The sequence below is a fragment of the Cibotium barometz genome, chromosome 51 (assembly GCF_041138505.1).
Source record: "Cibotium barometz isolate CiBa-2024 chromosome 51, ASM4113850v1, whole genome shotgun sequence".
Lineage (NCBI taxonomy): Eukaryota > Viridiplantae > Streptophyta > Polypodiopsida > Cyatheales > Cibotiaceae > Cibotium > Cibotium barometz.
This window is the reverse complement of record NC_141096.1, coordinates 39,843,669-39,915,757: the sequence shown is the minus strand read 5'-3', so window position 1 is coordinate 39,915,757 and position 72,089 is coordinate 39,843,669. Positions and strand designations below refer to the sequence as shown.

General features: G+C 36.5%; 1 protein-coding gene across 1 annotated transcript; it reads right to left on the bottom strand.

The window, feature by feature from the left end:
- Positions 1-32,667: 32,667 nt before the first annotated feature.
- Positions 32,668-56,044, bottom strand: LOC147609619 (putative serine protease EDA2). The gene is made up of 13 exons (XM_086787817.1): positions 55,762-56,044; positions 55,536-55,661; positions 54,060-54,215; positions 52,790-52,975; positions 51,708-51,824; positions 51,138-51,188; positions 49,850-49,921; positions 48,593-48,689; positions 44,534-44,627; positions 41,412-41,506; positions 36,834-36,908; positions 36,613-36,690; positions 32,668-32,887 (listed from the first exon to the last, which is right to left on the bottom strand). Exons 1-13 carry the CDS (start codon positions 55,993-55,995, stop codon positions 32,793-32,795), a joined length of 1,476 nt encoding a protein of 491 aa, XP_086643943.1. The 5' UTR covers positions 55,996-56,044; the 3' UTR covers positions 32,668-32,792.
- Positions 56,045-72,089: the final 16,045 nt, after the last annotated feature.

Here is a 72,089-nt window from a genome sequence, read left to right as displayed (position 1 = left end):
TTCTCTGCCAACAACCACGTTGAATACTTGGGCTTTCTGGTATCCAAAGATGGAGTTTCTCTCGAGATTTCGCAAAAGTCCAAGCAATCATAGATTGGCCTCAACCAAAGACAGTGAAAGAAGTCAGAGGATTCTTGGGATTGACTGGTTGGTATAGGATTTTTATACCAAAGTATGCTCTCATAGCTTCCCCCCTCACTAACCTTCTCAAAAGGAATACCCCATTTCAGTGGTCTGCCAGGTGCCAGAGTGCTTTTGATAAGCTGAAGACCACGTTCTTAACCAGTCCCGTTTTGAAGCTGCCAGATTTCTCTCTACCCTTTGAGGTAGTAACTGATGATGCAAGTGGTTTTGCCTTGGGAGGTGCACTCATGGTGCAGGAAGGTCATGCAGTGGCCTACGAATCCCGAAAACTCAGAACGCATGAGAGGAATTATGTTGTCCATGACCGGGAACTACTTTCAATAGTATATGCCCTGAAGATGTGGAGACATTACCTACTGGGACAAAGATTCACTTTGATGACAGATTATCAGAGCTTAAAGTGGATCTTCACACAGAAGGATCTCAACATGCCCAAAAGAAGGTGGATGCAGACCCTGCAGGAATTTGATTTTGAAATCAAGTACCGCCCAGGCAAAGAAAATGTGGTAGCAGATGCCCTCAGCAGAAAAGCCTCCTTGCTTGCAATTACTGTAGTATCAAATCTTTTGATTATTGAAGCAAGAGAGAAGATCATGCAAGATAGATTCTTTGGCCCTATTGCTACGCTACTTATGCAGGAAAGCAAAACTCCACAAGAGTTGAACAGAGTTCAAGGGTACAGCCTCGATGATGGAATTATGTATTATAATCGCAAGCTATGCATTCCCAAATGATGAGGGAACCAAGGATCAAATCCTGAATGAAGCCCATGACAGCCTTATAGCAGGACAACCAGGTTTCATCAAAACCTACATGTTTGTAAAGAAAAGCTTCTTTTGGCCTGTTCTGAAAAAGGATGTACTGAATCATGTACGTCAATGTCTAACATGCCAGAAAGTCAAAGGTGAAAGAGTAAAAATGCCTGGGAAGTTACATCCATTTGGACATCCCCCAGATGAAGTGGGAATGTATCAGTATGGACTTTATTACTGGGTTACCTTGAGTGCAATCAGGTTACAATTCCATTTTCGTGGTAGTTGATAGATGGATGTGGCCAAAGTGTTCCTCAAAGAAATCTTCAGACTGCATGGCCTACCCAGGAGAATAGTAAGTGATCAAGATCCCAAATTTACTTCAAGGTTCTGGACTAAGTTTTTCGAAGCAGTGGGAACTTTCTTAGATCTCAGCATAGCTTATCACCCTGAGACCGATGGTCAAACTGAAAGGGTAAACCAAGTAATCGAAGATATACTTCGGTCATGCTGTGGCAGCAGGGAACCCAAGAAGTGGCTAAGCTATCTGCACCTAGTCGAGTTCGCCTACAATGCTTCTTATCACCGAAGTATCGGGATGAGCCCTTTTAAAGCTCTATATGGACAAGATTGCTTAATTCCATTAACTTGGTCTGACCCATTGATTAGGGTCGAGATGTCCAGACAGATGCTTGACGACATGGAGCAGCAGATGTAGTGAATTCGTAAAGATATTAAAGCTGCCCAAGATTGACAGAAGTAGTATGCAAATAAGAAGAGGATAGACAGAAAGTTTGAAGAAGCAGATATGGTCTTCATTAGAGTACGGCCCAAAAGAAGTTCTCTATCTCTTGGGAAGTACAAGAAGTTATCCCCCCAGATATTGTGGACCATATCTGATTACAAAGAAAGTAGGTGACAGCCTACGAGCTTCTTCTGCCTCCTCATCTCAAAGTTCATAATGTATTTCATGTAAGCCTTCTAAAGAAATATGTGCCAAGCCCAAATCATATGCTTGATGATGAAGTCCTAACCTCTTCATAAAAGATTTTCTTTTATTAAAAGTGTGATTTTTATCATAAATGATTTTTATGCATAAATGGATGCATAAAAGAAATTCTTTTATATTAAAAGAGTGATTTTCATCATAAATGATTTTTATGATGATAAAAGTGTGACTTTCATCAGAATTGGATTTTATGCATAATTAGATGCATATAGAATTTTTATAAGGGTTCTCTTTAATCCTCTGTTAATTTTTACAAAAATTAGAAAAATGAATATGTAGATAATATGTGAGGAAATTCTACCGTTTCATATTCACTAAGATGGGAATGAGAAAATTCAAATAAACTATTGAAGTAGGAGCTCAAGATAAATGATTATTTTATTTCCTCCTAGGAATTCATGTTTATTTTAGAAATCTGTAAGCAAATATTCAATGAACTAAATTTAGGAAAAGAGGAATTGAAATATTACCTTTCGAGAAAGATAGTTTATCTTACTATTATGCATGGGCTACCCTCTAGCCTATGCCACTTGAGATGTATGGTGGAGGATTATGTGGCACAACACTCAGATGTACCTGCGACACACCTTTGTCTTGGCATACACGATGCCTCTTTTGCACCAGGACTATTTTTCATCCGACCATGTGTGATGGTTACATTTGATGGACTACATAGATGTTAAAGTTACATTATGGTCATGAGGTTAGACTTACGAGTTTTCCTTATGACTTAGGAGCTACTACATCAACATTGGAGGTCCATGATGTACACCATATCTATCCGTTTGACCTAGGAGGGTTGAGCAGTTGCATCATCGACATTGGAGCTACTATATCAACATTGGAGGTCCATGATGTACACCATATCTATCCGTTTGACCTAGGAGGGTTGAGCAGCTACATCATCGACATTCATTAGGAATTATTTGGACCCAAAGAGGGCCTCTTGGATTAACTTTTGATTAGGAATGGACCAAGGAAGAGGGCTGGGTGCACATTTTTTACTTCTTTGACCCTAGGGGGCCTAGGCTTTGGTTTGCTAATGGGGCCTAATTACTACTCTTGTCCCCCTACCTCTTGGGCCCAAACTTAGAGGTTCCCCCCACCTAGAATCGCGTAGATTAAAAACCCTAAAAATTGAAAATTTTTAAGTGTGTTTTCCCTCTCAAACTCCCCCCCAACATACTCTAGGTTTGGAAATCTCATTTTGAACCTCTTTCTTCCTCTTCTAAGCTCTCCATTGCTGCAAAAACTCCATACCTCTCAAGCTCTCCCTCCTTCTCAAGCTCCCTCTCCCTCTTTCTTCCTGTTCTAAGATCTCCATTGCTACAAAAACTCCATCCCTCTCAAGCTCTCCCTCCTTCTCAAGCTACCTCCCTCTCAATCTCCCCCCTCTCTCTCTCTCTCTCTCTCTCTCTCTCTCTCTCGATAGAAACCAAGCATGAGCTCACACTATAACTTTGCATTCACATGGCTACCCACTTTGACAACTTTTGTGAGTTCCTTTCCACCACCCTGTGGACGGGCAAGAGCGAGCTCTTTGCCATGTTCACTCATGCAGTGAACTTTGAAAAGTCGCTTGCCCTTGGGTCCCAACATTATGAGATGCAGATTGCATACATGGAGCAATACTTGGCTCCCCACTCCATCTCCATTCCCCATTGCCCCAATGATCGATGGGTGCCTGTTGAGCTACTTAAGTACATTCAACAATATGCCCACCCCTTCATCCAGTACCTTGAATGCTTCATCGAGATCTGCATCCCTGTAAGTAGGAGCTTACTGTACCTTCAATAAGCAGGAGGTGAAGAGGTTAGGGAAGGGCAATTTAGGAACTAGGTTCCCCTTGTGGCTCGCCACTTTTGAGTTCCTCATCAGCGAGATGTGAATTCTGATGAGGAGGTAGAGATGTGCCTGCATTGCAGTTGGCAGGGTATTTGAGGGATGACAAGTGAAGGCACTAGGTACGAGTGCTGGTGTGTGGAAGAGCAGCTTGAATTAGAGCACTTTCCAGAGGGTGCACAATCTGCAGCTAAACAGCCCGTTGTTGTAGAAGATGCGGGGCCATCTTCCCCACAGAGGAGAGCAAGGTGCTCCCAGAGCTTGAGATCAATCTCTTGAGCACCATTGTGGTGGAAGGTGAAGAATACTTATTTCTTCGTGACCTTGAAGGCAGCTGGCTTGAGAATGGATGAATGCTTGGGCATTATATGCATGCTATGTGAGGTGGACCTTGATACGTCCAACCTCCATCCAACCAACCTCGGTCCTCACCTAGATAGTGTCATATTACCTCTTGGAGAATCTATCGCAGAGACAATTACTTTGGTCAAGGAAACTGTGGTTGAGACTGTGGAGCAAGCCCTAGTTCCAGAGGAGGAATTCACAACCTTACAAGACAAGCTAGAGGTTGAAAAGGATACCCTTGCTACTGGAGTGATGGAGAAGACCAAAGCACCTAAAAAGAATGAGGCTAAGTCCTCGATTGACCTCTCCGCCCCCACCAGCACTTTGGCAAAAGAAGACATTGAGCAACAGGTAATAATCGACCTTTTAGAACTTAGAAACATTTTTAATTATGTATAGGAAAATATTTTGATTTTTTCTTTGATTGCAGAGGGTGGTTGAAATTGATGCATTTGCTGGGAGAGGCGGCGACAGCAGAGACCAGGCCAAGGTCCATGGACATGATGCTACGTTGGCACACTATCTTGGTCGGCTTCTTGTGGATGGCATCACCAATATCCACAGGGATTACACCCCTCAATCTTCTTTCACTCTCTTCTTTTTGAAAGCCCTCTCTAAGGTGCTCTGTATGGCCTCTATGGGCATAGAGCACTAAATGTATAGTTCTGATTAAGAAATCCCTTGCCTTCGATGTTTTTGGTTCTGGATTTAGGGGTAAGCTTATTGCTCGTATAGGTATAGCCAAAATCATAGACACAGATGATCCTTAGCCCAATCACTCCTTGAGCACACTCTTCCCAATAACAAGAGAAGGAAGCTCAATATTGTAAGAAAGCTTTTGTAAAGATGATGTATCACTTCTTATTATGAATACAATACAATTTTTACAAACTTAATTTCATCAAGTATATCATTGTTTTTTCTAGTTTGTACCCTGGGGGCCTAGGGAAGCAGTGCTAGAGCAATGCGAATTTTGAGCCTGCACCGCTGCTGTAGAGCCCAAATTTGCACTGTTTTAGCACAACTTCCCTAGCCCTTCAAGAGCAATTCTGATAAATTGGATGAAATATAATGTATTTTTACACATGAAATGTACTTAACTTCATTATAAATGCATTAGAAATAATCTTGAGTGGCTGGGGAAGCAGTGCCAGAACAGTGCAAATTTTGAGCCTGCACCGTTGGCCGCTGCTGTAGAGCCTAAATTTGCATTGTTCTGGCATAGCTTCCCCAGTCCTCCAAGAGTAACTCTGATGCATTGGATGACAAACAATGTAATTTTACACATGAAGGTATTTTTATCTTGTAAACTACTGTTTCTCACAAATTAGTGTACTCAACTTCATGCATCAGAAATGATCCTGAGTGGCTAGGGGAGAAGTGCCAGAACAATGCTAATTTTTAGCCTACATCGCCATTGCAGAGGCAAAATTCGCATTGTTTTGGCACAACTTCCTTAGTCCTCTAGGAGCATTTCTGAGGCCGATAGACACCATGTTAAACAAACATGATGACACCCAGACATTGTAAGAGAAACTTAAAATTTAAATTATCAGAAGGTTATTATGAAAGCCAGATAGGCTTGTTACAAAGGGGGGTTTGAAACAAAAGAGTTGCTTCAAAAAGCAAGTTAACATCTAAGATCTCTAGATTGGGTCTCGCTCCCCTCGAATACGCCGAGCTAGTTGCATGTCCTTTTGGCAGAAATGGTAATCCCCTTTGCATGTATTGCAAGGAGATTGGTGTCTTCGAAAAGCCCAACAAGGTAAGCCTCGGTGGCTTCTTGCAATGCTTCAAGGGCAATCCTCTGCACACAAAACTCTGTTTTATATCGTTGGAGAATCTCCTTCATTGTGTGAGCGAAAGGGGCTTTTCTTATCAGCAACTCAATGTTCCTCTGATAAAACTTGATTTCTTGTAGAGCCCTATGACCTTGGTGCATCCTTCTCCTTGGAGCTCTTTGTGTTGTGTTTGTGGGTTGGCGAGGTTGGGACTTCGTTGGCTTGAAGAGCTTGACCTTTGTACCTTGTGCGCACTTTTAGGAACGTCCGCTTGGTCTCTCTCATAGTCTGAATCTTCCTCCTCCTACTGCTCTGGGACTTGTGTATCAAGTTCCTCCTGGGTAGGTAGGAAATCCTATCCTGGTAGTAGGGTCTTGCCACCTATGGTGCTGTGCAATGTAGGAATGTTTTCACCAACCCTGTCGAACTGCTCATCATCGGCCTCTCTGTCTTGATCTCTGGGGTGACTGCATTGTGGGGTGTTCTTCACACGCTTGCTCCCACTAGAAGGGCTTGCATGTGTGTGTGTCGCATTGTGGGGTCTTCTTCACACGCTTGCTCCCACTACAAGGGCCTGCATGTGTGTGTGTTGGTGTTGCTATGTGGGAGGAGGGTTGGACTCTGGTGATCCCATTGGGCATGTCCTAGAATCCAAGGGGTCACTCTCTTCCGTGGTGATTCCATTGGGCATGTCCTAGAATCCAAGGGGTCACTCTCTTCCGTGGTGTTGCCAGTATGTGGTCATTGGGTGCCTTGCATTGTGTTTTGTGAAGGCATGGTAACATGTGCGGTGTTCTTGGTGCATGCCATATCCAGGTATGACTATGCCTATTGTGCTAACATGGTGATGTGCTGGTGTCCTTACGTGGGTGCCTACGTAGATCTTGAGCTCAAGCTCTCTAAAAAAGTGAAATAAAAATGAAGTGAGAGAAGGAACTATTAATAGTTTTTTTTAAAGGGCAAACAAAAAAACCTAACTAAACTTATTTTCTTAGCCTTATTACATCTAGATTTGTGCTGGTGCATGCACAACCCAACGCCTCCCTTGTTTCCTCATTTGTGCACGCCAAGCACCATGCCTATGGGGAGCATTGGTCTTCAACCATTCAAGCCGAGCATGACTTTTTGTAGCCTTGCATGCCTCTTGTGCAAGCTTTGATTGTTGGGCCTGCTCCCTAACCAATACCCTTCCAAAGGTTGTGTGATAAAACCAATTGAACATCTCTTGTAGATAGTTTGTACGTGTTCCTCCTGCCAAAAGCTCCACCTCTATGTCTTGTATTTTTGAAATAAACCCCTCTTGCTTTATAATGTGATTTCTCCATCCCGTGGATACTCCACATGTCGAGCGATCCATATTTGTTCATGAAATACGCACCATGTGCATAAACTATGTGCTATACACATGACAATAGAATTTAACTAGAAAAAGTCCAGGTTAAAACACCAGTTTATTTTCTATTGTACAACTTACCATATAGTGTGTTACTTTACTCTCTCCCCAAGCACCTAGCACACTTTGGTGAATTCTACGATATGTTGTTGGAATGATGCTCATTCTTAGGCAGTTGTGTACTTTGATTCATAATGCGAACCATGTTAGTTATTGAAAATTAACCAAAGCTGTTTGCACATATTTACAAGAGTTGGCATTGGACAATCTACATTTGTGGTGATTGCACACAGGTCTCTCCAGAGTCCCCAAGACTTCTTTAAATTCTCTATGTTTGCTGGCTTCTCCAAAAATCTCCTTGCCTTTGCTCCAGTCATGGAGACCTTTTGAGTAACCTCGTATGACATACCGGAGGCCTGCTTATTCACTTCAATTTTCACGTTTTTGCCATGGCAGCCCAGAGAATTCAAAAGATGCTTTAATTTACCAAGGGCTGTAACTTTCCTCTCTTTGTATAGACATTGTGAATACATAATCGATATGGCACTTAAGCAATCGATCAAATATCTCATGAATGCATGAAGTGTGCAAAAGTGAATATTCTTTAGTGGAAAATTAATGATGGGGCTCCAATTTAAATTCCTGTTTGGTTCTCCTAGCATATCAGGAGACATGACACCTTCCACCCATCTTGCATTTGGTTGTTCCTCATCTTCATCATCAGTTAACTCGGTTGGATCTATTGCATCTTCCTGTTGCTTCTTCCCTTTCTTGGGACCTTTCGAGGCATCCTTTCCAACAAAACCAACCTTTTGCATACCTTTTCCATTTGTCTTTTTTTGCCTAGGAATATCAATTTGAGCATTGTAGTATGGACAAGGCCATCTCTTGATGTCGCACCTTGAGCACAACCCATCATGCATTTAATTGTCTTCAAATCTCCCCCAAGATGCTAATCCACCTTGAAATTTCCTATGTTTTCTACATCTAAAAGTTGACCATAAATTTGCTTTTTGATTACATCTGTTATCGAGGGAGTCCTTTCAAACATCCATGTCAATACCTCATGTGTCTCCTTGAGTACCTCGAATGCACCAAGCCACTAGACCTCTTTCTCAGATTGCACACTAAAACTTGTTTTGGTAGTCTTTTCCCATGCACATATCATGGCCTCATTCATGAGCGTAATGCTCATACGTTCCAGCTTCCAAGCTTTCACAATTTGGCACTTATCTAGCTTGAGCACAAATGAAAGTGTGCTCCCCAAAATTACAAATAAACGATAATTTATAGTATTCAAAACAAAATAATCATCTTTATTTTCTATTGAAAAACATGAATAGTAGCAATTGTAAGTTCTCACCTTCTGGTGAAAGACCATAGAACTTCACCATAGCTTGTTGTAGTCTCTCAATATGTACAAAGATGTTATTTAAACATCATAGTGAAATTCTGTATCTTGATTTTCTTTCTGCTCAACCCTGTGTCTAATGTTAGTGTGCCCTCAATGTGATCAAACTGTCCTATAGCTCGCTACACATCATCTTTATTAATACGCTTGACATTGTGAATCACCTTGAGTGTAGGAAATAAAGTGCTAGTGATTTCTTGTCTTAGAAATGCATCTTTTACAACCTGAAGGATTGCTTGGTACCCATTCATGTTGATTCCAACCGCATCACAAGTATGTTGAATTAATGAAGAATCGATGGTGGTGGTAATCTTGCTCATCACCACATTGCTGACAAAAGCTTGGCGTATTTTAGGATGATGAGGGTTAGTAATAATTGAGAGAATATCCTTGGTATTCATAATGGATTTGACCTTCCATCCCTCTTCATTAGAACTACACACCTCTTGCAAGAAATACAGCAGTTTGTGCAGGACAAACCAGAGTGCTGTTTCTGGTAAAATTGTGTGTTTGGCAAGATGTCAAATGATGGGATAACCCAGATTGTGGCTGAGAAGCTTGATAAGAATAACTTCCATGCTTGAAGGTTCAGGTTGACGAATTTCCTGATGGGAAAGGGCTATTGGGACTACATAGAAGGTGAGCATGAAGAGGCACCGGAGATACTGGACATAAATCCGATTGTCGCAGATGTGAAAGAGTTTAAAGACTGGAACCAAGGAGCCATAAAAGTTATGTATTGGCTCTCCATTAGTATACAGGACACCATGATTAGGCACATTCAGAATGCCAAGTCCCCCAAGGAGGCGTGGGACACCTTGGTAAAGCTCTATGAAACAAATACCAAGGCACGTAAGATACAATTGAAGAATGAACTTCATAATGTGGAGAAAAAGAGCATGTCTGTGAATGACTATGCGTTGAAGATAAAGGGTATTGTGGAATCCCTTGCATCTATTTAGTGTGTCAGTAGATGATGATGATAAGGTGGAGGTCTGTCTACGTGGTCTCGGGCCACAATACAAGGCATTCAAGACGTCTATTCAGACTCAGGAAAACATTCCCAACTTTACAGATTTGGTGTCTATGCTGATTATAGAAGAGAAGAGCTTGGGTGAAGACCAATAGTCTTCACAAAACAAAAACAGTTCAGAGCAACAGGCCTTCTACACAAGTTCACGAAGAGGACGAGGTAGAGGAGGCCGTGGACGCGGTCAAGGAGGTGGCCGAACAGGTAATCAGAATTATGGACAGCAGCAGCAGCAACAACAGTCCCAGAATACACAACAACAACAACAATGACACGTAGGTGGAAGAGGGAAATTCAGAGGCAGGGGGAGTCAAAGAGGCCATGGAAATTGGCAAAGGCAGTATAATGATGCACGTGAATGCTATTATTGTGGTAAGCCTGGACATGTGCACATAGAATGTTATAAGAAGCAGGCTGACATGCAAAATGGGAAAGTGCAGCAAAACAACTATGCATCCTCAAGCACAAATAATGAGGATAATGAAAGGTTGTTTGTTATGCAGCATGTTGTGAATGCTATGTCTGAAAATGTTGAAGCAGCAAAAAAAGATGATGTGTGGTATGTGGATTCAGGTGCTTCGAACCACATGACAAGTTATGGGGAGTGGTTCAAGGAGATGAAAAACCTGGAAAGACCAGGTTTTGTGGAAACAGGGGATGACACTGCTCATCCAATTGCCCATGTTGGAGATGTGCCATTGTCTATGAAGGATAGCAAAGTGAAGTACCTTGCAGATGTACTTCACGTTCCGAACATAAGAAAGAATCTGGTTTCAGTTGGCCAGATGATTGAGCAAGGTTTGCAGGTTCGGTTTAACCCTGATGGTTGTTATGTTGAAGACTTTAAAGACAAGTGCAGGTTAGTTGCAAAAGGCAACAGAGTGGGCAGAATGTTTACGTTGGATGTAGACATGCCTGAAATGAGTGCTGCGATGTTTGCAAATGGTTGCAAATGGTTCAGGAATTGTTGCAGACACAGACATTTGGCATAAAAGAATTGTTGCAGACACAGACATTTGGCATAAAAGAATTGGACATGTGAATGTGCAGAGAATGAAGTCTATGCAGACTAAAGGAATTGTGACAGGGTTGCCAAAGTTTAAAGTGGAAGGTATGCAGAGAATATGTGAAGCATGCCAATTTGGAAAGCAAACAAAGCATGTATTTCCACGTAATAGATATGTGAGCAGAAATGCACTAGATGTTGTGCATTCAGATGTATGGCGTCCTAGAAAGACCATGTCTATGGGAGGCTGCAGGTATTATGTGACATTCATTGATGACCACACAAGGAAAGTGTGGGTATATTTCATGAAGGAGAAGAGTGAGGTGTTCACTCACTTCCAAAATTTCAGAGTTTTGGTTGAAAAGCAAACAGGAAAATATGTAAAGTGCCTAAGGTCAGATGGAGGGGGAGATTACTTCTCCAATGAGCTTTGAATTTTTGAAGAAGAATGGTATTTGGAGGAGACAGTTTACATGCAGATACACTCTGCAGCAAAATGGAGTTACTGAGCGAAAAAACAGGCACATTGCTAAGATTGCGCGTGCATTGATGGAAAAGAAGAATATGTCGCATAGCTATTGGGCTGAGGCTGTTTCTACAGTAGTATACATCATGAACAGGACTCCAACTGCAGCCATACATGATGTAACTCCAGAGGAGAGGTTTACTGGCAGAAAACTAGCTTTGTCTCATCTGAAAGTCTTTGGATGCATTGCATATGTGCATGTGCCAGTTGAGCTGAGAACTAAGCTGGATCTGAAAGCTGAAAAATGTGTGTTTATTGGATATTCCCTTGAGCAAAAGGGATATTCCCTTGAGCAAAAGGGATACAGGTATTATAACCCTGCTACACGTGAGTTGAGGGTAAGCAGGGATGTTGTATTTGATGAGATGAGCAGCTGGTATGCTGTTGAAAAAGAAGCTGTTGGGGCTGATGTGAGTGGAAGTGTGGTTGCACAAAATGCAGGTCAGCAATCACAGTCTCTGAGTGGCCTAGGAGAGTCCTCATCTAGTGGCTCTGTTGATAGACCATGGAGTGGTAGCATGGAGTGGCAGGCTGCATCATAATACCAGTCCTCATCTAGTGGGTCTGTTGATAGACCATGGAGTGGCAGGCTGCGTCATAATACCAGTCCTGCAAATGTGATTAGTACATCACGTAAAGGCAAAGAGAAAGTGGTTGAGCCTCTTAGTATGCCTGACATTTCTGCAGGGCATTCTCATGTTGATGGAGAGTCTAGTGGCTCAGAGATGAGCCTTGGGTTCCCAGCTATGAGAACACCTAGTGTAAAGAAGGCTATGGAAGCCATGAATAAAAAGCTGCAAAGATTTGGGAGAGTGAAAAACCCTATGCAGAGGTTTACATATGATGGTTATGTGGCACATCACTATGCATATATGGCAAAGGTTGTGCAGGTTGTAGAGCCCACATGCATTGATGAGGCTGTTGGAAATGTGTGTTGGGAGAAAGCTACGGATGAGGAGATGAATGCACTATATGGAAATGAAAGTTGGGACTTAGTGCAATTGCCTGAAGGCAAGAAAGCCATTGGATGCAAGTGGGTGTACAAAGTAAAACATAACAGTGATGGAAGCATAAACAGGTACAAGGCTAGATTGGTAGCCAAAGGATATGCACAGACATATGGCATTGATTATGAGGAAACTTTCAGCCCAGTTGTCAAGATGGCAATAGTGAGAGTTGTGATAGCAGTGGCTGCATCAAAGCAATGGTCTTTACATCAGATGGATGTAAAGAATGCATTCTTGCATGGGGATTTGCAAGAAGAGGTGTATATGTTACAGCCACCTGGTTATGAGGATATGTGTCACCCCGAGCATGTTTGCAGGTTGAAGAAAGCCTTGTATGGCCTAAAAAAGGCACCAAGAGCATGGTCTGACAAGATTTCTCAATATCTTGTCACTATTGGCTTTCATGTAGCCAATGCAGATTTCTCGCTGTATGTGAGACATGGTGATAGAGGGGTTGTGCTTGTTGTTGTCATCTATGTAGATGACTTGATCATTACGGGGGACCATGATGCAGAGATCTTTGATGTAAAGATCTTGCTTAGACAGAAGTTTGAGATGAAGGATCTGGGGGAGCTCAGATATTTCTTGGGCATTGAGGTGATTAGGTCACCACATGGTATTGGATTACTGCACAGACAGTATGGCTTGGACATGTTGTCCAAGTATGGTATGACAGGCTGTAAGCCTATCTCAGTGCCATTGGGTCAGAATGGCAAGTTGAGTGCAAATTCAGGAGAGATCTTGGAGGATCCTACTATGTATAGGCGCATAGTAGGAAGTTTGATCTACATGACGATCACCAGGCCAGATTTGAGCTAAGCTGTTGGGTTGGTGAGTCAGTTTATGCAAGCTCCACGGAAACCACATTTGGATGCATTGAGACGCATACTGAGGTATGTGAGGTCTACTTTGCATTGTGGACTATTCTATGAGACTGGCACAGAGATATGTGTACATGGGTACACAGATGCTGATTGGGTTGGTAGTATCTCAGATAGAAGATCTACCGGTGGATTCATGTTTTCTTTGGGGAGTGCTGCTGTGACTTGGAGCAGCAAGAAGCAGCCTACGGTTTCTCTATCCAGTACAGAGGCCGAGTATAGAGAGGAGCTGCTATGGCAACATGTGAGGTAGCTTGGTTGAGAAAGCTACTTGCAGATTTGGGTCTATCAATGGATAGACAAGTTGTCATTTTTTGTGACAACATTAGCAGTATACAGTTGGCCAGAAACCCAGTTTTTCATGCTCACACAAAGCAAATAGAGATCCACTACCACTTCGTCAGAGAGAAGGTCTTGGCAGGAGACCTTGACCTTGTTTATGTCAGCAGCACAGAGGATCAGGTAGCTGACATCTTCACCAAAGCATTGGGTACAGAAAAGCTCCGCAGATTCAGGGCTTTGCTTGGTGTACATGAGATGGAGTTGAGCTCGAGGGGGAGTGTTGAGATATCGAGCTCATCCAGTGAGGCGGTCGACATTGATGACCCGCCTGGGGGATAGGCCCCACACTTACACCACTGGCATGGTTGGTGAGATCTTGGGTGATATGCGGCCAGTGGGATGATAGGCTGTGTGACAGCCATTCTAGAGACTGGCATAGTTATAGCGCCAGCTGATTTAGTTGGGTTCACACTATAGAGAACCCTTGTATATATTTGGTTGAGTACCTTTCATATCGTGTGTACTCTTATCTTGTATATGGTGTGTTGAGTGTTGAGTGAAGAAGAAGAAGATTTTCAGCCTCTCACCTTGTGTGTTCTCTATTAGGGTTTTGTGAGTGTGTGTGTGTGCTTGCAAGAGCTCAAGCTCTTTTCCCCCCCTGCATCTTTTCAGCATGTACATACCCACATACATGAGAATGCATCCACCACACAACATGAGAATGCATCCGCCACACAACATGAGAATGCATCCGCCACACAACATTCTCTTTCCCTTTCATGTAAGAGATTTAAAAATCATAATTTTGCAATGTAGCCACCCATCTTCTTTTCTTGGGATAGAGTGTAGATTGATACAAAAAGTATTGAAGTACTCTATGATCACTCTTCATAAGGAAGTGAGTCCCATATAAATGATGATGCCACTTCTTTATTGCATGAAATATTGTCAACATCTCTTGATGATAGACATGCATAACCATTTCTTTCTCATCAAGCTTTTGGCTCTCAAATGCAATTACTCCATGCTCTTGAAACAAAACAACCCTAATTCCTCTTCCACATGCATTGGCTTGAACCATAAATGGCGTTGTAAAGTTTAGGCATACAAGTATGAGGATTGATGTGAGCATTCCCTTGAGCTCTTTGGCAGCTCTTATAAGACAATGGCATCCCAAAATAAAGCCTCTTTCTTAAGCTTGTTGGTGGTGGCGGGAAAGAGGAGCAATAATATGAGCATATGGCTTAATGAGCAATGGCATCCCAAAATAATGCCTCTTTCTTAAGCTTGTTGGTGGTGGCGGGAAAGAGGAGCAATAATATGAGCATATGGCTTAATGAACCACCTATAGAATGATGACAAGTCCCATAATCCCCTTAATTGAGTGGTATTTATAGGCATAGGCCAATTATTAACACAATCCACCTTCTTGGGATCCACCATAATGCCTTCCTTGCTCACTATGTGTCCAAGACACTCAACCTTTTGTGCCATAAATGTACACTTACTCCCCTTTGCATTCTCCTCCTTGATATATATCAAAATATCATCAAAGAATACGAGCACCCATTTATAGAGAAAAGGTCCAAGAACTTTATTCATCAAGGCTTGAAATGTTGCCAGTGCATTGCACAACCTAAACGGCATAACCGAATAATGGTAAAGACCCCTCTCGGCCCAAATATCCATCTTGTACTCATCACCTTCTTTGATTCTCAATTGGTGATACCCCGATATCACATCAATATAAGAGAAGAAACATGCACCCTTTAGCTCATCAACAAGCAAGTCATCCATCCTTGGAATAGGAAATCTTTTCTTGACTGTAGACTTATTCAAGTCCCTATAATCCACACAAACATGCGAAAAAGTGCTGTCCTTCTTCTTGACCAAGAGTACAGGTGGTGCAAAATCCCATATCCATAAGCTCTTGCACTTTCTTCGCCACTTCATCCTTCTCCACTTTTGACAATCTATAGGGTGGTTTATTAATGGGATTGCTGTGTGGCTCAAGCTCTATCCCATGATCCACCTCTCATTTTGGTGGCAAGAAATTTGGCATATGAAACACATCTTCATACTGTAACAATTCCTTCGTACCTTTATGCATAACTTTTCCTTTTTCCTCCTTGCTTTCTTCCTTGAAAAGCTATAAAACATATATGTATCCCATAGTCTTGAGATCCCTCTTGAGTTGTGTTGCATTCATCATCTTGAGCTCCCTCTTCAATTGTGTTGCATTGATCATCTTGAAACTTGGCACATGGGCTTGGTCAATATAAACTCATCATTTCCATGCATGAAACTCATACACCCTTGCTATAAATTCATGTGGAGTAATCCAAGAGTTTCCAACCAATCACAACCCAATAGAATATCAATAGGACCCATATGAAAAGACAAGTAAATCAAATTCGCAAGTATAACCACTTGTGAGAATCAAGTCCACATTCTTGTATACCAATGTGCAATCTGGCCTTTTTCCCATTAGCCACTTGAACTTCAAGCCATAAGGATAAGCTATGGGCTCCAATTTGAGAGTGCGCATAGATGTCTTGTTGACAAAGCTATGTGTACTGCCACTATGAACCAAAGTATGTGCTAATCTTCTATTACTGCATCCCTTGAGCCTCAATGTACTTGCATCTTTGCATCCAACATAGGCATCGCTAGATAAATTGCACAAAGTAGCCACATAGTATTTGTCATCAATCATGAGCACACATAGATAGGGTAAATCCATTATCATAATCAATATTTCCCTTCTTTGACCCATTCGGATCAAAAGGAAACTTGCCCTCATCCTCAAATTTATTATCATCATTGGCATTTTCAAAGTGCTCCTCAGAATCTTCCACTTCCTCTTTTTCCCCATCATTGCAAGACTTGTTGATGATCATGCTAAGAGTCATTTTCTTAGGTTTGCACAATTTCCAATGATCTTTTTCCCATTTTTCACCACACTTGTAGCATAAACCCTTGCTCTTCAAGTTGATACGATATTCACTCATTATCTTGCTCTTTTTAATATCCTTTGCCTCAAATTTCCTCCCACCATCAATATTAGAAGATTTAGCAAAAGAGGTACCAAATTTTAAAGTTTCTCTACCACATTTTTTCAATAAATGGTTGGGAATTTCGGGAAAGTGGAATAAGGAGTGACACCACTTGAGGATTTTCCCACATTTGAAGTGCCAAATTCAACCCTGTTTTCTTTCTTTGCATACTTTTCTTCATAGATCTCCGCTAAGATCACAGCCTCCTTGATGGTGTCGGATCTTTGAGCTTGCATGTTAACTCTTATGCTATTTTGTAACCCTTTGATGAAATTCTTCAATTTGTAAACCTTACTCAAACCCCTCACATGAAGTGAAAACTTTATGAACTTGTGCATATATTCTTTGATTTGCTTGTTTAAGTACGGTCATCCTGTTTTTCACCATCTTTAATTGATTGAGGGATGAAATGAATGTCCTTCTCATCTCACCTTTGAAATCCTCCCAAGTAGTGATTTCATAACCATGTGCATTTAAGTGTACTATCCACTATGCATGAGCATGACCTTCCAAATGTAAGGTGTCAAACAACACTTTTGCCCTATCACTCTATGAGGGCTAAGCTCAAGGTAAAGCTCCATCTTGTAGATCCATTCCTCACATTCATCATTCGATGAACCTTCCCCTTTGAACTTAGTGAAATTAATCTTATCCTTAACACCCTTGACTCCTCATCATCATTCCTAGGATGCTGTTCATGTGGTCGTGGATGAAAAGCACCCATGTCATGGAATTGATGTGGCCTAATATGATGAGGTCCTGAACCATTGAAATGATGACCCGAACTTGAATCATTGATGAAGCAGCCATCCAAGTCACATTGGAATGATGATCTTGAAATCTTGGAGAAACATTCTAATTTCCATATGTTCACCTAATGGAATACCTTTTCCTTTTTCCAAACTTCTCCCTTGCATTGGAGACAAACCATGCACTGATGTACTTGGCATATTAGCATTCACTTGGTGCATAGGCATGTTTGGAACATTATTTCCTCTTGATTGCATAGGAATCCCGTAACCACCTTGTTAACCACCTTGTTGCATCCCATAACCACCTTGTTGCATGGGCATTCCAAATTGCATGTTCCACCTTGGTGCATCCTAGGAGGCCCGTGACTTGGTTCAAGTTGATGAGGACTAACTTGGTTCAAGTTGATGAGGACTAAATCAAGGTAGATGTATAGCATTTGCATTCAAAGTACCCACAATAGATCTAAGAAGTTGGGGCCCCAATTCTGGAGATACCATTAGATCATTTGGAACTTCCTTTTCCTTGCCCAATCCTTGCCTTAAGCTAGTGAACCCTTCCTTAATCTCAACAAACCCATCATGCAAAGTGTCACTAAGTATTTGGAAATTTTGGTCCATGGCTACAAATATTTGATACAAGCGGTCAAAGAATTTATTATCACTTGCATCATCATGGGATTTTTGGCATAAGCTCTCCATCATCTTTAGCAATTGGCTCATAGTACTTTGTTGATCAAGATACATCTTCTTGATCAATTGCACAACCCTTGAGTCTCAATGGACCCTTATGGTATATGTCACCCTTGATGCAAGTCAACATTAGTTTGTACAAGCTCTTGAGTATCATGTCTTGCATCTTGCCTTGCTTCTAGAACACCACCCTTATGCTTAACCACTTCCTTGAAAGTGGCCTTTGTCTTTAACTTCTTGGATGCCATCATGGGAAACAACCAATTTTGAGTTAGATATGATCCCAAACTCCAATTTACAAGATCGTTTGCTTTATAGTAGAGAGGCAATGATGTGTAGAATCCCCATGTATGATCACTTTTACTATAGTCAATGCACAAGTACTCTCTGTTTTGACTTTTTTGAAAAGTCAAATAGCCACTTTGACCCAGCAAATAGAGTCCGATTCTTGGTGTATTTAGCATGGCGGAATGAGGACAGAGATTATTATCCAACTATAATGTCAAAATTGATTTAGTTTAGAAACCCTAACTTTTGTAGAAATAGGGTATCCAATAGGAAAATGGGCATAGTGGACAGCTCGGGTGTTCGATTTATGAGGTTTAAAGCTAGATAGGAAGCTTATGGTATGGGGAACATAATCCTAGTCTCACTTTGCTAATATATGGTGTTGTTTTGGATAGGGTCCCACTTTGACCTTTTTGCAAGATCTTCCGGTTTGGACAAGCAATTGTTGGACTTGAGTGCTGGATAGCTTGTGATTATGATGATTTATTCCTAGCAGAATTAAGAGAGATGACTCCAATTCGAGAAGTAGATCATGTGATAGAATTGATCCCAGGAGCTCAGCCAGTAGCCCTGCGCACGTACAAAATGCCAGTTCCTGAAGCAATCAAACTCAAGGAATAGCTTAGACAGCTGTTAGAACAAGGGTTTGTAAGACCCAGTGTTTCACCTTAGTGTACGCCAATTCTCTTTCAGAAAAAGAAAGATGGAGTGCTTAGACTCTGTGTGGACTACAAAGGTCTGAATCAGTTGATAGTTAAGAATAAGTATCCTATTCCTAGAATTAATGAGCTTCTGGACAGGCTAAGTGGAGCCCAGATCTTCACAAAGATAGATCTCAAATCAAGGTATTACCAGATCAGGATTAATGAGCAAGATGTCCCAAAGACAGCCATCAATACTCGGTATGGGCATTATGAATTCACTCTCATGCCGTTTGGATTGACAAATGCCCCAGCTACATTCAATCGCTTAATGCAAGACATTCTTAGAGAATACTTGGATGATTTTGTTCTTGTTTTCTTTGATGATATTTTGATTTACTCAAACAATGCAGCTGACCATGATGCTCATGTCAGAAAAGTTCTTGAGATTCTAAGGAAGCACCAACGCTTTGCCAAAAAGAGCAAATGCACTTCCTCTGCCAACCACGTTGAATACTTGGGCTTTCTAGTATCCACAAAGATGGAGTTTCTCTCCAGATTTCGTAAAAGTCCAAGCAATCATAGATTGGCCTGAACCAAAGACAGTGAAAGAAGTCAGAGGATTCTTGGGATTGACTGGTCGGTATAGGATTTTTATACCAAAGTATGCTCTCATAGCTTCTCCCCTCACTAACCTTCTCAAAACGAATACCCCATTTCAGTGGTCTGCCAGGTGCCAGAGTGCTTTTGATAAGCTGAAGACCACGTTCTTAACCAGTCCCATTCTGAAGCTGCGAGATTTCTCTCTACTCTTTGAGGTAGTAACTGATGCAAGTGGTTTTTCCCTGGGAGGTGCACTCATGCAGGAAGGTCATGCAGTGGCCTATGAATCCAAAAAACTCAGAACGCATGAGAGGAATTATGCTGTCCACGATCGGGAAATACTTTCAATAGTATATGCCCTGAAGTTGTGGAGACATTACCTGCTGGGACAAAGATTCACTTTGATGACAGATCATCAGAGCTTAAAGTGGATCTTCACTCAAAAGGATCTCAACATGCCCAAAAGAAGGTGGATGAAGACCCTGCAGGAATTTGATTTTGAAATCAAGTACAGCCCAGGCAAAGAAAATGTGGTAGCAGATGCCCTCAGCAAAAAAGCCTCCTTGCTTGCAATTACTGTAGTATCAAATCCTTTGATTATTGAAGCAAGAGATAAGATCATGCAAGATAGATTCTTTGGCCCTATTGCTATGCTACTTATGCAGGAAAGCAAAACTCCACAAGAGTTGAACAGAGTTCAAGGGTACAGCCTGGATGATGGCATTATGTATTATAATCGCAAGCTATGCATTTCCAAATGATGAGGGAACCAAGGATCAAATCCTGAACGAAGCCCATGACAGCCTTATAGCAGGACAACCAGGTTTCATCAAAACCTATATGTCTGTAAAGAAAAGCTTCTTTTGGCCTGGTCTGAAAAAGGATGTACTGAATCATGTACGTCAATGTCTAACATGCCAGAAAGTCAAAGGTGAAAGAGTAAAAATGCCTGGGAAGTTACATCCATTTGGACATCCCCCAGTGGACATCCCCCAGATGAAGTGGGAATGTATCATTATGGACCTGATTACTGGGTTACCTTTAGTGCAATCAGGTTATAACTCCATTTTCATGGTAGTTGACAGACTAATCAAAGTTGCCCATCTGATCCCAGTAAAAAAAACCTACACTGTAGTGGATGTGGCCAGAGTGTTCCTCAAAGAAATCTTCAGACTGCATGGCCTACCCAGGAGAATAGTAAGTGATCAAGATCCCAAATTTACTTCAAGGTTCTGGACTATGTTTTTCGAAGCAGTGGGGACTTTCTTAGATCTTAGCATAGCTTATCACCCTGAGACTGATGGTCAAACTGAAAGGGTAAACCAAGTAATCGAAGATATACTTCGGTCATGCTGTGGCAGCAGGGAACCCAAGAAGTGGCTAAGCTATCTGCACCTAGTCGAGTTCGCCTACAATGCTTCTTATCACCGAAGTATCGGGATGAGCCCTTTTAAAGCTCTGTATGGACAAGATTGCTTAACTCCATTAACTTGGTCCGATCCATTGATTAGGGTCGAGATGTCCAGACAGATGCTTGATGACATGGAGGAGCAGATGTAGTGAATTCGTAAAGATATTAAAGCTGCCCAGGATCGACAAAAGCAGTATGCAAATAAGAAGAGGACAGACAGAAAGTTTGAAGAAGCAGATATGGTCTTCATTAGAGTACGGCCCAAAAGAAGTTCTCTATCTCTTGGGAAGTACAAGAAGTTATCCCCCCAGATATTGTGGACCATATCTGATTACAAAGAAAGTAGGTGACTTATAAGGCCTACGAGCTTCTTCTGCCTCCTCATCTCAAAGTTCATAATGTATTTCATGTAAGCCTTCTAAAAAAATATGTGCCAAGCCCAAATCATGTGCTTGATGATGAAATCCTAACCTCTTCATAAAAGATTTTCTTTTATTAGAAGTGTGATTTTCATCATAAATGATTTTTATGCATAAATGGATGCATAAAAGAAATTCTTTTATATTAAAAGAGTGATTTTCATCATAAATGATTTTTATGATGATAAAAGTGTGACTTTCATCAGCATTGGATTTTATGCATAATTAGATGCATATAGAATTTTTATAAGGGTTCTCTTTAATCCTCTGTTAATTTTTGTAAAAATTGAAAAAATGAATAAGTAGATAATATGTGAGAGGAAATTCTACCGTTTCATATTCACTAAGATGGGAATGAGAAAATTCAAATAAACTATCAAAGTAGGAGCTCAAGATAAATGATTATTTTATTTCCTCCTAGGAATTCATGTTTATTTTAGAAATCTGTAAGCAAATATTCAATGAACTAAATTTAGGAAAAGAGGAATTGAAATATTACCTTTCGAGAAAGATAGTTTATCTTACTATTATGCATGTGCTACCCTCTAGCCTATGCCACTTGAGATGTACGGTGTAGGATTATGTGGCACAACACTCAGATGTACCTGCGACACACCTTTGTCTTGGCATACACGATGCCTCTTTTGCACCAGGACTATTTTTCATTCTGACCATGTGTGATGGTTACATTTGATGGACTACATAGATGTTAAATTTACATTATGGTCATGAGGTTAGACTTACGAGTTTTCCTTATGACTTAGGAGCTACTACGTCAACATTGGAGGTCCATGATGTACACCATATCTATCCGTTTGACCTAGGAGGGTTGAGCAGCTGCGTCATTGACATTGGAGCTACTACATCAACATTGGAGGTCCATGATGTACACGATATCTATCCGTTTGACCTAGGAGGGTTGAGCAACTGTGCCATCGACATTCATTAGAAATTATTTGGACCCAAAGAGGGCCTCTTGGATTAACTTTTGATTAGGAATGGACCAAGAGGAAGAGGGCTGGGTGCACTTTTTTACTTCTTTGACCCTAGGGGGCCTAGGCTTTGGTTTGCTAATGGGGCCTAATTACTACTCTTGTCCCCCCACCTCTTGGGCCCAAACTTAGAGGTTCCCCCCATCTAGAATCGCGTAGATTAAAAACCCTAAAAATTGAAAATTTTTAAGTGTGTTTTTCCTCTCAAACTTCCCCCCAACATACTCTAGGTTTGGAAATCTCATTTTGAACCTCTTTCTTCCTCTTCTAAGCTCTCCATTGATGCAAAAACTCCATACCTCTCAAGCTCTCCCTCCTTCTCAAGCTCCCTCTCCCTCTTTCTTCCTGTTCTAAGCTCTCCATTGCTACAAAAACTCCATCCCTCTCAAGCTCTCCCTCCTTCTCAAGCTCCCTCCCTCTCAATCTCCCCTCTCTCTCTCTCTCTCTCTCTCTCGATAGAAACCAAGCACGAGCTCACACTATCTCTTTGCATTCACATGGCTACCCACTTTGACAACTTTTGTGAGTTCCTTTCCACCACCCTGTGGGCGGGCAAGAGCGAGCTCTTTGCCATGTTCGCTCATGCAGTGAACTTTGAAAAGTCGCTCGCCCTTGGGTCCCAACATTATGAGATGCAGATTGCATACATGGAGCAATACTTGGATCCCCACTCCATCTCCATTCCCCATTGCCCCAATGATCGATGGGTGCCTATTGAGCTACTTAAGTACATTCAACAATATGCCCGTCCCTACATCCAGTACCTTGAACGCTTCATCGAGATCTGCATCCCTGTAAGTAGGAGCTTACTGTACCTTCAATAAGTAGGAGGTGAATAGGTTAGGGAAGGGCCATTTAGGAACTAGGTTCCCCTTGTGGCTTGCCACTTTTGAGTTCCTCATCAGCGAGATGAGGATTCTGATGAGGAGGTAGAGACATGCCTGCATTGCAGTTGGTAGGGTATTTGAGGGATGACAAGGAAGTGAAGGCACTCGGTACGAGTGCTGGTGTGTGGAAGAGCAGCTTGCATTAAAGCACTTTCCAGAGGGTGCACAATCTGCAGCTAAACAGCCCGTTGTAGTAGAAGATGCGGGGCCATCTTCCCCACAGAGGAGAGCAAGGTGCTCCCAGAGCTTGAGATCAATCTCTTGAGCACCATTGTGGTGGAAGGTGAAGAATACTTATTTCTTCATGACCTTGAAAAGGCAGCTGGCTTGAGAATGGATGAATGCTTGGGCATTATATGCATGCGATGTGAGGTGGACCTTGATACGTCCAACCTCCGTCCTCACCTAGATAGTGTCATATTACCCCTTGGAGAATCTAGCGCAGAGACAATTGCTTTGGTCAAGGAAACTGTGGTTGAGACCGTGGAGCAAGCCCTAGTTCCAGAGGAGGAATTCACAACCTTACAAGACAAGCTAGAGGTTGAAAAGTATACCCTTGCTGTTGGAGTGATGGAGGAGACCAAAGCACCTAAAAAGAATGAGGCTAAGTCCTCGATTGACCGAAATATTTTGATTTTTTCTTTGATTGCAGAGGGTGGTTGAAATTGATGCATTTGCTGGGAGAGGCGAGGTCCATGGACATGATGCTATGTTGGCACACTATCTTGGTCGGCTTCCTATGGATGGCATCACCATTATCCACAGGGATTACACCCCTCAATCTTCTTTCACTCTCTTCTTTTTGAAAGCCCTCTCTAAGGTGTTCTGTGTAGCCTCTATGGGCACAGAGCACCAAATGTATAGTTCTGATTAAGAAATCCCTTGCCTTCGATGTTTTTGGTTCTGGATTTAGGGGTAAGATTATTGCTCGTATAGGTATAGCCAAAAGCATAGACACAGATGATCCTTAGCCCAATCACTCCTTGAGCACACTCTTCCCAATAACAAGAGAAGGAAGCTCAATATTGTAAGAAAACTTTTGTAAAGATGATGTATCACTTCATATTATGAATACAATAGAATTTTTGCAAACTTAATTTCATCAAGTATATCATTGTTTTTTCTAGTTTGTACCCTGGGACCTAGGGAAGCAGTACCAGAGCAATGCGAATTTTGAGCCTGCACCGTTGCTGTAGAGCCCAAATTTGCACTATTTTGGCACAACTTCCCCAGTCCTTCAAGAGCAATTCTGATGCATTGGATGAAAAATAATGTATTTTTACACATGAAATGTACTTAACTTCATTATAAATGCATTAGAAATAATCCTGAGTGGCTGGGGAAGCAGTGCCAGAACAGTGCAAATTTTGAGCCTGCACCGTTGCCGCTGCTATAGAGCCTAAATTTGCATTGTTCTAGCATAGCTTCCCCAGTCCTCCAGGAGCAATTCTGATGCATTGGATGACAAACAATGTAATTTTACACATGATTAAAGGTGTTTTTATCTTATAAACTACTGTTTCTCACAAATTAGTGTACTCAACTTCATGCATCAGAAATGATCCTGAGTGGCTAGGGGAGAAGGGCCAGAACAATGCTAATTTTTAGCCTACATCGCCATTGCAGAGGCAAAATTTGCATTGTTTTGGCACAGCTTCCTTAGTCCTCTAGGAGCATTTCTGATGCCGATAGACACCATGTTAAACAAACATGATGACACCGAGACATTGTAAGAGAAACTTAAAATTTAAATTATCAGAAGGTTACAAATGAAAGCCAGATAGGCTTGTTACAAAGGGGGGTTTGAAACAAAAGAGTTGCTTCAAAAAGCAAGTTAACACCTAAGATCTCTAGATTGGGTCTCGCTCCCCTTGAATACGCCGAGCTAGTTGCATGTCCTTGGCAGAAATGGTAATCCTCTTTGCATGTATTGCAAGGAGATTGGTGTCTTCAAAAAGCCCAACAAGGTAAGCCTCGGTGGCTTCTTGCAATGCTTCAAGGGCAATCCCCTGCACACGAAACTCTGTTTTATATCGTTGGAGAATCTCCTTCACTGTGCGAGCGAAAGGGGCTTTTCTTATCATAGCAACTCAATGTTCCTCTGATAAAACTTGATTTCTTGGAGCCCTATGACCTTGGTGCATCCTTCTCCTTGGAGCTCTTTGTGTTGTGTTGGTGGGTTGGCGAGGTTGGGACTTCGTTGGCTTGAAGAGCTTGACCTTTGTATGCTTGCGCGCACTTTTAGGAACCTCCGCTTGGTCTCTCTCATAGTCTGAATCTTCCTCCTCCTACTGTTGTGGGACTTGTGTATTAAGTTCCTCCCTGGTAGGTAGGAAATCCTGTCCTGGTAGTAGGGTCTTGCCACCTATGGTGCTGTGCAATGTAGGAATGTTTTCACCAACCTTGTCGAACTGCTCATCATCAGCCTCTCTGTCTTGATCTCTGGGGTGGCTGCATTGTAGGGTCTTCTTCACACGCTTGCTCCCACTAGAAGGGCCTGCATGTGTGTGTGTTGGTGCTGCTGTGGGAGGAGGGTTGGACTCTGGTGATCCCATTGGGCATGTCCTAGAATCCAAGGGGTCACTCTCTTCCGTGGTGTTGCCAGTATGTGGTGGTTGGGTGCCTTGCATTGTGTTTTGTGAAGACATGGTAACACGTGCGGTGTTCTTGGTGCATGCCATATCCAGGTATGACTATGCCTATTGTGCTAACATGGTGATGTGCTGGTGTCCTTACGTGGGTGCCTACGTAGATCTTGAGCTCAAGCTCTCTAAAAAAGTGAAATAAAAATGAAGTGAGAGAAGGAACTATTAATATTTTTTTTTAAAGGGCAAACAAAAAAAACCTAACTAAACTTATTTTCTTAGCCTTATTACATCTAGATTTGTGCTGGTGCATGCACAACCCAACGCCTCCCTTGTCTCCTCATTTGTGCATGCCAAGCACCATGCCTATGGGGAGCATTGGTTTGCAACCATTCAAGCCGAGCATGACTTTTTTTAGCCTTGCATGCCTCTTGCACAAGCTTTGATTGTTGGGCCTGCTCCCTAACCAATACCCTTCCAAAGGTTGTGCGATAAAACCAATTGAACATCTCTTGTAGATAGTTTGTACGTGTTCCTCCTGCAAAAGCTCCACCTTTATGTCTTGTATTTTTGAAATAAACCCCTCTTGCTTTATAATGTGATTTCTCCATCCCTTGGATACTCCACATGTTGACTGATCCATATTTGTTCATGAAATATGCACCATGTGCATAAACTATGTGCTATACACATGATAATAGAATTTAACTAGAAAAAGTCCAGGTTAAAACACCAGTTTATTTTTTTTATTGTAGAACTTACCATATAGTGTGTTACTTTACTCTCTCCCCAAGCACCTAGCACACTTTTGGTGAATTCTACGATATGTTGTTGGAATGATGCTCGTTCTTGGGCAGTTGTGCACTTTGATTCATAATGCGAACCATGTTATTGAAAATTAACCAAAGCTGTTTGCGCATATTTACAAGAGCTGGCATTGGACAATCTACATTTGTGGTGATTGCACACAGGTCTCTCCAAAGTCCCCAAGACTTCTTTAAATTCTCTATGTTTGCTGGCTTCTCCAAAAATCTCCTTGCCTTTGCTCCAGTCATGGAGACCTTTTGAGTAACCTTGTATGACATACCGGAGGCTTGCTAATTCACTTCAATTTTCACGTTTCTGCCATGGAAGCCCAGAGAATTCAAAAGATGCTCTAATTTACCAAGGGCTGTAACTTTCCTCTCTTTGTGTAGACATTGTGAATGCATAATCGATATGGCACTTAAGCAATCGATCAAAGATTCTCATGAATGCATGAAGTGTACAAAAGTGAATATTCTTTAGTGGAAAATTAATGATGGGGCTCCAATTTGAATTCCTGTTTGGTTCTCCTAGCATATCAGGAGACATGACACCTTCCACCCATCTTGCATTTGGTTGTTCCTCATCTTCATCATCATTTGACTTGGTTGGATCTACTGCATCTTCATGTTGCTTCTTCCCTTTCTTGGGACCTTTCGAGGCATCCTTTCCAACAAAACCAACCTTCTGCATACCTTTTCCATTTGTCTTTTTCTGCCTAGGAATATCAATTTGAGCATTGTAGTATGGACAAGGCCATCTCTTGATGTCGCACCTTGAGCACAACCCATCATGCATTTAATTGTCTTCAAATCTCCCCCAAGATGCTAATCCACCTTGAACTTTCCTATGTTTTCTACATCTACCATAAATTTGCTTTTTGATTACATCTGTTATCGAGGGAGTCCTTTCAAACATCCATGTCAATACCTCATGTGTTTCCTTGAGTACCTTGAATGCACCAAGCCACCAGACCTCTTTCTCAGATTGCACACTAAAACTTGTTTTGGTAGTCTTTTCCCATGCACATATCATGGCCTCATTCATGAGCATAATGCTCATACGTTCCAGCTTCCAAGCTTTCACAATTTGGCACTCATCTAGCTTGAGCACAAATGAAAGTGTGCTCCCCAAAATTACAAATAAATGATAATTTATAGTATTCAAAACAAAATAATCATCTTTATTTTCTATTGAAAAACATGAATAGTAGCAATTGTAAGTTCTCACCTTCTGGTGAAAGACCATAGAACTTCACCATAGCTTGTTGTAGTCTCTTAATATGTACAAAGATGTTATTTAAACATCATAGGGAAATTCTGTACTTGTTATCTTGATTTTCTTTCTGCTCAACCCTGTGTCTAATGTTAGTGTGCCCTCAATAAGATCAAACTGTCCTATAGCTCGCTGCACATCATCTTTATTAATACGCTTGACATTGTGAATCACCTTGAGTGCAGGAAATAAAGTGCCAGTGATTCCTTGTCTTAGAAATGCACCTTTTACAACCTGAAGGATTGCTTGGTACCCATTCATGTTGATTCCAACTGCATCACAAGCATGTTGAATTAATGAAGAATCGATGGAAGTGGTAATCTCGCTTATCACACCACATTGCTAACAACAGCTTGGCATATTTTAGGACGATGAGGGTTAGTAATAATTGAGAGAATATCCTTGGTATTCATAATGGATTTGACCAAATCCTTCCATCCCTCTTCGTTAGAACCACACACCTCTTGCAGAAAATTCTTGGCAGAACACAAATCATGACTATTTTGTTTAAATCACTAAGTAACACCATTGTGAGCAAAATAGAAGGGTTACCTAAAAAGATTCCCTCCTACAATGTGTGAAATCTCAAAAATGTCTTAAAAACATAGTTTTTTGAACACATCTAGAATTCCATGTATAAATTTTAAAAATACATTTATTTTGCTATTTTTTTCAAGATTGAAAATAAGTGTGACCTTCGTAGATTTATAAACTGCTATTGTTTGTGACATAAAAATAAACATGACTTACAAAATTACATAGGAGTCTACATAACTTAAAGAAATATCAATCTTTTTCAAATAAAAAATTATTTTATAAATTTCATGAACATAAGACACTTTTTTTAATGGGCTTTTTGGGACAAATCCTACCACTATGCATAAATATGCACATTATTTGATAAGCACTCCAAAAATATTAGAATACATAATAATATAAGCTCTCTAATCTATGAAAAAATCTACAAACATCCTTGAGTCTATTTCTAGACCCAAATAGTAAAGCCTTTAGTATATACCTACTTTGACAGTTTGCATGATATAATTATTTGCTCTATTATTTATAAGTAGATAGTGGGCATGATATACAACCAATGCTAAGAGTTTAAAGAGGTCAACTTATAGGTGTGCACAGGTAGACTTGTATTCATATATATATATATATATATATATGTAGAAGATGGTAACTATGGAGGCTCTGAGTAAACTTAAGCATGTTAAAAGATATATTTTTTTAGCAAGACAATCTTAGAGGCAGACATCATATAGCATATGGGTGTAAATTTCGACCCACATAGGCAATTGTTTTCATGAAGGGAATTTTTGTAATGCAATATGGATAAGGGTGACGGGAAGAAATTGTAGCATATATCATTTACATATGTGGTGGTAGCAAAAATTCTCATAGTATGCATATGTTGATGTTTGATCTAGATAGCCATTATTATGAACATAGGTGATGGTATATCTAAGAGTAGTATAGGAATGAGCTCTAATTATAATTATTTATAGTGCATGTGAAGGATGTTGAAAGATGGTATGTCTAAGGGTAGTGTAGAATGAACTCTGGTTATAATTATTTAGAGGACATGCAAAGGATGCTGAGAGATGCAATCTTCGCTCTAGCGACATTGTCTTTGTGTACAAAGAGAAAAGAGAGGAGCTTAGGACTTTTGGAATGGTGGTAGAGAAGAGCTTAGAGCTTTCACGATGACGGTAGATTTAAGGTCCCCTATGCTGGAGAGCATACTACTGTACATAGGCATGGCAGAGTCCAGGCTCACATGCACCCCCTCCTTGACATAGATGGTCGCACCACGTGTATTTGCTTATAGTTCTTAAGCTTTAAAATTGAATTGTAGAACAAAAATCAGGATTGGTGAATCAATTGACTTGTGGTATTCCAAATCAATGGAGCCTTGCACATTTGGATTAAAACCAATGGATTATAGGTCATCATGGATTATCTCATCTAGCTCTTCTGTTATCATGATTTTTTGGCATCTACTATGTAGTGATATTATTTATGATACAAAGGTTACATGGTTACATAGACGCATTTTTTTAAAGACCTCCTCTCAAGTTTGTAGTCAAAGGTTGCGACCATATGTGTTTTTCATGTCCTTAGCCGTAAACCAATGTTCTACCTATATCACCTTATCCTAGGTATATATTTTCTTTAATTCTATGCAAAACATCAAGTTTTATGAAAAAGTTGATGTTTTACATGTAAAACATCAACTTTTTCATAAAACTTAATGTTTTGCATCAACTCGATGCAAAACATTGAGTTGTGTGGAAAACATCAACTTTTAGGCTAAAAGTTGATATTTTGCATCGAGTTGATGCAAAACATCAATTTTTTCACACAACTCGATGTTGTGCATCGAGTTGATGCAAAACATCAACTTTTCCACACAACTCGATGTTTTGCAGGGACTTAGGTTCAAAACATTGAAAGTAGGTTCATGTCAATTTTTGTGAGAAACATGTAAAGTGCCCAAAATAATGTTATTTTTTGGTAGTGTTGTACGCATGCGTAGACCACTTTTTAAAAAGGTTAAAAACTGAACCTTTTTTATGGAATATTTGAAAGATGCCAAATGTTTCTCGTTTTCAAGAAATATTACCTATTTTGTCCGTAATAGTGTTGAGTGCATAATGAAAGTTTATGTTACTTACTTTATTGTACGAATCCTTTTCTTCCGTGCTTCACCTTTAAACGTAAGAGATTCTATACCAGGTAATGTCTTTTTGCCTTCACAAGCACCATTTGCGTTGCTTTGAGTCATTTGATAATTTCCTCTAGCCTTTGAATCTTTGCATCCTTCTCCACATTCTCTGTGAGGATCTCTTTCATTTTATCTGATGATGTTTTAAGTCCTGATTGACATTGTAAAAGGGTGAATTGTGATGCTTGCAATTGAGATTGGAGAATATGGGTTTGCCAAGCTCCACTTGTAGTTAATCTTCTGCAGTATCCTAACAAGCCAAGCTCTCCTTCACCAACGAATTGCATAAAAGATGATAAATCACGGAAAGGATGGTTTGCTCTTAATGGAGGGTCAACTGGATAGAGACGCCCATCAACCCAAAGATCTAGATTTTTCTTCTTAGCTATCATACGAGCTTGGATAGATTGTGCATCAGTAGGATGGGATTTTTCAGAGCTGCCATACTCTTTAGGAACACCAATGTGTAAATCAACCTTCCGTTTTCGAGCTTCACAAAAGGGGCTACACACACAGCCTGCAAAGGCTCCATAGCTACGCAAAGGAAGAAGCTAAAGCAGAGAGATCCTCTGAGGGGGAGAGAGAGAGTCTAGAGAGAGAGAGAGAGAGAGAGAGAGAGAGAGAGTGAGTGAGTGAGAGAAACTGTTAAAACTTTGTTGTTTGAGGTTTGTTGTTGGAGGTTTAACACAAATCTATTTTTTGAAGTAGAAAATGATATTTTTGATATACAAATATTCTAACATGGAGTTTTTCATTAATAAATTACATTTATGAGAAAATTTAAAAAATAATAATTTTTGGGATCCGCACAATTTCAGGATCTCATGGATGTAGTGGTTCTTGACAGTTAGTTATGTTTATGGGGTTGTGGGGACCTAATAGTTAGTTATGGATGTACTGGCTCCTGACATGCTTCTGAGACGTGACCCTTGAACTATAAGCTTTTTGGAGGGAAAAAAATATTTTCATCATACATATTGGTTGGGTGGTGTTTTATCCACCTCAAAATGTTAAAAAATGAGAAAATAAAAATTTTCACTTTTTGGGACCCACCTAAATACGAGAATGTTTTGCTGATGTGGAAGGGAGATATGGGGGGAGTTAATGAGGAAGGAGATTTCAAACTGACAAGAAAGATTCAATTCGTGTAGAGAGCGAAGATAAAAAATTCAAAAAGTATGAGAAAAGTCAAAAAGTAAGAGAGAGAGTATGAGAATATTTCCTTTAAAAAGTGAAACTAGGGGGGTATGGCTGATGTGGCAAGGCAAAAAAAAGGGGTCATCATAGCCTTTGTCTCCCTTAAGCCCAGCTTTTAAAGCTCTATTCACTAAAAATTAGGAATCCTTTTAGGAGGCTCTTTTTGGGTCCAAAACATTCCTAGTGTGGATCTTCACATTTTCCATTCAATCTAGGTGGTTCGAGGACCATTTCTTTGGAGTCTACATGGTTTGGGTTTCTCTTTTATTCAGGTGGATGTGGTTGTATGGATTACTTCATCTTCGGGGGACATTCGTACCTCATCATCGACACGAGTCCTTTATCTTTTCCATTCGGCTTGGGGGTCATGAGATTCATGTATTGGTATTGGTGCTCTATGATGGTGACACTATAGCCTTTTATTTTTGTTTTGTGCACGACCACCCTTCCATTTAGAAGGATGAAATCATTATAGAAGGGGATGGTTTGTAATGAAGTAGATTTGGTTTCACATGCACATGGGGGATGGGGCGTAGGAAATTGGGCTTAGGGTCATTTATATGTACACTTTTGGGGGGCCTTGTGCTATATTAAACATAGGGCTCATAGTTTTTGTACCTTTTCATAACCATCATAATACAAGTCAATTACACTCTTCTCTCTCTAAACCTAGGCTAATCATCATAATATAGGTTAATCTAAGGATAATTAGGTTAATACAAGGCTAATATAGATGCTCCTTTCTTTCAAGAATGAAAGTCTTTTTCTAGTTAAATATGTTCCTTGGTTAGTAAGACCATTAAATCTTATGTTTTTGAAAGAATGTTTCTAATCCTAGCTTTGGCAAATCTAGTTGAACGCTAAGTTCTTGGTTTTCAACTTTGAAAAGTCTTAAAACTCTAAAATTTCCAATAAGTAAAATTTTAATTTATCCTTGAAAGCATGATTTATTTTGTAACAAATGATTATTATGTTTAGCTCCGAGTAAAGCTCTGAATATTATGCATCTTTTGAAACTAAGTCTTTTATTACTACTAGATTTCTACAATCTCTTAGTACTTATGAGAAATCCATTTCTCGATTGAACTCCTCATAATAGCCCTTGCTTGAGTAACATTTTGAGGGGACGTACATGAGCTTGGATCACCTATAAAATAAAAAGCATATAGCTAAGTTATTGAGATAATGCTATGATATAAAGCATCATGCAAATAAAACAATATCTAAAACTTTGCATAAACTTTAACTCATGATCTTAAAGGACATTGGAAAATTATAATGATTATTCATGATAACTTATACTATGGTCACCTTATAACTATTTGGAAACCAAAACTCTTATATGATTGCTCTACAATCCAAGGAAATCATTTTATCCTTATTCAAATTACACAATTCATAATATACATAAAAATGTATAGTGGAAGTGTTTTTAACTTTTACTTTTTAATCTCCTAAACAAATTGAATGAAATTTTCTAATGAAATAATTAAATTAAACACTAAATACGTATTTTATTTTTTTAAATATGTCTTCTTGGTAGCTTGGTGGGATGTGACTCTCTCACTAGTGTAAACAATGTGGACCACCATCTTGATAAGTTCTTGTTTATGAAAATATGACATCACATGATTATTTAAACTATTCTTTTTTATAACTAGGTCACTAATCTTTCCCTTTTATAACTACGGAACGTAGGTGAGATAAGAATGTGAAAAAAAGTAACATCTAGGTTATCCTTGGATTAACCTAATTAGTTTGGATTAAGGAAAGCTTGAGAGATTATCACTAAGGACAATGGAAAGTAAAGTGTAATGATAGTCCAAAGACTTCAAATGGTTCAAAAGGTAAATCAAAGGTGCAATAGTCCTAGAGCACATGCCTTTTATATTCCCAAGGCCCATGTGCCCTAATCCCACATGTAAATGATCCTAAGCCTATGTTCCTAGGCCATTCCCATGTGCATGTGCATCCTAAAAAAGCTTTGTTACATAATGTAAATAAGCATATCACATGATTATTTAAATGATTTTTCTTTTATAACTAAATCACTCTTTCAAAAAGACATGTGTATGTTTAGAATAATTAAGGCATATCTTAAATAGGCAAAATCTAAGTGTGTAAAAACATTATCAAAGAAAAATTGTATATAAATCATGATCAAGCTTACAATCAAATTATTCATATTATTGTGATATTAGACCTCATATACATGCATTTTACACATCCTTTGTATTTTAAGGAAAATAAGGAAACACTGGTATAAGTTTGTATTTTAAGGACAATAAGAAAGCGCTTGCACTTTAAATAAAAATGTTCTTTATATTTTAAGGACAATAAGTAAGGACTTGTACTATAAATAAAATTTCAACTCACCAATGAGGTGATAGCCCAAGTGGTGAAGATTTTGGCCTAGGACTAGGTCCTAGGTTCAAAACCCCACAAGGTGCTTCCTCAGGTATATTGCCTACGGGTAGATAAAATAAGCCCACCACATGTGCGTTCTAGTGCACCTACTATGGGTAGTTAAAAATAGTAACTACGAAAGGATCTTGGGCCTAAGGCTAGTCAAATAATTATAAAAAAACAACAACTAAAGAACTGCACTTAAAAGACCATGTGTGGCTATCTATATCATGAGATCCCCACTTTTGATAACATTTAATATATATGAATATCCTTCTTATAATAAAAAACATGCCATACATTGCATATTGATTAAGTTTTACATAAAATACCCTAACAATATATATTCAAAGTTTAGCATGCATGTTATGTTCATCATACACATGCAATTGCACACAACATGATGTTCATCATACACATATTATTTAATTTAGTTATAGAACTAAATAATATAATTTAAAAACTTGAAAAGTTAATTAAAATCCTAGGTTTGGTATTTGAAATCCAATGATGTTGACATGTGAATGCTTATTGATTCTAATTGGTATATTTAGATGCATAAAATAATGTGAATTTAAATGAGACTTGAATATTAAAATTTACCCGTTTTTATATTGAACCATTTTAAGCGCTAGTTTGATTATATGCTCAAGGCCCTTAGAATACTTAAAATCTATTAATAGACTTGATACAAATACTTATCACATTTTTTTAACTACTACTTGCAAGAAATGTTTGCAGCGAAAGTAACATGTGCATTCCTTGTATATGCCAAGCATGAAAACCTTAACTTGTGCACAAAGATAATTAGAAATGAAAATTAGTATCTCACATTTTTCTTTGTGTTTTGATGGTAAGATTCATAGTCATATCAAATGTCTCAACTTAAGACCCTAGATTGAAACAAATATTTATGTACTAGAATTAATTTGAAAGAATTATATATATATATATATATATATACTCTAACATGTTGTTTTATATTTGCTAATTTATTATTTATTTAGTTTCTTACATATTTAAAAGAAAAAAATTGTTATCTTTACATATATTACTTGTTAGAATATTTTTAATCTAAATATATTTCATACAATATTATTAAGGATATGCACATCATTACAATACAAAACTTCCATGTGGAAACAAAAAAGCTATAGAGTTAATGTGGTCATTACTGTCCATAATTTCTATGTAGACACTTAAAACCTCTAAAGTTAATATGGTCATTGATATCCATAACTTCTATGTAGACACTCCTCAAAATTGAACATTGTACATGTGCTACTACATTTTTTTAAAACTATTCACATTGTATTAATTGTTATTTCATCATTAAATTATATAAATTTAGTTGCTATCCACTCTTCTATAATATTCAAGTCATGAACATATTTGTATATTGAAATTGAAAATTAGCAAATGATATAAAAACATATTTTTTGTCAATGCATGTGTTGTGTTGTGTTTCATATTTCTTTATTTATATATAGGTAAGTGTGTTATTTGTACTTTATATGTATGAATATTTATGTTAATGTGTCTCTATGTGTGTGCTTATGTGAATTGGCATAAGAGTGTGTGTATGTGTGTGTATGGGGGGGTGTGTATGCATATATGCATGTGTGCGTGTTTTGGTTTGCTTACATGTATACTATGTGCATGTGCACGCACACACACACACACACATGCACGTGCTTATGTGTATGTGTGTGCTTACATGCATTCCTATATACATGTGTGTGTGTGTGTGTGTGTGTGTGTGTGTGCACAAGTTTACATGTGCATGTGCATGTGAATGTGCCTCTACATGTGTGTGTGCATGTGCATGTATAAGTGTGTGTGTGTGTGTACATGTGCACATGTACCTGCATGTGTGTGTGCTTGTGCTTGTGCATGGGAGTGTGCCCATGCATGTGTCTACATCATGTGCATATGGGTGTGCATGTGTGGTTAACGGCATGTGCATGTGTATGCACGTGTGTGTACATGCTCATGTGTGCATGTGTGTACATGCTCATGTGTGCATGTGTGTGCGTGCATGTGTGTATGCATGTACATGTGCATGTGTGTGCACATTTTCATGGGTTGACACATATTCATGTGCATGTGCATGGGCATGGGTGGGCACATAGTCTTGTGCCCACCCACATGTAGATATTCATGTACATGGGCATGGGTGAGCACATAGTCATGTACCCACCCACATACACATATTCATGTGCATGAAGATGGGCACATAGTCATGCGACCACCCACAATCATGCCCCCACCCATGCCTACGCACATATTCATGTGCATGTGGGTGCGTACATACATGTGAGTGTGTATGTGTGTGTACATGTGTGCATGGGTGGGTGCATATTAATGGGTCGGCACATTACACGGCTATGCATGTGTTGGGATGGAGAGAGAGAGAGAGAGAGAGAGACAGAGAGAGACAGAGAGAGAAGGATGGTTTAAACTTACCTCCTTGTAAATAAGGTTGGCATCCACTTATATCAACACAATGGGCACAGTTCTCACAAGTGATTAAGATGCTTGTCTCTATAGCACACAATATTAAGGATAAATAAGTGTACATGGACTTTTAATTATAACAAGAAAGTCTCTATATCACAAAATACCAAGGATCAATAAAAGTGTATGGAGTTTTAATTATAACAAGAAAGTTTGAAAAATTTTCTTACCACTTGGTGCTGAAGTTTGTTTAGAAGCATGTCGATAAGGATCTTGCGAGCCATTCAAAAATAGAATATTCGAACCTATTGTTGCAAAATGGTAAACACCAATTGTATTTTCCTCAATATGTGAATATCTAATATAGTTAAGATTAATATGAGTTTGACCTAGTATAAAAAATATACAAGATAACTATTGTATTTTTTTAAATAATGACTATATTAAAAACATTAATGAACTAATCTAATATTTAACACAAGTTTAACTTGCTTAAATTACTATTATATTCATAGTCTTATGTTTACTTGTGATTTTAGAAAAAATATTTTTTATGTTTTTATATTTCTTCTATAATAAATAAATAAGAGGCATTTTAAGGTAATTAGAAAATTCATGAGAAATTTCCTAAAGTACTCTATAATGAATTGTTTTCTTTACAAGTTGTATATATGTATGGAGATTCCATAATCTCATTTTTGAGATTCTAAAAAACATGTCAAAATTACAAATAATGTAAGAAAATTGGGAAATGTTTTGAGACCTACACCTAGGATCTTTTTGTTTCCTTGTTTATGAGACATATACGTGTGTAAATCTATCACAATCTAGACTATGGATTTCACTATGACTTTCTACCGTGATTTTTCCATTCTATCTCTTTTTCATTTGGCAAAACATATTCCTCATCAATGCTCTAAAAAGTTTATTGTAAAACACTTACAGAAGTACACTCAACATCATGATAGAAGTACTTGAAGAACTTGGAGAACACCTATGTGGTTCTATGGACGGATCTACGAATGGTCATACAATTATGGGAAAAAAATTCCACTCCACAAGGGTATTATAAAAATTTTAAAAATTTTCAAGAGCTCAAGGAACTTAAATTCAATCTCTCATTAGCTACCCACAAATAATATCTTTAAATCATAATCAACATCTTACTACCTAATCAAATGCAACTTATTGTACTCCTAGGGTATAAAAACTTTTATAACTAGGGGCTTGTGCTATTGTGGTATTGGTTTTATTATATTCTTCTTACCCTAATATTCCCATAAATATAGGATTAGAATACAAAGTTTATTCCTTAAAAAAACAAATAACCAATTTTGAATGTAATTTTGACCTTTTAGAACACCCAAATGTGCATATGCATGATTGCCTACTATATCAAGGGAAGACCAATAAGAGAATGAATGGAGAAAAATACTAGAAGCATAGGAGAAGGAAAAAGGAAGTTTGAAGATACAACACTATGACAAGGAGATTATAAAGTTTAAGAACTAAATCAAGGGAATACAAATAAGAGAATGGATGGAAAAAGATACCAAAAGCACATGAGAAGGAAAAAGGAAGCATGTAGACACAACACTATGATAAGGAGATTATCAAGTTTAAGAAATATTCCCCTAAATCAAGGGTCCATACGACAATAGGTAAGTAAAAGGCCCCCAAGGAGGCATTGACATAAGAGTTAAAGCAACTCAAGGAGGAACCACAAAGAGTTTCAAGCAACAAAGAAGTAAAACATGGAGAACTTCAAGAAACAAAAAAGGAAATCATAAACGATATTCTCCTAAATACCACCAAAACTAAGGTCCAAGAAAAGCAAACAAAGAAGGAAATTAGACAAGAGCGCCTTCTCATAAATGCCACCAAAACTAAGATCCAAGAAAACCATGCTAGGATGAAGAAAGAGATCAAGGCCACATCCTGACGAGACTGCAAAATGAGTGGAGGTAACTTAGGAAAAAATTGTCTCATAACACAAACACAATCATGATGACCTTTGAAGACAAAAACACGAGGAACTCCCACCACACATTACATGTGAAAGTCACCAGCCAACTCTCAAAAGGAAGATGATGAGACCTTGTGGAAATAAGTGGAACCCTATTCACAGACATTTGGTGTCCAGGGTAAGGACCTTAATAAAGAAGATGCCTTTTCTGTTTAATAATACAAGAGAACTTATTATAAGGAGAGGCCTTTTCTCTTTAAATTTAACGACACAGAAGCCCTTAACCTTCCTCCAAGAGAGGGTGATGATTTCCTCCATGAAGATCCGTTTACTTGATAATCTCACCCCCTTGTAAGTAGAGTAGCATAAATGTTCAATGATGCAAGTTATGAATGTAAGAAAGTTTTCAAATTAAAATAATATACAATATAAAAAGGAAAAATAAATATAAATTTATGTCATATAATAATAATAATAAATGTATACTAAAAGCTAATCGGTAGAAAATGTAAATGTTTTTTACAATAGACCCCTTCTTTGAAAAGCAGTGTATTTTTACGTACAACCAAATTTAGCAAAACGGCCCATGCAGGGTTGTATACCGATACTGTTCCCTTATTTTTAAGTATAAACTCAACTATATTCTGGCGAGAGACTAGAAAGTTATAGGCACTACAGGTTGTAGGCCTGTACCTACATATAGGGAGCCATGACGTGCTAAGACAGGAAAACGTCTACAGAGAGTATCAATTTCTTTTATTGTTTTTCTTGTATGGTTTATTTATTTCATGTGTGTGTGTGTGTGTGTGTGTGTGTGTGTGAGAGAGAGAGAGAGAGAGAGAGAGCGAGAGAGAGAGCGAGAGAGAGAGCTCTATTAAACATGATTTTTAAGAATTGCAGGTTCCTTGGATGAAGCTCTCCTTTCTTTCTAAATTCTCTTTTCACTCCTTTCTTTCTATATTATCTTTTCTCCCCCGAGAGAGAGAGAGAGAGAGAGAGAGAGAGAGAGAGAGAGAGAGAGAGAGAGAGAGAGAGAGCTCTATTAAACATGATTTTTAAGAATTGCAGGTTCCTTGGATGAAGCTCTCCTTTCTTTCTAAATTCTCTTTTCACTCCTTTCTTTCTATATTATCTTTTCTCCCCCGATGAGATAATGTATCCTCTCTATGAAAGAGATTGATTGTATCAAATTACTTCATATGTTTATGAATCATTAAAATGCTCATGTGTGAGACCGGGTCTCACACATGGGGGAAATTTTGTACCCAATATGGTGTTTATGTCTCTATGCTATATTTTCTTACAAATTATTAGAAGTGACAATTTGATTATTTTGAATTCAATTTGTTCCACTACACAACATGGACTCCCCATTATGTGCTCTCATATGGCATAATATCATTCATCTACATTTATCTAGCTTACTAGACATCATATAGATAAGACGTTTATATAGGTCTTACTAGACTTCATATACATAAGACGAATATATGCAATGAATATTTCTTGAATGCTTTTATCCTATATACATACTTGGGAAGGTTTCATCATCAAAGGTTGAGCTCTGTCCACAGATGCAATACAATTGCATGGTTTGTCTAGATCTCACTAGACTTCATCAAGATGAGACATGAATATCACAATGTCTTTTTCCTACAAACTTGGGATGGTTTCACTACTAGATTGAGCTCTCTACATAGATACATATCCCATGGTATGATGATCATCATAGGTCAACTAAGGGTTTTATTGCATCACAAGATACTCAAAAGAAAGGGCATCCCATGAGATATAGGCATGTATGTAGTAGTAAATTGGAGATTAATTTTCATGAGAATTACATACTTAGATGCATAAGTTAATATGAGATAAGTGGATGCACCATTATCTTTATAGGGAGGGGTTTAGTCCTTTTCCTAGGGGTAAAACATTTCAAATATTAGAGATGCTTCAATTATATCTATTGGACCTAAGGCACCAAAAGGCAAGAATGCTTGTTAGTATTCATGCAATGTAAGTTGTTTTAAGTTCCATATATCTTTTAGATAGACTGTAAATCTTGGACTCCCTATTCTATGCTCTCCTATGGCATAATATCATTCATCTACATTTATTTAGGTCTTACTAGACTTCATATAGATAAGACATGAATATTCGTATAGTAAAGATTTCTAGAATGCTTTTGTCCTATAGACTTGGAAATGTTCACTATGAGACGTTGAGCTCTCTCCACATATGCAAAACAACTGCATCATTTGTCTAGATCTCACTAGACTTAATCAAGATGAGACATGAATATCCTAATGCATTCTTTCGACAAACTTGGAATGGTTTCACTGATAGATAGATACATATCCCATGGTGTGAGGATCATCATAGGTCATGTAAGGGTGTCATCACATAACGAGATACTCAAAATTAGAAAGGGAATCCCATGAGACATAGATATGTATGTAATAGTAAATGGGAGGTTAATTGTCAGGAGAATTACATACTTAGATGCATAAGTTAATATCATATACATGGATGGACAATTTAATATGAGATACATGGATGCACCATTATCTGTATAGGGAGGGGTTCAGGCCCTTTCCCATGGGTAAAGATTCTTCAGCTATTTCTATTGGACCTGAGGCACCATAAAGACATTATATTGAGGTAGTAGCCTAAGATGGAAGGTACCATATAGAAATTTGCCATTGAATTCTTTGGTCTCACTAGATCTCTAGCCAACATTCATCCTATAGGATCTATGAGAATACATGGACTAGGACCCATAGAAGATTAAATTTTAAAATGTTTCTATCTTTAAAGAAGTTTTAAAAAGTATAGAAGTAAATACCTGCAATTTTAGTTGCACCATAATATATATCAGTGACATCTACAGGTGGTGAAATTCCATTCCCAAATACATTTGCACAAAGGTCCAGATAATATCTTTAAGAAAAAAAGTAGGACATTAAAATCTCTCTCTCTCTCTCTCTCTCTCTCTATCTATCTATCTATCTCTATCTATCTCTCTCTCTATCTCTCTCTATCTCTCTCTCTCTCTCTCTCTCTCTCTCTCTCTCTCTCTCTACTCATACATGTATACACACAAGTCCACATGCATGTGTTTGAACACAAACACACACATACACATGCATGCATGTATCACAATTTCACATGCACACACCCCCCACACACACATGTGCATGTATGTGGACACAAGCATTAATATAGTTTCTCATGGTGTTTTTAAGACAAAACAAGAAGCAACATAGTATTACCAACCCCAAGCACCATGCATATGCCTGTACATGTGCATGTGCATGTGCATATATATGTGTACATGTACACATACATGCACATGTATGTGTGTGTGTGCATAAGCATGTGTATGTGCGTGTGTGTGCATGTGCATGTGTGCATGTGCATGTATGTGCGTGTGTGCTTGTGCATGGGCTTGGTTGTGCTTGTGCTTGTGCTTGTTCATGTGGTTATGATTATGCATGAGTGGGTGTTTTTTATAATCTATACGATGTGTCGCATCTCTCTAGGACACAAGGTGCACCCCATACCTACCACCCATTGAAGGCATTTTATGTTGGAAGGTGTAGATATATCATGGATATGATGGAGGGCGCAAGAGGGTGAAGATTGAATTAGTACCCCATATGTAGTGAAAGTGTGAAAGTTCAAAGGAAAAGCTAGATATTTTGGGCAACAAGGTCTAATTAGGCAAAATGGATCTTTAACTATTCATGATAGCCCCTCACATAGCCCATAAAAAGTATGCACCTCTAATGGGATAGTCACTACGGTTTTTAGACTCATCATTGGCATTGACATTGTTTTGGACATGGTATTATAGCATTGAGCTACTCCTCTCTATGCTTCATGAATTCAAGGGGATAATAAAAGGCATAAATCTTACGTGAAGCAAGTGTGAAGGATATGCTACGTATCCTAAATGTGGTGAAATCATGGAAGTTGAAAAGCTATAAAAAGTCCAAGGGTATCATCCCTCACATATTCATTCTCCCCAAGCTTGTTCTTTTGGAAAGAAAGGTCGGTTGGGCAAAGTGGGACCCTACCTAGTCATGCTACCCCCTTCATTTTTTCCCATGAAAGTTTTTGATAAAAATATGGAAGAGATAGCTTCAAAAGATAAACACATGAGTTTGTTCATTTGTCCAAAATGATGATTCATAAAAGAGTGAGAATGTGACCCCAATAATTGGAGCACTAGAAAGCATAGAGTTATGGTGAATTACAATGTGCCATTACTTATAAGCATACTAAGTGTGATACTTATTCAAGGGTCATTATGCTTATGCCAGACATGTATGTATGTGTGTACACTTGCATGTATATATGTGTATATACATATACATACATATTTATATTTATATGAATATGTATTTATATTACAATGTGCCATTACTTATAAGCATACTAAGTGTGATTCTTATTCAAGGGTCATTATGCTTATGCCAGACATGTATGTATGTGTGTACACTTGCATGTATATATGTGTATATACATATACATACATATTTATATTTATATGAATGAGAGGTTAGAGCATCTAGGATAAGGTAGGGTTTCAGGATTTAAGAACTCTTCATCTTTTCACTTTTTTTGAGAGAGAGCCATAGCTATCATTGTTGGATCGTGATCCTTGCCACAAGTTCCTTGGAATTAATATTAGTTTTAACATTTTTCAGTTGTTATCTCTCATGGGATATCCTCTAAATGTATTTTCTATGTGTATGTAGCCTTTATCACCCCTCGAGAATTTGTGTATTGTTGTTTATGGTTTTTCTCCATGCCCTTCAACCCACTGGTCATCAACACAATGGCCTCCCTTGCCCAAGCCACATGCCCAAAGAGTCCTACCTTTTACCATGCTTCCATATGTAGCCTCTATCACCCCTCAAGAATTTCTGTATTGCTGTTTATGGTTTTCTCCCATGCCCTTCAACCCACTTTTCAAAACACAATGTCCTCTCTTGCACAGGCCACACACCATTTACTCATTTCTTGCTCAATTGGTCCTTTGATATTTTCATTCCTTAGTTCCTTGAATTTGGTGCACACTAAGGTCATTAGACATAACAAAAGACATTATATCCATATGTATACAAAAAGTATCTTTAGGGGAGCCCTTCCCTTGCATAATAAAGACTCAAGTGCCAAATGAGCATAAACCCATATTTATGTCTTTAAACCTTTTATAGATTTAAAAATTTATAAATGTTTTAAAGTTTTAAAATCTTTTATAGATTTAAAGGGCGATTCAACATAGAAAACTAAAGTAAAATGGAAAGCGGTGTCAGGTGGCATCAACTTTAAATGTTGACATTAGTGTTTGTGTGTGTTACAATCTTTTATTGGTCAACCACCACGACTAAAAGATTGTGTACATGCATAAGTGGTCAACCATAAGTGGGTGTTAGAAATCTCATACTAGTTTTTAGGAAGCTCAAATATATAGTCTTGATTAAATTCTGTCCCTTTTATGAAACTATATAAGTTAAATAGCAAGGAATTAGTAAACTAATCTTAAATAACATGTTCTATCATACTTGATTTAGCTCTTTCTTTAATCATGCATGTCATAGATCATGAAATATATATGCTATTTCATGATCTATGACATAGATCATGAAATATATATGTTATTTCAACCACAACTAAAAGATTGTGTACATGCATAAGTGGTCAACCATAAGTGGGTGGTAGAAATCTCGTATTATTTTTTAGGAAGCTCAAATACATATTCTTGATTAAATTTTGTCCCTTTTATCAAACCATATAAGTGAAATAGTGAGGAATTAGTAAACTAATCTTAAATAACATGTTCTATCATACTTGATATAGCTCCTACTTTAATTAATCGTGCATGTCATATATCATGAAATATAAGTGGGTAATATCACGTATAGTACACATTAGAATAAGTAAAAAAATTTATCTTACTGTAGATTAAGTGGATGCATAAAGATATTATTTTTTGATGCTGCTGTAATAAAATAACCGACTTCCGAGCATTGTTGGTAAGTCCATTGCCGCCCTAAAACAAACACCAAATGAATAGATGCTTTTAGCATGTTAGTGTAGTTTCATCATTATTTCACAAAAACCGCTTTTTAGATATTTAAGGTGTCACTGAGAAATTTGACTTCTTTTTATGTGATTTGAAAACCACCTTTGAGGTTTTTATCACTACTAATACCATATATTAAATTATATTCTTTTATTATTGTGCTTTAATATGAAAGAAAAAGACTGTCAAGTTTTATTTTTAATCCAAGTTAAAGTTAATTCAAAATATTGTAAGTAACATCTCACATCTTCGCATGCATCCATTTGGGTCAAGTTAATTACTCTCACTATTGGGTTTAATGTGCTCAAACCTGTGATGGGCATCTTCATGTTGTGAGCTCCTTCTAGATAATTTAATGTCTTACATGTTTGCTTGACTAGGGGTTTTTAGTCCTAAATACATTTGCAAGGTGTGGAGTTGTTGCTTGAGACTTGGGCATGTGGACACAAGCTTACATATGTTACATGTGTGTGGAACCAATTTTGGGGATATGGGAAGCCTGTGGGTAGAGACTAATGTGGACACACACACCTATTGGCACGAATTGGCAATTGAAGTGCCCGAGCCTAGCGTAGGTGAAGAGAGAAAAGATCATTATTACCACTTGGGCATGTGGACAGCAATATATCCGTTGTGTTGCCAGATTTATTGTAGTAAAATGGATGCTCATGTATCTCTTTCGTTCAGTCCCAGATGGCCAGGAGCTTGTTTCTTTCTGCCCGAAAGAAGGCCAACCAGCTTGTGTGTTTGCGTTTGGAAGCACGGAGCGCACACAGGAGGGCAGGCACCATTGTGGGGCTCGTAATTGCGCACAGTGACGTTATTGCGCACAGGAGGTTGTTGATGCGCAGCGTAAAAGCTACAAGGCGGCGATTACAATGAAGGACGATACCCTGTATAGAGGAGCAAGGTTGAGAGGTTGTTGATGCGCAGCGTAAAAGCTACCAGGCGGCGATTACAATGACTGGAGGAGGCTAGCCACACGGGCTGCAAGGAGTAGTGAAAGGCGAATTTGCTTAATCACGTTGAAGGGCTACACTGTGGAGAAAGGTGGAGCACGGCTGGCTCGGGAGATCTTGGGCTGGTCGATGGGGTCTACAGAGCATGGCGTTGAGGCTGCTAGCTGCAAGCAGGCCTGCAAAGGCGGCAGGCAAGTCATCTTCAATGATGGCTGGTTGAAGGCGTAGGGTCGCCATGTTTAATGTCAAAGTTGTCGTTGAAATCTCTTCAAGTTTTCTTGTCTTTGTTGGGTAGAAGCCTAGAAGGTTTATTCCCACCTAAGCTTGTATACGCCATGTTTAATGTCAAAGTTGTTGAAATCTCTTCAAGTTTTCTTGTCTTTTTTTCAAGGTTTATTCCCACCTAAGCTTGTATACGCATGTGGAATCTATTGGGTAGACTAGCATGGACACGTGGGCAAACTACTAGATTTGCTTCAGTTGGCTAGGGTTGACTACCTTCTACCTAGGGTCCCATAGTTGGCTAGGGTTGACTACCTTGTTCCATTACAAGTTGCCCCCAAGGTCTTGTATTCACTATAAAATGAATTCAATTACAACTGAAAGTCCACCAACTGAAAAGTAAGTGCATATAGAAGATCATTGTAATTGCTTGATACATGTTGTGTTGATCTTGTTACATCTATTTTACTGCCTATTTTCTAACAAACAACCCGAAAAATTTGCAAAACCATCTATTGAGAATATAGAACTACCTGCCTACAATCGCTTGCCATTTGATTTTACTAGAAAGTTGTTGTGTCATCTCGAAAGAAGAACTAAAATTGCAATAATGTGCATCTTTTTGCTCTTTGGGTCATCCTTGCATATGTGAAACATGTGCTTCAAAGATAACATAAAATAATATGGATCCTCCTAAACCATAACCAAGTGTGCATGACATAAAGATTATAGTTAGTTAGTCTATGTCAAATTAGATCCTCCTAAATCATAATGAACTGTGCACAACATAAATATTATAGTTAGTTAGTCTATGTCAAATTAGAAATGTATCATGCGGATTCTCTTGAGTTAGCCTAATGTCAAATTAAAGCTTTTTAAATCTATCTCAACGCTATTAGCAAAAGATATGTCTAAGGTTAAGGCCACAATCTTAGGAATATGTTGCTTAAATATGGATTCTCCTCATAAGAAAAATCCATATTTTTTTTATGGTCTTGTGTCAAGGAGACCATAAAAAATGGTCTTGTGTCAAGGAGACCATAAAAAATGACTTCAATGAGTTAAAATATATTCAGTAATGAAACATGAAGGCTCAACAATTTATTTCTAACAAGTAGCTCACTCCCTTTCCAAAAGACACTAGTTTTGGAGGCTAAAATTAATTTTAAAAACAAACAAAACTCCTAAAAGGATACTTAAACAAAGTGAATTAGAAAGATTTGAAATTTCTTTAAAAGTAACTTTAAAAAAGCATGTTTTTTAATCTAGATACTTCATCAAATGAATTGCTTGGTTCTAGTTATATTTTTGCTGGACAACTAATTCACACAAACTTGTTACTTAAATAAAAGATACTTTATATTAATACCTAGTATATATGACCCAAGCTAATAAATAGTCTCTTAAGGGAACTAAAAATTACTTGATTACCAAAACATGTTCTATAATATTACAACTAAGAAATATAGGTGATGCTACTCTTTGCCTCTATTATTCATTAAATATGTATATTATATTCAGACTCCCTTTGCTTAATACCTTATAAGGTCCATGTTCTAGACAAATGATAAAGTAACTTCACTTTCAAAAACCTTAGAGAATTAAGTTTGTAGCTAATAATACTAAATTAGTAGGAAACTAAATCTAATCTAGCATCATAGTATATTGTGTCTCCTAATACTAACTAGTGTTTGCAAGAATAGTAAACCTAAACTGGCATCATAGTATATACAAACATACTAGTATTTAAAGCTTGGTTCTTGCCTAAGACTGGCTTTATTTATTCCAAAAGAACCCCTCCATATCATTTTACATGCAAAGTATTATTTCTTCCAAAAGAACCCAAGATATTGAAAATTCATCCCCATAACTTTGTTGTTCTTTTCTATGAATTTAGGTTCTAACAATATTGACCATGTGTAAAATAATAATATGGAAATGGTTTGACTAATCAACAACTATTTTTAAAACAAATCTTTTGGTTTGGACAGCCACACCTATTTTGTTAACCAATGCTTAGAGAGAAGAAAAACTAAGAGGGGGGGGGGGGCATATGTAACTTCGGATTAGTTTCGGTGAGTTAAACATGTAAAAATTAAAATAGATAGTGGAAAAAAGAAAATTAATATGTAGTATTCGAAAAAAAAATAGTTAGATTCTATCTTTTGTAAATTTTAAGAACTGTTCTAATAACCTAGTTTGTTTTTTAATAAGTCTCTTTGTTTAAGTATTCATTAAAAATTTGCATTTCAAACCATCAAGGTAAAATGAACAACATTAAGAGAGTTTTAATGCTGAAAAAAATGGAGGCATTATCTGTTTCCTAAGATAAGTAATTATACAAGGGAAGTGTTTTCTAGTTATTATTCGCAATCTTAGGAGAGATGAGATTAAATGCAAAAAAGGGAGGGGTTACCTAATTAACACAAGTAATTAGATAAGAGAGGGATTATCTTAATACAAAACAAGTAATTAGATAAGAGAAGGATTATCTTAATACAAAACAAGTAATTTTGATAAGGGAGGGTTTAACTAAACACTAGACAAGTAATTGGATAAATCAAGGGTTATCTAAATATTAAAAAGTAAAAACAAAAAGATAAATGGAATACAATACTTTATGAAGACTTTATAAGTAAACCAAAAACTCTAAATGGAATAAATATAAAAACCAAAAGATAAATGGAATAAAATATTTTATGAAGATTTTTTTAAATAAACTAGAAACTCTAAATGAAAATTGATACATACCAACATCAATCGTAGGGTCTACATTCTTAAGGATTTCTTCGCTATAATAACTTGTATCTCCTCCTGTCCATGCATTTATCACTTCCACATATGCTTCCTAAAATATTTACAAAAAGATATTTATTTTCTTGAATCACTTCAATAAAAAATTTAAATCAAGATGTCATTTTTACTTTTTATGATGTATAAATCATATAGCAATAATTCCACATAAATGTTCGATATTCTCATATTCATGGTTTTTGCATAAAATAATTCTATAGAAAAAGAATTTTTTTTAAATGAAAAATAGCTTAACATTGAAAAAGTATGGTGCTAAGATAATATTAAAAAATGACCTAGCCCTTTTTTATAGCATGGCTTTAAGACAAAAGAAATATGCTTCAATAAACCTATTTTCCATGGTGTATCTTCCTAATAAAAGCAAATTTTTTTATATAAATTTCACCAAGGAAACTAGAAAATGACCAAGCCCTTCAAAAAGTTATGATGTAAAAACATATCATTGGTAGAACTAGTTTCACATTTATAGTTTTCAGTTCCAAAATGTGAGGTTATGATTTTTAGTTCTAAAATGTGAGGTTATAATGGATGTTTATCCATATGTACACCTAAGCAAAAAAGATTTGGCCTTCAAATAGTCATACTTTTTGGTGGAAATCTAAAGGTATATATTTAGTTAATTATGTAGATTTTCAAGTATATTTTCTGTTCCAATTTAGAAGATAGCCTTAAAACACTCTAGTGGCTTACTTAAGTACCCCTATAATTATTTATAATACAAGTTTCACAATCACAAAGGGCTTCTCGGTATGTATGCTTTACATCTTTTTACAAATATGGTTGATATGCTAGAAATGGTACCTCACTTTCTATATGTTCTAAAGCTTCAATTAGAAGAAAATAACATCTCCATTTCAAAAGGTCTAAAACTTGTAGGAATTTATAAAGTCTTTATAGTAAAGTTGAATTGTGGCCTCAGCTTAAGTTTTATCAACAAGTAAATGTTTTGAAAGTTTTACCTATAATAACACATTCATTCAACAAAAAGTACCGTATTGAACAACATAGAAAAAATAAATTTTAGGTATATCACTTGTATAGGAACAAGGTTTATATTTTCATCCACATAATTCATTACTTTTTAGGAAACAAATATTGGACAAGATACATTATAAATATTGGACAAGTTATAATGATCTCTATACATTATAAACTATTGATTTCATAATGATCTCTTTTAGGCATCGTACTTACCAAAGTGTCAGTTCCATTGCTAATTGCTTCCAAGATGGGTGTACAGGGAGTGATTGGATCTCCATATTGAACCTGTATATGTATACCAAATTACTCTTCTTATAATTGTTGATAGGTAGTAATATGGATCAACATAATTAAAACTTGTTAAGAAAATTAATAACAAATATAATCTTGCATTAGCAATATGGATCAACATAATTAAAACTTATTAAGAAAATTAATAACAAATGTAATCTTACATTTATGCTTATTTTGTATATATAATTTTAAAAAAATGCTCAATACGTCTCAAAGTTATACCTTATTTTTTGACCTAAATTATGCTACAAATTGAATGGTTAAAACTCTTGATCTATGCTTGTGTGCATCCCATGGTGTTACCATTTGTGTTTAAGCCTTCTAAGGCCTAGCATTTTATTTTCAAAAAAGAACGATTTCAATATCAAGAGAAGATATAATAGAAAAATATTAAATAACTTTGAATATATTTTGTACCTATAGATATTTTTGTTTGATTTAAATTTAAAAAATATTTTTAAAGATAAATTTTAAAAATCATCCATGAAGAATATGTTAACAAAATGCCAAATGTATTGGCAAATTCATTTCACATATACCAACTTTTATTGTACATATTTTTGATCTATTTACTTTTTAATTTGCATCTCAGAGGTACAAACATCTTATTAATTTTTTATAACTTTCTCATTAAGTTGTTTTTTTAATTTATCAAAATTTACAAACTTATGACATTATGTGCTCAACTTTACAATACTCTACTCTCTCTCTCTCTCTCTCTCTCTCTCTCTCTCTCTCTCCCTCCCTCCCTCCCTCCCTCCCTCCCTCTCTCTCTCTCTCCCTCCCTCCCTCCCTCCCTCTCTCTCTCTCTCTCTCTCTCTCTCTCTCTCTCTCTCTCTCTCTCTCTCTCTCTCTCTCTACTTATAGAAATTAAGCCATAAATGGTGTATCAATAGATAAAAGGACCTTTTGTCTTACTTGAAATAGGAACCATATTTTTGTCAAAGTCCGGTCATATCCATTGTAATACAAAAATACAAACTACTTTAGATTATTTCACTAATAGGTTTTCTTTGGTTAGTCATGCAGAGGAAGCTCTTACACTTGAATTCAAATGTGAATGTATTATGTACTCTCTATTTCACTCGATATTTTCTTGTCTTTTTTAGATATATGATACACCACAACCTTTACTAATAGTAACATAAAAATTGAAAGTTAATTATTTTGATCAAAAAATAAAAATAAATAATGGAAGAGCTCTTACGTAGCCAGCAGGGAAAAATCCCATGAGACCTGCAAAGTCACCATCATTTAACTGCAAAATATATTTCATCTATTAATGAGAAATTCATGTAATCTCTTCTCTCTCTCTCTCTCTCTCTCTCTCTCTCTCTCTCTCTCTCTCTCCCCCCCCCTCTCTCTCTCTCTCTCTCTCTCTCTCTCTCTCTCTCTCTCTCTCTCTCTCTCAAGTTATGTAAGTTATAGGTGTTTCCACTAGCTAGCACGTGTGTGTTCGCAAGTACATACATGCATGTGTCTTGGAATCCCTAAATATGAACGAATGTTTATAATGCATTTGTGCATGCATGTGTCTTGGAATCCTTAAATATATATATATATTTTATATAATGCATGAATTTCTATGCTTGCATGTGTTTTGGAATCCCTAAATATGAACAAATGTTTATAAGGCATGAATTTCTATGCGCGCACACACACACATTCACACACACACACACACACACACACACACACACACACACACATAGATAGAGAGAGATGTTAAATTGATTTTAATAACCAATGAATCATCTTTCTATGTTAGACTTGGAACCTGTGTAGCATTGACGAGTGACTTGATATATGTTGCATTTTTCACAAGGGCTTCATCTAAGCGCTTTGTAATGTCCTTGTAAGCAGCACCGCATTTGGGGCCTAAAGATTCTCCAAGCTACATTCAAATGTTTGTAGAATAAAGAGGCATATTTAACAATGTTAAAAAGAAAATTTTAAAAAACTCTAAAAGTTTGAAAACCAATTCAATTGTTATCTCTATTCTTATGTTTGAACTTACGACATTGTAATTTACCTTATTTAAAAAGATATAGGTTCACCATCCCCATTATGTGCTCGTATACCTCCACTTTTGCAACACACAAACTTGGGTACATTTGCACTTGCACAGATAGTTTGAACCATTCACACAATGTGCTTGTACATCTCCACTTTTGTAGCACATGCACTCGGGTACGTGTGTCCCACATCGCACACGCACACATGTACTGATACTAGGATTTTTTTCACATGAATTTTGATTAAATTGATGTTATGATTGTGAGAACATTGTAAATTCATGCCGCTAGGGAGCTTGTATTAAATGAGCATCATCATATAGAATAATTGAATCATCTACTATTTTCTTAGGATAAAATTAGTTTAATAGATGGTCATATTTTAAGAGTGATTTTTTGCTTTTCTTAGAGTCAAGGTTTTGTATAAATAATGGTTGTCCCCATCTTATAATTTAAGGAGGAGTCATTAAGAATATTTTATTCCTCACTTTCTCTTATCATTAGTTGTGCTTTTAAGCAGCACACGTTGAGGCATTATGTCCCGAATCACAACACACATGCACATGTACGTGTGCACATACACACACACACATATGCATATATTGGCATGCACACACACACACACACACACATAGATAGATAGATAGATAGATAGAGAGAGAGAGAGAGAGAGAGAGAGAGAGAGAGAGAGAGAGAGAGAGAGAATGACATTTAGGCAATCAAGCATATCGTATTTCTAGCATATTGACAATACTAATACTATGGTTCACCTATGGAAAAGAAAGATTTTTTTAGGAAGATAATTCAAATTCTAATACAGACCTATAACTTTCTATTTTATTACCTGTATATCATATGCTTGATAGTTTTCAATAGTGTTCACAACACCAGAGCTTGAAATGCTTCCCCGCACAAGATGTGGAAACTTAACTCTAAACCAAGCACTGAGTGCACCTGAATATGAACCACCCAAGACTATCCAAGAATTCTCAAAATTTTTTGATAAATTATAACGCTTGATAATTTGTTCCTGAAATTTCCATTTAAAAAAACATATTATTATAGTAGCAAAGTCGTTACTTTTGTATACAAAAAGGATCATAAAAGCTTTTTATGTAGTAATCATGGTTGGTAATATGAAAATTTCTATAAGTCATATCAAATGTAGTTATTATATCATGGCAGTCTATACACATAGATGCATTGACGTTAAAATAGTTAATATACAATCTTATTCAAAAGACATAACACAACTCTGTAGATCATATATAATCAATTAATTTTGACTAAGAGAAACCATTTTGTAGTGTCTAGAAGAAATTAAAATTTTCTTAATTAACACATTAACCATAGAAATCATGTTGTAGTGTCTATAAGAAGTAACAATTTTCTTAATTAACACATGGAACCATAGAAAGGTGAGCTTCTAATGACCATTTTTGCACTTTTAAAAAAATTATGACTTGAGATTCCAATTTAGAGTCGAGTTTCCTTTGCATCATTCACTATAAATCATCTTCCAACAAATTTTACAAATAATGATTTGGAAAAATCTATAAAAACCAAACTTTAGGACTATATGTTATGTAGTTGTTGAAAATTGATATGAGAGGAAGATACATGTAACATAACACTTTGATTTTTAAAAACATAACTTACAATCATGCTAAAATGACCATTTTTGTTTAATTTGTTAAGTTAAATAAATTTTACATTGATAAAATATGATGTTGTGCTTTTATCTTTCTTATCATAATTGTTTTAGACTCAAGTTTCGAATGGTTGTAATAAGATTGTCAAATGACTACATAAAATAATGTTGTTATTGCATTTGTAATGCATTTTTTACTTCAATGATGAGGTATCTTTCTCATGAAATCTTTTACCTATAGTTCATTCTTTATCAATTCTCTCTCTCAATAAAATACCTTTCTCATCAAATTCCTTACCTATTGTTCATTTTTTAAGAAGAATTTGTTTTTAAAGCATATTTAAATAAGCATATTTAAGAATTTTTTTTAAAAGCATATTTAAATAAGTAAGACTAGGAGACACTTTATGATGGCACCACTTAATGAAAAAAAGAGTGCTTGATACCTTGAAATGATTCATACCTGATAATAGCCACGAAAGGTGGCAAGGTCAAAGAGAGCTTGCTTTGAGCTTAGATACTTAAGGTTTTCTAATTGTAGGTCTGGAGTTGGAATGCTTTCTCCATAATAGCGATGCTCTAGTGTGACACAAGCAGCCTTCACACCTTGCGCCAAAACCTATAATAAGAAGAAAAATATAGTAAGCAACTTTCACATCTAGTGCTAAAACATATAGTAATAACAATATAATAATTTCCTTATCCCATGTTACAATAACTCATAGAGAAACCTTTGAGAAGATATTTAAGATCATTTGTATGTCATGTGCATTAAGAACGATGTTATGTGAAGGAATGGTGGCTCAATGAGACACTTTGTTGATTGTTGTATAGATTCAGCTTGAAATTCCATATTGTAGCATTTTTTACTTTTTATAGACATACATGTATGCATCCATATATGCCTAAATGCATGCTTTCATATAAGCATATGTAGGTATTTGCACATGTAGGTATAGAAAATGCATTGGTACAACTCCACTTAGTCTTTATGCAACTATTTAGAATTTGGCTCAATTTAATGCGAAGTGGATTATTCTGTGCTAGATTGATATCATATATACATATTCATCTAGGAAGAGATTGTGGTTTTAAAAATCACATGATATAGCCAATTCAAAATTAAAAAATATATGGAAGTATTCTACCCGCTTGTAGTATTTTAAATGACTTTAATAAGGATGAATAGATGGGTGTGTGATCACCGACAAGAGCTAAGATGGGAGAGGATGGGAGAGGAGAAACATTTGGTCTTAACTCCCTTTAACTTCTGGGATCACACACCCAACACGTTGCTCCAACATTGTGGGTGGCTCCAACATTGTGGCCTCCTTTAACTTCTGTGTAAGCACCTAACGAACTTAAGGTCTAGGTTTTCATCATATAATGGAGGCCTTGGGAGCCCTTTCTTCATTTTAACTTCATGGTAAGCACCTAATGAGCTTTTAGGGCTTGATTTTCATGTAATAGAGCCCTTTCTTCATTTTAACTTCATGGTAAGCACCTAATGAGCTTTTAGGGCTTGATTTTCATGTAATAGAGCCCTTGGGAGCCCTTTCTTCATTTTAACTTCATGGTAAGCACCTAATGAGTTTTAGGTCTTCCTTTTCATGTAATAGAGCCCTTGGGAGCCCCACTCGATAAGGATGGTGTGGCAGATTTGGGAAGCAAGCGTACAAGTATGATTGCACAAATGAATAAACCTGTCCTTTTTAGCATAGTAACACATGCATACACATAAGTGTTTCATGTTTACATATAAGCATATAAGCATATAAGGATGTAGTTAGGCATAGATGGAAGGCTGAAGAGCCTTCCATCTAAGCATATAAGCATGTAGTTAGGCATAGATGGATGGCACTAGGCTACATATAAGCATGTAGTTAGGCATAGATGGAAGGCTGAAGAGCCTTGTGTACAAATCGGTTTATATACTGACCAGGTAGTAGTCGTCGTCTATCCCTCCACATGCGGACTCCCCACAGATCAGCAAGAATATAGGACCTTGCGGGTCAACGAAATAGTCAAGAAACTCATAATAACGCTGTTGGAACGTTCGTGTGTCCTGTGATCATAATTAAGGTCACCCAATGAATTAGTTATTTTGTGTGTGCGCGCGGCGTGTGTGACCGTGAGAGAGAGAGAGAGAGAGAGAGAGAGAGCACCTGAGGGTTGAAGTGATCCACAGTTTGATTCATCCAGAGAGTGGCACTACTTGCAGAAGCTACTGTCTTTTGAGATAGCTTGCTATGAAGCCGTCTAATGTGGTTGTGCAAGAGACTCTCTGAAGTGGGCATGTGCGCAACCAGAAGGCAACACGTGACAGCTACCACGAGCGCAAATCGCCCGCAGCACCTCCTCCATGAGAGTGGCAACCTAGGAGAAGATGAAGAAGCCATTACTATTACTAGTGCGAGCTGCTGCAGCGAAACGACTTGCAGCTGCTGGTAATGGTGGCCTATACATCGCGCTTAAATAATCACCTATATTAAACCGAATGTTAGCATCAACCACAAGAAAAAGAACGCCTTGAGGCCGGCCGCGGCCCGCGGCCTTGTCACTATGCGTATCTCCTTTAAAAGTTTATGCAATAGGGTGTGAAGAGTGGGGATATTGATGGCCTGCAAACTTGCCGGCCGTGAAGATGCATTTATGAGGGAGTGGCCCATTCATGACTTGTGTCTAGTCCTTTTGGGCATATGATGGTGTTCATTGTTGGGTGGAATTGCTCCTATTCACACTAATGGATCTTTTGTATCTTAGGTTTGATTCACATATTCACATAAGCTCAAGAGGTGTAAGTATCTAATCTTTACTTCCTATTACCATTTCTATAAATTTTTGTAAAAAAGCTTGAAATCTTGATAAAGATCCAGATACAAAAGGTAATATAAGCAATTTGTTATCAAAAAAGTGATTACAACAGTTAGTGTTAACCCTTGAAAGATTAGTGATAAACTTAACACTAAAATCAAGATTGAGTTCTATAATAATATAATACAAGAACCTTTTCATCATTAAGCTTTGGTTTGGTCAAGTTCTCATTGAGATAGGACAAATAGTTGGACAATGGACAGTGATTACATCAGTAAGGATAAGTTCTAATCAATGTGATCAGTCAATAATCTTGGCAAAGGAATAACTGTGTAGAGGACAAGAAGAACAACAATCTACAACAGTTAACACATATTTGATGGTCTATTTTGCCTTGTAAGTCTATTTAATAGAGTTAATATCTTGATTAAGCTTCCTTGAGCTTGATTAAGAGAAGGATTGTAGTGTTAGTGAAGATCAAAGCGCAACTAGTGAAGTAGGTTCAAGAACAGCTTGCTTACAATACTTTGTCCTATATCCACGAAAGGTAGAAGGTTGGAAAGCTTAAGCAACAACAAGCAAATCTAACACTTATGATACACTTACAATGGTTCTAATAGAGAAAGGGATTAGATTAATAGCAATCTTTGGTATATGGTTGTAATGAAGCAACAACTTTAGATTAGGTATAGGACCATGGTTATGGGCTCAAGTTGTGAGATCCCTGTTCCCATCGCGCAACGGATTCGGGGTACTAGCAGCGGAAGTAGCACTTCTTGCATGAGGCAGGGTCCCACACTCGGGGCCTCGTCCATGGATATCCGGACAAAAGACTAATCCGTCGGTTTTTCCAAAACCGAACCCGGAAAAACTTCCCTTATCCGGAAAGCACGGGCGATTCCTCCAGGATAACTTTTTACTCTAACGTAGTCAAGACCATTAGTGATCAAACTGATCCGACTACACCTATAAAGATACTCAGTCAGATCAAGGAAGAAACTTGCACTTAGATCATTGGGATCAACGCTTTTTTTCCCATCAAGAGGCACAGCCGTTGATTCCTATCCATAGAACAATGACTATCCGGGACTTACTTCATCTATCATAATAACAAAAATTGAGTCTCGATTTACGGATCCATCAGTCCAGCCTAACCCCTTCCGATCCCATGGGTTAGCCAACCACCCAACCACTGTAGTGATGGGATCCAATTTGGAATTTGGTTAGGTTTTGTCCCGGGTACCAAGGAAAAGAGTTCCAAGGCCCCCTAGCCGGAAGTTCATGCAAACATAAAATTAGGCACACCACTTACACACCCAATATGAAATTGCCTTTTTCTTAGCATCAGCTACTTTAAAACAATCCTTTAATGAAACCATAGTACCACTGATCACAGTCTTCCAAATTATCCGGTTGATTCTCAAATTTCCCATCATTCCTTTATCAGAGTATCTATGGCATCATTGGCAACTAGAACGCTCACCACCTCTCTACTCAGGGGCCTTTTCAATAGTTCCTAGCCCATAATACTCGGCAATATAATCACTTATAAAAATCAAGATGGACTCTCGTTGAAATCAGCAAGATTAACCAACAGATCCATAAAAAGAGCCATGGACTCATCCATTGAAGACCAGCAAGGTCAATCAACCAGATCCATGCCCGGTTTCAGAAAAACAACTCTTACTCCTTGTTCCAATATCTTCCTCGACGCACGCGTGGGTATCCTAGGCGACCCAGAGCCCGAGCACCGTATGGTCAGCACCCTCTAGGATCCTTCGTCGCAGGTGACCTAGCGCTTCACTCATAGGCCGCTTCCTTGGTCCCTCATCCACCGTACCGGAAGGTCACCATTTTAATCGAACCGAGGCTGGTCAAGACCTCGGCCGACCTTGCTACGCGAGATGTCCTCCATTGACTCTCCGTCAGCAGTTGAAACTTTATCAGTTAGGTCTCCACGACCTTAATCACAAGACGGTCAAAATGCTTCTCCAACATTCTTGACATAAAACAACCATTTACAAACAGCATTTACAAACAGTTTACAAATACAATTTCTATATTAACTCTCATTTTTTCACATTATCCCTCATTAATCCACATTACTTATTCCACATTCCATTTATATGTGTACTCATCCAATCACATCATTTTTCATCTCTTCACTTCAGATTCCTTCACATTACATATCATATATTCACATCCATATCCACATCCATACATCCACACCCACATCCACATTCACATCCATACATCCACATCTACATGCTTACCTCCATTTTCACATCCTCATTTATACATCCACATCCCATATCCACATTCATACATACATATCCATATCCACATCCATACATCCACATCCACATGCATACATCCACTATCACGTCCTCATTCATACATCCACATCCACATACATACATACATTCACATCCACATTCCCATTCACATCTATACATCTACATCTACATCCACATTCACATACATCCACATCCACATTCCCATTGACATCTATACATCCACATCTACATCCACATTCACATCCATGCATATACATCTTTATGCATACATCCATTTTCATATTCATACATCCACACTCCCATCTCCACATCCACACATCCACATACATACATCCATTTTCACATTTCCATTCATATAACCCCATATGCCTTCACATCTAATCTTTTACATCACATCCATTCTCGCCCTATCACAACCCATATACATCTTATCCTATCACAACCCATATACATCTTATCCTATCACATACACTTCTTACCTCATCCCATACACATCTTATCACATCTTAATTCATCTTATCACCTCATAACTTATTTCATAAGCATCTTATCACCTCTTATCACATCTTATACACCTCTTATCACATCCTATCACATCTCATATCTATTTATAGAATACAAGAGAATTCTTATATTTGATATAAGATTTCTTTACACATTTATTTATGCATAAATCCCATTTAAGGAGATTAATACTTTCGAAGTAAAAATCAATCTTTTATGCATCTTCCTATGCATAAATTCATTTTAAATGAAAATGACACTTTTGAATTAAAATTCAATCTTTTATGCATCTTCCTATGCATAAAATCAATTTAGATGAGAATGACACTCTTGAATCAATCTTTTATGCATCTTCCTATATGCATAAATTCAATTTAGTAGGAATTACACTTTTAGAATAAAAGAATTTCTCTTATGCATCTAAGTTATGCATAAAATCCATTTATGATGAAAATCACACTTTTAGTATAAAAAGACTATCTTTTATGCATACTTCTACGCATGAAATCTAAATATGATAAAAGTAACACTTTTATAATAAAATAATCAACTCATGCATAATTCTATGCATGAAATTCAATTGTGATAAAAGTAACACTTTTATGATAAAATAATCAACTTTTATGCATACCTCTATGCATGAAATCCAAATATGATAAAAGTAACACTTTTATAATAAAATAATCAACTCTTATGCATACTTCTATGCATGAAATTCAATTGTGATAAAAGTAACACTTTTATAATAAAATAATCAACTTTTATGCATACCTCTATGCATGAAATCCAAATATGATAAAAGTAACACTTTTATAATAAAACAATCAACTCTTATGCATACTTCTATGCATGAAATTCAATTGTGATAAAAGTAACACTTTTATAATAAAATAATCAACTTTTATGCATACCTCTATGCATGAAATCCAAATATGATAAAAGTAACACTTTTATAATAAAATAATTAACTCTTACGCATACTTCTATGCATGAAATTCAATTGTGATAAAAGTAACACTTTTATAATAAAATAATCAACTTTTATGCATACCTCTATGCATGAAATCCAAATATGATAAAAGTAACACTTTTATAATAAAATAATCAACTCTTATGCATACTTCTATGCATGAAATTCAATTGTGATAAAAGTAACACTTTTATAATAAAATAATTAACTTTTATGCATACCTTTATGCATGAAATCTAAATATGATAAAACTAACACTTTTATAATAAAATAATCAACTCTTCTGCATACTTCTATGCATGAAATTCAATTGTAATAAAAGTAACACTTTTATAATAAAATAATCAACTTTTATGCATAACTCTATGCATGAAATCCAATTGTGATAAAAGTAACACTTTTATAATAAAATAATCAACTTTTATGCATACCTCTATGCATGAAATCCAATTGATAAAAGTAACACTTTTATAATAAAATAATCAACTCTTATGCATACTTCTATGCATGAAATTTAATTGTGATAAAAGTAACACTTTTATAATAAAATAATCAACTTTTATGCATACCTCTATGCATGAAATCCAAATATGATAAAAGTAATACTTTTATAATAAAATAATCAACTCTTATGCATACTTCTATGCATGAAATTCAATTGTGATAAAAGTAACACTTTTATAATAAAATAATCAACTTTTATGCATACCTTTATGCATGAAATCTAAATATGATAAAAGTAACACTTTTATAATAAAATAATCAACTCTTATGCATACTTTTATGCATGAAATTCAATTGTAATAAAAGTAACACTTTTATAATAAAATAATCAACTTTTATGCATAACTCTATGCATGAAATCCAATTGTGATAAAAGTAACACTTTTATAATAAAATAATTAACTTTTATGCATACCTCTATGCATGAAATCTAATTGATAAAAGTAACACTTTTATAATAAAATAATCAACTCTTATGCATACTTCTATGCATGAAATTCAATTGTAATAAAAGTAACACTTTTATAATAAAATAATCAACTTTTATGCATAACTCTATGCATGAAATCCAATTGTGATAAAAGTAACACTTTTATAATAAAATAATCAACTTTTATGCATACCTCTATGCATGAAATCCAATTGATAAAAGTAACACTTTTATAATAAAATAATCAACTCTTATGCATAGTTCTATGCATGAAATTCAATTGTGATAAAAGTAACACTTTTATAATAAAATAATCAACTTTTATGCATACCTCTTTGCATGAAATCTAAATATGATAAAAGTAACACTTTTATAATAAAATAATCAACTCTTATGCATACTTCTATGCATGAAATTCAATTGTGATAAAAGTAACATTTTTATAATAAAATAATCAACTTTTATAATAAAATAATCAACTTTTATGCATACCTCTATGCATGAAATCTAAATATGATAAAAGTAACACTTTTATAATAAAATAATCAACTCTTATGCATACTTCTATGCATGAAATTCAATTGTGATAAAAGTAACACTTTTATAATAAAATAATCAACTTTTATGCATACCTCTATGCATGAAATCCAATTGTGATAAAAGTAACACTTTTATAATAAAATAATCAACTTTTATGCATACCTCTATGCATGAAATCCAATTGATAAAAGTAACACTTTTATAATAAAATAGTCAACTCTTATGCATAGTTCTATGTATGAAATTTAATTGTGATAAAAGTAACACTTTTATAATAAAATAATCAGCTTTTATGCATACCTCTATGCATGAAATCTAAATATGATAAAAGTAACACTTTTATAATAAAATATTCAACTCTTATGCATACTTCTATGCATGAAATTCAATTGTGTTAAAAGTAACACTTTTATAATAAAATAATCAACTTTTATGCATACCTCTATACATGAAATCCAATTATGCATAATATAAAAATCAATTTGTCTATGATTACAATGAATATCTTTCAATTAATCTAGGATGATAATTCCTAGAATATGGTAGGAAGTCCTCTTTTCATGCTTTGAATGAAATTATTTTATGCATAATTTTGCCATAGCTCCGCTGCTATGACTGATAAATCTCAAATTTTCTAAGGGATAAAGCTTATCATTAAGGAAATAAATAGAATGATCCCTAATTGGATCATTAATCCATAATGGATTGAATCATCAATATTCGTGAAATACATAAACTAAAAGCATAGAAAAAAGCCATTAATTTGACCTCAAGCATAGATTAACCTTGGATTAAGAAAAAGCTTTATGAGAAGCTTCATTTGGATTGAGAATGGGTCATGAGTATGACCATTTCTTGAGTGAGAGAGAGAAATTACATAAAAATCATTTGAATTAAGAATAAATAAAAATTTATGTAATTCTTAACTATCATTAATCAATTAACTTCAATAGCATTCATCAAATTATGTAACTCTTCACTACCATTCATCAATTAACTTCAATAGCATTCAAAAACCATTCCAATTAAGCTTCTCAAGCTTGAGAGGGGTTGAGAAGAGAGAAACATTGAGAAATTATAGAAAATGATCAAAATTCACTAATTACCTTACAAATTGCTTGATTCTTGTTCACGGTAGAGGCCCCCAACCAATCAATTGGTTAAGTATGTTAATGGAGTCACCAATGGGGATTGAAGAAAGAGGGAAGTTCCAATTTCTTCAATTTGGAGAGAATTTTAGAGAATAGTAGAAATTAGCATTATTTCAGCATAACTCTAGTATAGTAAAATTATTCTATTTTTTTCAAAGGACTCATGTTCTATTTATAGGAGAGGGAAGCTCTAACCAAAGCTAACTGAATTCTAGAATTTTCCAAATTCAATTTGATTGAATTTGGACTAGATTTGGATCTAGTTTGGTTACTTTTTGATTCGGTTTGGTTCCATTTCGATTTGGTTTGGTTCAAGAGAGAGGAGAGATAAAAATATCACATTATTTTTGAGTTTAAAACTCATTCAAGCATGTGAAATATGCACCTCCTTTAAAGAATTCCCCTTCCTTACATATGTGTCAAAATGAAATCATTATACCCAAAATATCTCATATTTTTAATATTGCTCATGGTTTTTTTACTAATAAACCTTGTACATTTTCAACTCTTCATCTTGTGTGAGCATTTACTCCTTTTTGGATACCCAAAATATCTCATATTTTTAATATTACTCATAGTTTTTTACTAATAAACCTTGTACATTTTCAACTCTTCATCTTATGTGAGCATTTATTCCTTTTTGGATACCCAAAATATCTCATATTTTTAATATTGCTCATAGTTTTTTACTAATAAATCTTGTACATTTTCAACTCTTCATCTTATGTGAGCATTTACTCATTTTTGGGTATCTTCTTTTACAAATTGGATTTATCTCCTCCCTACACATGGATTGATGCTATTGGCCCATAGAAACCTTAATTGGACCATAATCCAAAAATTTCTGAAAATCTAGACCCTTAGGCTAAGGTCCTTTATACCCATTTCCTATTAATTTCAATTGCACATTGGAAAGTTCTTTTTGAATTTCTGTTTCAGGGGAACTTATTTTAATAAGATGAGATAATTTTCTATCCAGAAATATTCAAAATCTGAATATTCTCTCTCTAGAATATTTTCTCTCTCTATGCCAAAACAGGCAGAGACAAGATCTCTTATATTTCTGAAGAGGAAATTGATTACAGCAGGGGAAGATACTAGACATCAAAAAGGGGTCGGGGGAGGAATCTTACATTCTACCCCACTTAAAAAACGTGAGATGTCCTCATCTCACAAACTTGGGATAATTTCGCAAGATGCACGAATATGAGACTTAGAGAAAAATTTAATTAAGATTAACCACCAATTAAAAAAAGTCTCAAAGAGAATAAGGGTCAAGACAAGAACAAGATTTAAACTTTATTCGTTCTTGGAACATATACAGTAAAGATATAAGAACTCTTTACACTTCCATAAGCCCGTCCATCATATGGTCACAAAAGCAGCACTCACAAGTTGCACACGTATAAGGTAACTCGTCTATGGGAATAATTTTGTTGGTTATTGCCGCACCTATTTCAGTAGTATGAGGTGATCTAACAAAAGGACCTCTGAGAGGCAAGCCAAAAACGGGGTAAAGGCATATCTTCTGATGAGGAAGAAAACACGCCAGTAAGAAGACCCGCTCAGAAAACCCAAGATGCCTTGATCTCATGACGCAGTAGTATCGGGGACCCAAACCCAAAGCTTCAATAACCATGGCTAAGCGGACATTGTTACGAAAGTGCTGCTGACCCCAAGGTGTTACCCTAGTTATGTCTTGATAGGTTCGCCATTTGGTCTGAGCTACAGAAGTTCCCAAGTGAGGGAAAAGTGAGCGCTCATACAATTCTATAAAATCTTTCTTCACAGGCTCGCTTGCGTCTTAAAGGTGAGAAATTATCATGGATAAAACTAATTCCTGTTGCCAAGCCATGAAGGAGATTAAGAAAGAAAGGCGATCGATGGGAGTAAGATTACTGTGAGCGACAAGTAAAAGTTAGGACTTATATAAAGGAAGGAGATAGCGTAACTTAGAAGCCAACGGTATCTTGTCACTGAAGATTTACCGTCTTTCCATGATTTGGTTTTGGCACATATTCCTATAGAAGGCTTACATGAGATACATTATGAACTTTGAGATGAGGAGATAAAAGAAGCTCATAGACTAAGTCACCTACTTTCTTTGAATTCAGATAAGGCCCACAATATTTGGGGGATAATTTCTTATACTTCCTAAGAGATAAAGAACTTCTTTTGGGCCGTACTCGAATGAAGACCGAAACCTTGATATCCAAAACACCGATTTTCACTTCTGAACTCATTGTTCTGAATCCCCTTAAAACAGGCGTGACTCCTGAGAAGTATACTAGGGAAAGTGTCTTTCTTTTTTTTAAACAGAATCTTTCTTTTATTTTAGAGAGGGAATAATTATAAGATGAAAAAGGGAGGTTCTTACTCCTGCATACCTCGAAGGCTGGGGAGGAATCTTACATTCTACCCCACTTAAAAAGTGCGAGATGTCCTCATCTCGTAAAGTAGAGAACAACTCTTTTTCTTAAGATCCAATTGATTCTGGGGTTCCTTATATTCTGGTCAACCCAACAGAATACGGAGATAAATATCCCTTATATATAACTCATCATTAAATAACAATTCATTTCAGATCATATCATTCATATCTTTAACACGATAATGGTCCCTTAGATCGAAGATTTTTCTTTCTGAACATTCCTCCACGAAAATTTAAGTCAAGTAAGTTCTCAATTTGTCATCCCTTAACTTGATATACCGAGTCAAGTGTTAACAGTAGCACTTTGACAGCACAATCCACTAATCTCCTAGTGATTTGCTGAAATCATTATCATTATTCCATTTATGAATATCATCACAGGGACTCGTCCCATTCATCCTCATTGAGGTTTCGGTCAGCTTATTACATTTCAACCCAATTTCAGGGATCATCATTTTTCAATCAGAATCCAAATTAATTCATCAATTCTCAAACAAAATTAAAAATCATATCAACCACATTCAAAATCATCCTCTGGATAGCATTAACGCTTATAATTTCAAGTCTTAGATTTACTCGTATATACTATCAATAAAGAGCTGCAGTTATACTCTCGATATATACGGGTAGTCACGGCCCTTGGAATTATAAGGTAAATACCATCATGTCTAGGCCTCAAGCAAGTCAAGGATTCTATATAATTGCGGTACTTTCATCTGAAGACCCAATTACTAATTTACGAATTTTTAGTTTTAATATCAAATTGTATGAATTATATCACGCAATTACAACCTTTTTGTGCTTCTTGATAAATTTTTTGACATATTTGGCTTCTCAGTTGATCTTTATTAACCAACCTGGCTCTGATACCAACTGTGAGATCCCTGTTCCCATCGCGCAACGGATTCGGGGTACTAGCAGCGGAAGTAGCTTCTTGCACGAGGCAGGGTCCCACACTCGGGGCCTCGTCCATGGATATCCGGACAAAAGACTAATCCGTCGGTTTTTCCAAAACCGAACCCGGAAAAACTTTCCTTATCCGAAAAGCACGGGCGATTCCTCCAGGATAACTTTTTACTCTAACGTAGTCAAGACCATTAGTGATCAAACTGATCCGACTGCACCTATAAAGATACTCGGTCAGATCAAGGAAGAAACTTGCACTTGGATCATTGGGATCAACGCTTTTTTCCCCATCAAGAGGCACAGCCATTGATTCCTATCCATAGAACAATGACTATCCGGGACTTACTTCATCTATCGTAATAACAAAAACTGAGTCTCGATTTACGGATCCATCAGTCCAGCCTAACCCCTTTCGATCCCATGGGTTAGCCAACCGCCCAACCACTGTAGTGATGGGATCCAATTTGGAATTTGGTTAGGTTTTGTCCCGGGTACCAAGGAAAAGAGTTCCAAGGCCCCCTAGCTGGAAGTTCATGCAAACATAAAATTAGGCACACCACTAACACACCCAATATGAAATTGCCTTTTTCTTAGCATCAGCTACTTTAAAACAATCCTTTAATGAAACCATAGTACCACTGATCACAGTCTTCCAAATTATCCGGTTGATTCTCAAATTTCCCATCATTCCTTTATCAGAGTATCTATGGCATCATTGGCAACTAGAACGCTCACCACATGTCTACTCAGGGACCTTTTCAATAGTTCCTAGCCCATAATACTCGGCAATATAATCACTTATAAAAATCAAGATGGACTCTCGTTGAAGATCAGCAAGATAAACCAACAGATCCATAAAAAGATCCATGGACTCATCCATTGAAGACCAGCAAGGTCAATCAACCAGATCCATGCCCGATTTCAGAAAAACAACTCTTACTCCTTGTTCCAATATCTTCCTCACCGCACGCGTGGGTATCCTAGGCGACCCAGAGCCCGAGCACCGTATGGTCAGCACCCTCTAGGATCCTTCGCAGGTGACCTAGCACTTCACTCATAGGCCGCTTCCTTGGTCCCTCATCCACCGTACCGGAAGCTCACCGTTTTAATCGAACCGAGGCTGGTCAAGACCTCGGTCGGCCTTGCTACGCAGGACGTCCTCCATTGACTCTCCGTCAGCAGTTGCAACTTTATCAGTTAGGTCTCCACAACCTTAATCACAAGACGGTAAAAATGCTTCCCCAGTATTCTTGACATAAAACAACCATTTACAAACAGCATTTACAAACAGTTTACAAATACAATTTCTATATTAACTCTCATTTTTTCATTTTCTCCTTTATTAATCCACATTACTTATTCCACATTCCATTTATATGTGTACTCATCCAATCACATCATTTTCCATCTCTTCACTTCAGATTCCTTCACATTACATATCATATATTCACATCCATATCCATATCCATACATCCACACCCACATCCACATTCACATCCATACATCCACATCTACATGCTTACCTCCATTTTCACATCCTCATTTTTACATCCACATCCCATATCCACATTCATACATACATATCCATATCCACATCCATACATCCACATCCACATGCATACATCCACTATCACGTCCTCATTCATACATCCACATCCACATACATACATACATCCACATCCACATCCACATTCCCATTCACATCTATACATCTACATCTACATCCACATTCACATAGATCCACATCCACATTTCCATTCACATCTATACATCCACATCTACATCCACATTCACATCCATGCATATACATCTTCATGCATACATCCATTTTCACATTCATACATCCACACTCCCATCTCCACATCCACACATCCACATACATACATCCATTTCCACATTCCCATTCATATAACCCCATATGCCTTCACATCTAATCTTTTACATCACATCCATTCTCACCCTATCACAACCCATATACATCTTATCCTATCACATACACTTCTTACCTCATCCCATACACATCTTATCACATCTTAATTCATCTTATCACCTCATAACTTATTTCATAAGCATCTTATCACCTCTTATCACATCTTATACACCTCTTATCACATCCTATCACATCTCATATCTATTTATAGAATACAAGAGAATTCTTATATTTGATATAAGATTTCTTTACACATTTATTTATGCATAAATCCCATTTAAGGAGATTAATACTTTCGAAGTAAAAATCAATCTTTTATGCATCTTCCTATGCATAAATTCATTTTAAATGAAAATGACACTTTTGAATTAAAATTCAATCTTTTATGCATCTTCCTATGCATAAATTCAATTTAGATGAGAATGACACTCTTGAATCAATCTTTTATGCATCTTCCTATGCATAAATTCAATTTAGTAGGAATTACACTTTTAGAATAAAAGAATTTCTCTTATGCATCTAAGTTATGCATAAAATCCATTTATGATGAAAATCACACTTTTAGTATAAAAAGACTATCTTTTATGCATACTTCTATGCATGAAATCTAAATATGATAAAAGTAACACTTTTATAATAAAATAATCAACTCTTATGCATAATTCTATGCATGAAATTCAATTGTGATAAAAGTAACACTTTTATAATAAAATAATCAACTTTTATGCATACCTCTATGCATGAAATTCAAATATGATAAAAGTAACACTTTTATAATAAAATAATAAACTCTTATGCATACTTCTATGCATGAAATTCAATTGTGATAAAAGTAACACTTTTATAATAAAATAATCAACTTTTATGCATACCTCTATGCATGAAATTCAAATATGATAAAAGTAACACTTTTATAATAAAATAATCAACTCTTATGCATACTTCTATGCATGAAATTCAATTGTGATTAAAGTAACACTTTTATAATAAAATAATCAACTTTTATGCATACCTCTATGCATGAAATCCAAATATGATAAAAGTAACACTTTTATAATAAAATAATCAACTCTTATGCATACTTCTATGCATGAAATTCAATTGTGATAAAAGTAACACTTTTATAATAAAATAATCAACTTTTATGCATATCTCTATGCATGAAATCCAAATATGATAAGAGTAACACTTTTATAATAAAATCATTAACTCTTATGCATACTTCTATGCATGAAATTCAATTGTGATAAAAGTAACACTTTTATAATAAAATAATCAACTTTTATGCATACATTTATGCATGAAATCTAAATATGATAAAAGTAACACTTTTATAATAAAATAATCAACTCTTATGCATACTTCTATGCATGAAATTCAATTGTGATAAAAGTAACACTTTTATAATAAAATAATCAACTTTTATGCATACCTCTATGCATGAAATCCAATTGTGATAAAAGTAACACTTTTATAATAAAATAATCAACTTTTATGCATACCTCTATGCATGAAATCCAATTGATAAAAGTAACACTTTTATAATAAAATAATCAACTCTTATGCATACTTCTATGCATGAAATTCAATTGTGATAAAAGTAACACTTTTATAATAAAATAATCAACTTTTATGCATACCTCTATGCATGAAATCCAATTATGCATAATATAAAAATCAATTTGTCTATGATTACAATGAATATCTTTCAATTAATCTAGAATGATAATTCCTAGAATATGGTAGGAAGTCCTCTTTTCATGCTTTGAATGAAATTATTTTATCCGTAATTTTTATAAAAATTTTACCATAGCTCCGCTGCTATGACTGATAAATCTTAAATTTTCTAAGGGATAAAGCTTATCATTAAGGAAATAAATAGAATGATCCCTAATTGTATCATTAATCCATAATGGATTGAATCATCAATATTCATGAAATACATAAACTAAAAGCATAGAAAAAAGCCATTAATTTGGCCTCAAGCATAGATTAATCTTGGATTAAGGAAAAGCTTTATAAAAAGCTTCATTTGGATTGAGAATGGGTCATGAGTATGACCATTTCTTGAGTGAGAGAGAGAAATTACATAAAAATCATTTGAATTAAGCATAAATAAAAATTTATGTAATTCTTAACTATCATTAATCAATTAACTTCAATAGCATTCATCAAATTATGTAACTCTTCACTACCATTCCTCAATTAACTTCAATAGCATTCAAAAAATCATTCCAATTAAGCTTCTCAAGCTTAAGAGGGGTTGAGAAGAAAGAAACATTGAGAAATTATAGAAAATGATCAAAATTCACTAATTACCTTACAAATTGCTTGATTCTTTGTTCACGGTAGAGGCCCCCAACCAATCAATTGGTTAAGTATGTTGATGGAGTCACCAATGGGGATTGAAGAAAGAGGGAAGCTCCAATTTCTTCAATTTGGAGAGAATTTTAGAGAATAGTAGAAATTAGCATTATTTCAGCATAACTCTAGTATAGTAAAATTCTTCTATTCTTTTCAAAGGACACATGTTCTATTTATAAGAGAGGGAAGCTCTAACCAAAGCTAACTGAATTCTAGAATATTTTTTTAATTCAATTTGGTTGAATTTGGACTAGATTTGGATCTAGTTTGGTTACTTTTTGATTCGGTTTGGTTCCATTTCGATTTGGTTTGGTTCAAGAGAGAGGAGAGATAAAAATATGACATTATTTTTGAGTTTAAAACTCATTCAAGCATGTGAAATATGCACCTCCTTTAAAGAATTCCCCTTCCTTACATATGTGTCAAAATGGAATCATTATACCCAAAATATCTCATATTTTTAATATTGCTCATGGTTTTTTTACTAATAAACCTTGTACATTTTCAACTCTTCATCTTGTGTGAGCATTTACTCCTTTTTGGATACCCAAAATATCTCATATTTTAATATTACTCATAGTTTTTTACTAATAAACCTTGTACATTTTCAACTCTTCATCTTATGTGAGCATTTACTCCTTTTTGGATACCCAAAATATCTCATATTTTTAATATTGCTCATAGTTTTTTACTAATAAATCTTGTACATTTTCAACTCTTCATCTTATGTGAGCATTTACTCATTTTTGGGTATCTTCTTTTACAAATTGGATTTATCTCCTCCCTACACATGGATTGATGCTATTGGCCCATAGGAACCTTAATTGGACCATAATCCAAAAATTTCTGAAAATCTAGACCCTTAGACTAAGGTCCTTTAAACCCATTTCCAATTAATTTCAATTGCACATTGGAAAGTTCTTTTTGAATTTCTGTTTCAGGGGAACTTATTTTAATAAGATGAGATAATTTTCTATCCAGAAATATTCAAAATTTGAATATTCTCTCTCTAGAATATTTTCTCTCTCTATGCCAAAACAGGCAGAGACAAGATCTCTTATATTTCTGAAGAGGGAATTGATTACAGGGGAAGATACTAGACATCAAAAAGGGGTCGGGGGAGGAATCTTACACAAGTATAAAAGGGGGCTCATGGGCCAGTATTGTATCTTTTGACATCTTTTGGACATATTATGATATACTTGGTTATCTTGACTCTTGGAGCCTGATGGCTTTCATACCTTGGCTTGTTAAAGGCTACTTCCATCCTTTGGTGAAAGGCTTAGGCATCATGGTTCTTTGTATGAGATTATCTCCTTAATCTTATATAAATCCATGGTAATTATCCCAAATCTCAACTTTATGATAACTCCATTTCAATTGGTATGAGGACTCTTCTCTTAGATTCTTGTTTAGGGAGTGATTAGAAGATTAACAATTATTCTTAGTCTAACTTTTTTAATGTATTTTTTTAAAATCATGATTAGTGATAATCATTTTTAAATTACTATTAATTTAATTTTTTAGAGTGTATTTTTTTAATCATTATTAGTGTTAATCATTATTGAATTAGAGATTTCCATAGTTTTGAAAATGCATTTTCTTGATTTTCTTGCATTTCTTGATGTTCTTGATAATATTCTTGAATTTTG

Bases quoted from the DNA above. Each gene is read 5' to 3' on its own strand.
- LOC147609619 (XM_086787817.1), bottom strand. From the start codon at position 55,995: ATGGCTTCTTCATCTTCTCCTAGGTTGCCACTCTCATGGAGGAGGTGC. The intron at 48,690-49,849 runs GTAAGTACGATG...TAAATATTTTAG, and splicing joins GCAATGGAACTGACACTTTG to GAAGCATATGTGGAAGTGAT. The intron at 36,691-36,833 runs GTAAGAAAATTT...TGTGTGCTATAG, and splicing joins ACAAACTTCAGCACCAAGTG to AGACAAGCATCTTAATCACT.